Source organism: Pseudorca crassidens, chromosome 15 (assembly GCF_039906515.1).
Source record: "Pseudorca crassidens isolate mPseCra1 chromosome 15, mPseCra1.hap1, whole genome shotgun sequence".
NCBI lineage: Eukaryota > Metazoa > Chordata > Mammalia > Artiodactyla > Delphinidae > Pseudorca > Pseudorca crassidens.
Window position 1 is genome coordinate 35,360 of NC_090310.1, and position 68,902 is coordinate 104,261.

General features: G+C 58.7%; 2 protein-coding genes across 2 annotated transcripts; both read left to right on the top strand.

Moving 5' to 3' along the window:
* The first annotated feature begins 4,398 nt into the window (after positions 1 to 4,398).
* Positions 4,399 to 41,237, top strand: FAM20C (FAM20C golgi associated secretory pathway kinase). The gene is made up of 10 exons (XM_067705242.1): positions 4,399 to 6,045; positions 7,781 to 7,956; positions 13,111 to 13,189; positions 32,227 to 32,319; positions 32,729 to 32,844; positions 38,080 to 38,260; positions 38,799 to 38,908; positions 39,067 to 39,148; positions 39,744 to 39,803; positions 40,369 to 41,237. Exons 1-10 carry the CDS (start codon positions 5,432 to 5,434, stop codon positions 40,616 to 40,618), a joined length of 1,761 nt encoding a protein of 586 aa, XP_067561343.1. The 5' UTR covers positions 4,399 to 5,431; the 3' UTR covers positions 40,619 to 41,237.
* A 7,874-nt stretch (positions 41,238 to 49,111) lies between these two features.
* Positions 49,112 to 50,375, top strand: FOXL3 (forkhead box L3). The gene is made up of 3 exons (XM_067705086.1): positions 49,112 to 49,218; positions 49,542 to 49,710; positions 49,965 to 50,375. Exons 1-3 carry the CDS (start codon positions 49,112 to 49,114, stop codon positions 50,373 to 50,375), a joined length of 687 nt encoding a protein of 228 aa, XP_067561187.1.
* Positions 50,376 to 68,902: the final 18,527 nt, after the last annotated feature.

A 68,902-nucleotide genomic window follows, 5' to 3' on the forward strand; every position in this document is an offset into this window, starting at 1 on the left:
TGGCGGCTATTCCGTATATGATAGAAAATAACATACTATGTATTTGAGTGACACAAAATGTGCAAAGTAAAGTCAAGCTTTTTTATTGTTTAATTTGCTCATTTTTTTGGCATCTTGATCTGTCATTTTTAATTAGAACAAAGGGGCTCCATTTTCCAAAGACCCCCCAGGCTGTGTCTGTGAGGAAGAGGACAGGAGAACGGATGGGCCACAGCCTCAGCAGGAGGCACTCAGTGGGCTGGCTGGCGGGGCCAGTGGGGCCGGGTTCGTCCACAGGATGCTAACCCCACTGCGCCGCCCCTCAGAGTCCCCCCCAAGCCCAGCACAGATAACACTGGTCTTATTGTCCCGCTCTCCTACGGAGGCGTCCCGCCTGCTAGTGGTCAGTGTAAATCCCTCTCTCCAGGCCCATTACCCCAACGGCCCCAAGTCCCAGGCAGGCGGGGGAGGGCAAGAATCTTTCCATGTTTTCTAGTTCCCCCTGACAAGGGTTAAAACCCCAAACCCCGTAACACCTGAGCACACGGGTGGATGCCCGCACCACCCCCCACCCCCCCACCCCCGCCCACTGCCCAGAGACAAACCTCCTCCACCAGCCCAGCTAGCCCAACCCCCAGCTCCCAGAATAGCCTGCGGCCAGGGCTGGCCTGTGGTAAACAGCCCAGGAGCCTCCCTGGTGGGTCTGGGATGAGTCATCCTTAGGAAAACACAGGGGTGGGACTGGGACCTGAGCTGGTGGGCGGGTCCCTCCAGGTCTCCTTCCTCCACTCCAGGCTGGACACAGGCCGGCCTGGTACAGAGGGGCTGCAGTGGGGAAGGCAGGCTTGGTGTCCCAGAAGGAGGAGGTATGGCAGCTTGCAGGCTACGCTGCTCCCCTTTCTACCCCCCCAACTCAGGAAGGAGGGTCCTGGGCCCTCCTGGAATGTTGCCCAGCCCTGCAGGACAACTGTCACCCTGCAGCTGTCGGCCCACAGGTCCTGGGACGGTCGTCCCCCTCCCGCCCCAACGCACGCTCGAACTTCACGGCGCAAGTCTCTTCCCAGCCTGTCCCAGGTTTCCAGGTGCCACTTCACAGGTGACACTGGATTAGGCTCCAGTGTGGTCCCGCACCCCTCCCATGACACCCACAAGCGAGTGTGTGCACCTCTCCCCTTCTGCACAAAGGCAGCCACTGCCCTGTTCTCCTGTCTCCAGTTGCCACAGGCAGCCCTTTCTGCTTGAAAAGACTAACAGAGCCCCCTGAGCCAGGCCCACTGGCGGCTCCCCACACCCTGGGGAGATTGTGGGTGGAAGGAGCCCCTGACACGTGGGAGAACCAGGGGCCCTAGACGGGGAAGAGGCAGGTGGCGTGTCCCCTGTGTCTGTCCCCAGGGACCTCACCTCTCTCTGCCTGGAACACTCCTCACTGGGAACCCCCATTTGTCCTCTGGCCCAGTCCCAGCACCTCCTGTGAGGTGCACCCACCCCTGCAGCCCCACTACCCTCCTCCTGTCCTTGCAGGGCAGCTGCTGAGCCTCGAGCCGGGGCCTCACGTCGGATTTCCTTGCATAAGCCCAGGTGAGGTCACACGGTGGAGAAAGTGGCTCCTGTCCAGGATCCTCAACAAACACCAGGCTCGGCATCCAGGTGACCCCACTCAGGACCAGGGCCGGTCCTGCCGAGGACTCCAGCCCCACAGGCCTCCAAGTTGCTTGTTCCCTCCCATGCAGCTTTCTCGTCAAATGTCCTTTTCGCAGGGGCCGTCCCGTGTAAGTAGCAGTCCCCTCACCCAGAACATGCATTATTCCCTCTCTGTGGTACCAACTTTATTTTTCTACGTAATTCCTGGCAGCACCTGACATATTTAACACTGGTTTACTGGAGCGCCAGCCTTTGGGAGGAAAAAGCTCCCACTGCTGCTACTCCTCAGCCTTGGATGCGGCCGCATCTAACCTCCTGGTGCCCTTCCGGGAGTAACCCACCTGTCCTGGCCTCTGCCCAGGGACAGTACAGCAGAGGCCTAAGGGAGCCTCGGACCCTGTGCATTTGCGGGCATGTGTGTGTACCTGTGTGTGTGTCTCTGAGTGTGTGTGTGTATTTGTCTGTGGCTGTGCCTCTGTGTGTGCATGTGCATGTGTGTGTCTGTGCACGTCTGTGTGTGTGTGTGTGTATTTCCTTGGATGAGTCCATTAGGCCAAATCAAATTACTTCTCAGAGCAAAATACAAGGAACCGTTAGGCAGAAAGACCTGGCCAAGAGTTTTCCATACTCTGACCTCCTGTGGTGAGTGCTCTGTTTTCAAAGGCTTTTTCACGTCACCTTCGCCTGTTGACACCTGACCCCAAGTTGGATGGTGGCTTGTGGTCCCTTCTTTGACACACGCCCCACATCTGAGCAGGGCACGGGTGTGAACAAGGCACTGATCTTTGTGGAGCATGTGCATTTTAGGGGATACGAACCATAAATGAGAACAGAAGACGGTACAGTATCTTCACACGGTGATGGCGTTGCTGGGAAAATAATTAGAGTGGCGGGATGAGAGGAAGTGGGGTGAGGCTAGTGAGACAATGATTTTCCAAGGTGATAGTTGAGATAAAGCAAGAACTGTGCACTGGAGCCATCTAGGGGTGGGGTCCAAATAATATATGTCCCAAGAGAATGATGGGGGTGGGGGGAGAGGTAACCTAAGTGCACAGGGGGCCCCAGTGAAGCCCCCACTCTTAATGTCCACGGTCCATGGGATCCGCCCACCCCACGGACACTGAACATGGGAGGCCTGGGTGGGTGGGTGGGGCGCTGGAGCCTATAGAACCCCCAGGCCGAGGCAGACGCCGTGGTGACCACAGACCTAAGCTCCTTCCTGCCGGGTTCCCCCTCCCCCAGATGGGGGTTGGTGCTTCTCAACCTCCATCTCAGTTTGCACAGCATCTCCTTGGCCTCTCTGAGTAAACCTTGTCCAAAGTTACCTCTTCTGCACACAAATGGTGCTGTCAGTGTGAGAGGGAGGGAGGGAGGAGCTCCATCTCCAGGGGATGAAAATGCCCCCAAATGCTCCATTTCCAGTCAAGTCCACCTTCACTCTCTCGTCCCCACCCACCCCCAGCCCTGGCCCCAACACATCCTCCAGATCCAGTTCCAGGAGGGCCCAGCCCTTCACTTACTTCAGATGGCCTCAGAAACATCTATTTCACTGACTTGCTGGGCTGGGACTCCCCTCCTTCACCCCAAGTATCTAATGGGCGCCTTCTGAATGTCAGGCACTGGGCCAGGCACTGAGATTCAATGGTGAGTCTCAGGGAAGATGGACCCTGAATCCATGCAAGAGAAAACTGCAGTCCTGAGAAGGCAGTACAGTGAGTCAATGGGAGACTAGGGGTCCCACCCCAGGGCTCCCACCAGAGACTGGCTCCCCTCAGTCCTGCCAGAGAGGCTTCGTCCTTGGAAACTTCAGCCCCTGAAGGGCAGGGGGCAGTGAGCCTGGTGGTAGGTGTGTTTGTGACGTCTCCTTTGGCCAGGTTCACTTACCTTCCCAACTATGACTTTAGGCCGAAATGCACATTAGTATTCCCTACTGCGGGGCTTCCCTGGTGGCGCAGTGGTTGAGAGTCCGCCTGCCAATGCAGGGGACACGGGTTCCAGCCCTGGTCCGCGAAGACTTCACATGCCACGGAGCAACTAAGCCCGTGAGCCACAACTCCTGAAGCACGTGCGCCTAGAGCCCGAACTCGGCAACAAAAGAAGCCACCGCAATGAGAAGCCCGCGCACCACAACGAAGAGTAGCCCCCGCTCTCCGTAACTGGAGAAAGCCCGCGCGCAGCAACAAAGACCTAACGCAGTCAAAAATAAATAAATAAAATTAATTAATTAAAAAAAAATTCCCTATTGCGGGCTGGGGGTCCAGAAGCTGTGTGGGCACAGAAGTACCACGCCCCTGGCTGTAGGTGGCCAATTCTGCGCATCTGGCGAGGCCAATTGATACACACACACACACACACACACACACACACACACACACGTCCCGCCCAAAGCGAGGGAGGTGCCGCCTCCCGCACACACCGGGCACCTCTCTGTGCCAAGCGAATTCTAACTGGGGCACCGGCACCGCCATAGTTAAGGCGCAGGCGTGGTCCCCTCGAGGTGGGATGGGGCCCCAGCGTGCAGGAGCCTCGCCCCGGTGCGGGCCTCCCCTCCGGATTTGGGCCAACGCTCCGCTCCTCTCATCGTCTCCCGCGGTGGCGACCCCAACGCCCCCTCCTCCTCCCCTTCGCCGGCAGCCTGGGGCGCGGCACCCGCCCAAGGCGGGGGCGTGGGGCATAAGGTCGCCGCCCAGAGGGAGCTCATCCGGCGGCGCAGACGCCCAGCGCCTCCGGGGAGGGACTTGGCCTGGGTTCTGGTCCTCGGCTTATCGGGGAGGAGCCGAGAGGCTGCAGCTGGCGGCGGCCTGCCCCGAGTGGGCCGAGGTCCTGGGCGCGGCAGCCAGGCCGGGGAGCCCTTCTCGGCAGAACCCGCAGCGCGGGATCAGCGCCGTCTGCTTTCCTGTCTTCTCTGGGCAAACCGCGGGAAGAAAGCGCCCTCTCTTTAGCGGGCCGGGAGCTGCAGAGCATCGCGGGGCGCGGCCGAGGGGAGGAGAAAACAGAGGGAGCAGCGTAGGCCCGGGCTCGCGGGGCTGCGGCTCCGCCAATCTGCGGGCGCTGACGCGGGGGGCGGCTCCGCGGCGCTCGGATATCTGACCGCCCGGGGAGAGGCTCGGCTGTGCGGGGGCTGCGCTCCGGCGACGGCCGGTGCACCTGCCCGGGGACTTCGCCGGACGCTCCGTGCGCCACCCCCCCGCTCCCGCCCCCTCCTCGGTCCCCGCGGCCCTGCGCCCTCATTCCCCTCCAGGTCCCCGCCTGCGGGCCGCAGCGTGAGAGAACCGAGCCCTGCCCGAAGGAGCCGCCCCTTCTCCGCCCGGCCGGCTCGGCGCCTAGCGCGGCCCACGGAGCAGCGCCAAGAGACTTCGCCGAGCCTCGGATCGGATTGCGCCGCGCGGTCGCCTCCACCCCCCACCCCAGGCCGCCGCGCCTTGGCCGAGATGGGCCTAAGTGTCCAGCCCCTGCGCGCCTGATGAGCGCGGCCGCGGCCCCGGAGACCCAAGCGGGCCGCTACGTGCGCGGGGCCTCCCCGAGCTGCGCCCCCAGCTTCGCGGACGAGGGCCGCTGGGCCCGGCCGGCTGAGGGCGCGGCCGCTCCGGAGAGGCGAGAGGGAGCGGCCCCGAAATGGCCCGGCGAGCGGGCGCTTTGGCGGTGGGCGCCCTACGCGTGGGACAGCCCCGGGACGAGTAGCTGGCCGACGCCAGATGGACCTTGATCCGCGCCGCGGCACCGCGTTCGTGCCAAGCCAAGACTAGAAGGGCACGGGCGGAGCGCGCTCTGGGGGCGCCCGGAGTTCCAGGCCCCGCTCGCCCGCCGGGCCATGAAGATGATCCTGGTGCGCAGATTCCGCGTGCTCATCCTGATGGCGTTCCTGGTGGCCTGCGCGCTGCACATCGTGCTGGATCTGCTGCCCAAGCTGGAGCGGAGCGGAGCGCAGCCCTCGGGGGAACCCGGCTGCTCCTGCGCGCAGCCCGCGGCCGAGGCGGCGGCACCCGGCTGGGCCCAGGCGCGCGGACGCCCGGGGGAGCCCCCGGCAGCAGCCTCCGCCGCCGGCGACGCGGGCTGGCCCAACAAGCACACACTGCGCATCCTGCAGGACTTCAGCTCCGACCCTTCCTCCAACCTCACGTCCCACTCGCTTGAGAAACTGCCACCCGCAGCCGAACCGGTCGAGGGCGCCTTGCCGGGGCAGGATCCCGGCGCCCTGCGACCCTTAGACCCCGGTCACCGGCCGCTGCTCAGAGGCCACGGGACGCGTGGACCTGTGCCGCCCCCCGGCCCGAGCGGGGACGGCTCCCTCCTGGCCAGGCTGTTCCAGCACCCACTGTACCAGGCAGCCATTCCGCCGCTAACGGAGGACGATGTCCTCTTCAACGTGAACAGCGACATCAGGTTCAACCCCAAGGCGGCGGCGGCGGCGGAGAACCCAGACTGGTGAGTGGGGCTGCAGCTGCTGAGGTGGGTGCTGGCAGGCCCGACACCCAAGGCAGCCAAGCGCCCCTTGAGAATAAAGATCCTTGCACATCCAAGGCGCTGTGTAAAGAGGCTCAGGGTCAGAGACTCGCAGAGGGCGTGGACCCCAAGGCAGAGGCCCCAGGAAGGGGAGCTTTGTGGGGCGGGCAGCGTGCAGGCTCTGGGCACTGCCTTTGTCTCCAGAATGACTGCCTCCCTGAGAAGGGCTGCTGGGTGCTTTGGGAGCTGTTTCCTGTGGCCACTGACCTGGAAGGCAGACATGGCAGGCAGGAGCCGGGAAGAGTGAGTTCTGCATTTACAGGAAAGCAGTGCTGGCCTGCAAGGCCCTGGTCACTGGCTCACAAAGGGACTCAGGCAGTGAGTGAAGGCGCTTCCTTGGGAAGCCGCTGCCTGCAGGTGCTTTTGGCAGCACCGCTCTGCTGGACGTGTCGGGGAGGTCTGGAGAGGCCTCAGGAGCCTGGTAAACCAGTCCCTGGGAAAACATTAGCAGAGGGGCATGCTGGCGCCCATGAGGCATAACCAAGGGGTTCTCCCCCTGCCCAGGCTGCAAGGGGGTGACAGCTTCCGAAAAGGCGAGTAGCATCCCCCAGGAGCATCTCTTTAAACTGTCCTGCTTTAACCCCTCCCCCCCAGGCCCTCCTCAGCCACACAGATCAAAATAAGCAGATGCTGCTGCCCTGGGTGGTGAAATATTAACCAACAGCAAGGTCACGATAAATAAGTACCTGCAAAGGTTACACAGGCAACAGAGGGGAAAGGCCAGGTTTCCAAAACATCTCATAAAATCCTTTCTCCTTTGCAGTTGGACCAGACCCAGTGTTTTCTGTCTAAACACACCAAGGTGTTTAGTGGCCTCTGAGCTTTGTCTGCTGGCCAGGTTCACGGAAACGCTCAGAAATTTGAGAGGCAGAGCCGTGTGCTAGGCCTGGGCCTCTTTGTAGGAGAGACAGAGCCCAGAGCCAGTGGTCAGTGATGGGGCCCTTGGGCAGCTTCTCGTAACCCATCGTGTCCATTGTGGGGCAGAACTTGGGGCTGAAAAGGCCTCACTTGCCGGTGAATTAGCGCTTAGACAAGTTCCGCTTTTCCCTCCAGCGGCAAACAGGGCCTGTCCTCCCCCAGACTGGCCCTTTGGCTCAAGAGACAAGGATGGGCCACGTTGGCAGCAGGTCCTCGATTTGGGCCTCGGCTGGAGTGAGTGCCACTTTCCTCTCTCCCCACCCACGGCTGCTTCCTGAAAATCAAATTTAGCCTCTTGAATCATTGCTGTCCCAAGGCAGAGCACCCAGCGAAGGCTTCCGCCAGACTGGGCTCATCTGCCCCCAGGAAGCCGGCAGCCCCTCGCACCCCAGGCTGACATCATGCTTGTCAGGTGTTTCAGTGACCCTGGGCCAGACGCGGCGGGGCTTCGCGCTGACGGTCTGGGTTTGGTCTGCTTTAGTTAGAGCTGTCTGTGGCGTCTCCCAAGGGTAAGTGAGAATTACAGGTCTTCAAATATATTATTAGCTGGTGGAACAAAGGCCACAGAGAAAGTGCGGACGTCGCAGGGCCCTGTTTGAGTAGAGGCACCTCTGAGTAAATCCATGTTTGCTTGGCTCCAAAGTGAAAACCTTGGCATCGATGCCAACTCCCCCATCCATCTCGAGACCGTGCTGTTCTGTTCTTTCCCTGTTGACCTGGGTCACCTTCATTTGTGCAGGCCACACGAAGGTCCTGAGGATGAATTCCTACCCACAGGGGACACGGCCGTGGACTCCTATCCCAACTGGCTCAAATTCCACATCGGCATCAACCGCTATGAGTTGTACTCTCGACACAACCCAGCTGTGGAGGCCCTGCTGCGTGACCTCGGCGCCCAGAAGATCACCAGTGTTGGTAGGTGACCTCCCTGCCCGGCCAGCTCTCCTTGCTGGAGCCTCACCTCGCGGGCGAGTTATACTGGCAGCCTTCCCAGAGGAGGCGCCTGCAGGCCTTCGATGCTCTCAGTATTTGGGGGCAGCAGGAGGCCGTCTTCTGCTGTTGCAAGATGAGCATGGCGGGGCAATACGCCGCCCCCAGTCCTGTTGTTCTGCTGCAGGGGGTGCCCCACGGGTCCCCCCCGCGGGTTAAGAAGAGGCCCCCCGGCAGCTGCAGGGAGACGCCTTGGAGAGCTCGGCATCTTCTGGTTGTCTGGGGAGGCTCTGCCTCAGAGCCCACCTGGTGCTCCTGGGGTTCGTGTGGGCGGGGAGTGACTAGGGCTCAGCTCTACCCAGGGCAGAGCCCCATACGCGGAGTAGTTTGGAGGAGACGCCTCTGAGTTCTTTGGGATCTGCTGAATCAGAAGTTTCAGGGCATCCAGTTACTGGTTCCAGGAAGGTGTGCCGGCAGTGGTTTCTGAGCGTGGAGGTTTGACGCCATTGTTCTCGGGCCTGTAGGCAACTGTTTGTGAAGGTCCCGATGAGTCACTAATAGCTCCAAGGGCAGAGCGGGTGGGCAGAGGCCCTGGGTGGGAGGGCCAGTCCCAGGAGGCGCGAAGGGTGGAGGGAGGCCCCAGGAGCACGCGTGCTGGGGGCAGGGGGTTCCAGACACTGTCTTACTGGCGTCTGGGCCATCCTGAGGCTGAAGGGGCTCTGCCAACCTGGGCTGATGCCGGGGAGCCGGGAGTTGCCTGTGAGGCTGGCGCCCGGGTCTCCAGAGCACTTTAGACGCTGTGCTGGGTGCTCCGCCCGGTGCTGAGCTGCTAGGCAGCACCCTTCTCCCTGGCATATGGTTGTTCACCCTGAGAGAGAACTCGCCGGGACACGACGGTGGTCTCCCCTCCTTCTTGCTGCCCAGGAGGAATCTGAGTGCCTCCCGGCCCCCAGCCCCACCCAGCCCTCCTCCTGTGCTGGAAGGCAATCCGTGCGGACGAAGAGGACTGCAAGGGAGAGGCCACAGCCGGGGTGTCCCCTTCTCTCCTGAGTAGACGAGGTTGTTCGAGAAACAGCCAATGCGATGACCGTTTGTCATCTGTTCAGTGGATTCTCTTGAGCACCTCCTGCATCCCAGGGCCCCTTTCTGGGCCGTGGGAGTTGGGGGTGAATCCAGCCTCAACAAGCTTCTGCTGCGTCCTGACCTGCACATGCCGATGGACAGATAAAGTCGAGAGTGATTACGAGGCGGCGACCTCCACCTGGGAGGACCAGGTCTTGAATGGGGCGAAGGCTTCCATGATGGAAGGCGGCAGGGAGCGTGGGCCTTTTGGAAAAATGACAACAGCATTTTAAAGTTGGGGTTTAGGGAAGTGCAGCATTCATGCTTGCAGGCTGCTGTCCGCCCCAGTCTCCCATCTGTCAAGTGGGCTCGGGCACGTTGCATCTTATTTCAAGAAGATGGACAGTGCACCCAGGCTTGTACAGTATTAACTCAGGCTTTGTGCAGGGTCTTGGTTAGAGGCAGGGCTGCAAGGATCCCACGTGCCAGCCAGGCTCGCCATACCCCTCAGGGGACAGACAGCCTCCCAGCTCTCACTGGACGTTGCCCTGTGCAGAGAGCAGAGCCCAGGAGCCCAGGAGCCCAGGGAGCCGCCGGAGGCCGAGGACAGCCCTCGGGGGCTCACAGGCAGCTTTGCCCGCCCTGGGCACCCTCCTCCCTCATTCTCCCGGGGGCCTGGCCTTGGGGCACCCCCACCCCCTTTGGCTTGCTCTGCGCCTGGCAGGGTGACCTGGGGTGAGTGCCTGCCCATCTGTGTCCTGTGGGCTGTTTGAGCTGATCTCACCCACTGGACTACCCTGGCCTAGGTGGTCCTAACCCAGCATGTTCCTTGGGGCCGTGGGCCGGTCAGAGCCCAGGCTGACATTCACAGGTGCCTGACGAGTATGGGAAGGTTGACTTGGTGGGACCCCGGGTGTCATCACCCACAGCGAACAGCAGGCCTGGTGTGTCCCGGCTCCCCCAGTCACGAGTCAGCGTGACTCTGGGCAGATGGGTTAACTTCTGTGGGCCTCCCCACGTCTCCTGTGGATCACAGACGTGGTCATATCCTCGACCCTGTAATCTCCAGCTTGCAAATCTGAAATCATAACCCATTTGACAGCAAAACCCGACCCAACATGAACGGACATGGAGGCAAAGCCTAACATGAGAGACTGTTAAACCCTTGTTTTTCTCACTTGGAGTGAATGTTCCCATGGAGTGCATTTAATTCTGGGGTTCTCCCCCGACCCGCTCAGGGCTACAGGATCTGTGGGATGGATACACCACCTGCAACTCTTGTCATCTGAAATTTTCAAAACCCCTGAACACTTCTGCCCCAGAGATTTTGAAGACGAGCGTGGACCCATGAAACCTGCCTCCCAGGGCTGTTGAAAGGTGTTGGTGAGGAAGAGATGGGAGCAGAGGCTAGGCAGCGTCCCCGCTCGTTACCTGTGCGTGGGGCGGCCAGCACTGGGCAAGCTGGAGCCTGCTGAAGGCCTCCGCCGGACGCTCAGCCCCACTGTGTGCGGCTTTGTGCCTGGAGGGGCTCCCAGCAAGTTCACACTTGAGAGGAGGCCCCTCTTCCTGAGGAAGCAGGACATCTTCTCACCCGGAGCCCAGTGGAGCCCCCGGGAGCATGGCTGCAAGTGTCCAGGCCCAGGCTCCTGCTGGGTGGGGAGCAGGGGAGGGCTGGCCCGGCCAGGCTGCAGGCGTCCCCGGGGGTGTCTGCCCCCACATCCAGCTGGTCGTTTTTGTTGGACACCCAGCTGCTGAGACAGCAGCCTCTGACTGGGCCCTTAGCTTAGCAGAGCCACTGGGTGGGTCTGCAGACCGGGGTCCCTGGACAAGAGCTGTCTGCTGCTGGAGGCCCTGCCCCTGGCGCTGCTGTGGCCTGGGGGGGTGCAGCCCTCGGAGGCCCCATGGGAGCCGGGAACCTGCCTTGGGAGTCAGGGTTCAACAGCGCCGTCCGTCCTTTTGAGCTTAAAGTGGAAGAAGAGCTAGAAATCCAGCCCGTCTCCTGACCCCACCCTGCAAATCGGGGGGCAGGCCTCCGGGAGGGCAGCCTTGCCCATGGTCAGCACATCTCCGCCCCCACCTCTGGGCTGTGTCTGGACCCAGATGGTCACTTCAGTCTTGGAACGTGAGCCCAGAAGTGGTGTGGCGATGAGAACAGGTCCTGCGAGGCCCCCGATGCTTTCCCTCAGAACAGCTCCGTCAAGGCGCCCCGTTCAGAACCCCTTGATCCACTCACAAAACTCATGTGGCCAGCGGAGATTTCTTTAGAGCTGGCCTCCCGGCTGCTTAGCAATGGCTATTAGCTGCCTTTAAAGAGGCTCAGGACCCTGAAGCCAGGCCTGCAGAGGCTTTGGCTGGGCCAGTGATAGTGTTGATAATTAAATCACTGTTGTGCACAATCATGGATGCAAAGAATAAATGACACAATTAACTACTCTGTACTTGGAGTTACTTAAAAAGAAGTCACTCAGCAGGAGAGGATTCGGGCAGCCTCTGGCCTGAAGCACAGACCCCACAGTTGCTCATCCAGATCAGGGCAAAGCCCTGGGTGGTGCCGAGCAGTGGAGACGCGGCTCCACGGGACAGAAGTCCTGGGCGCTCACTCACCTGCTAGGACAGCAGCCCAGGGGGCCGGAGGGCCGCCCTGCCTAATAAGCGGGCTGCTCAGGAAGGTGGCTCTGGGCCCAGAAGGGCTACAGTCCCCCTCCTTCCCCGGGGAAACCACCGCATCGTGCTCCGCGTCAGTCCCCGGAGCCTGGCTCCACTGACCCGGAGGAAGGGAACTGAAAATGCCCGGTAAGCCGGACGCCCACGCCCAGGGCCAGAGGGGCCTTCAGTCATCCTGGAGGAGGGACGAAGGCCGCCCCAGGGGACCCGGAGAAGGCGGTGAATAGCTGAGGTCCTCCTTGTGTCTCTCCGCTGTCGGGTTGAAGGTCAAAAACAAAACCTGTGCGTTGCTGGCCCAGCTGCACCCCCGGCGCTTGCCTTCTCCATTTTGGACCGTTGGCAGCCACGGCCCCGGAATCCAGCAGGCGTGTGTTCCGACTGGGTTCCGTCTAAGTCCAGGGCGGGAGCTGGTTTCTACCTGGGGCAGTGCTGTGCTTTCCCTCGCAAGTAAGCAGAACTGCCCCATAAGGGTGAGCTGGAGGGTAGCAAATCACGGCGTCAGGCGTAGTCCAGGCCGGAAGCTGTTGCTTCTCGAACATCCTGGGGCCTGTGTCATGGCCTGAAGTCTGGGCTGCACCCCCAAGTTGGGCCGAGGACCCAGGCCAGGGCACAGGCTTACGTGGGGCAGGTGCCCACGGGGCTGGCCCCTCAGTGCCTGTAAATGGACGCGCTCTCGCCTTTCTCCGTGGCGATGGGGTGGGTGGGGAGAACAGAGAACCCAGCGGCTCCTGGTGTCACATTCTCCAAACTTGAGCCGTCCTTGGGCCAGGCCTCACTTCTTCTGACCCTTAAATCAAGGCAGGGGCTGTGAAAACAGCTGGACCAGCGTCCTGACCGTGACCCCTAAGGACAGACGTTGGTCCTACTTCACAGATGAACTGGCCGAGGCCGAGGGCACAACGTCAGTGGCCCTGCTGGCGTCCCCGTGCTCACCTGAGTCCCCTGAGGCACCGACGAGTGGGTCTCAGCCCTGCCCCCAGCCGCATGGGGGAGGCTGGGTGGGTGTGGTGAGCCCCCTTCAACAGAGGGGGCCGAGGTCGGGGCAAGCGGAGACACCGTCTAGGGCGCCAGCTGGGGCCACCGCACACCCAACCCTCCAGCGTGGCAACCTCCCGCCACCTCTGCCGTAGGCCCATTTTCCCAGGCCCCGTCCACCCTCCTCAGCACGGCTCCTCCAGCCCCTGGTTGGCGCTTCCTGACCCTGAAACATCTGCCTGCCCCGGGCCTTGGTCCCGGACCCTCCCCACTCCACCGCCACGACCCTCACATTTGCACCCATACCCTGACCTAACCCCACAGCCTCAGGCCACCGCTACCCGGGGGTCCCCCCAGAGCCTGGAGCGGTGCATCATCAAGCTCACGGGCCTGCCCCAAGGCAGCAGGTGACCCTGTATTCTTTCCCTCCTGTTGCAGCCATGAAGTCGGGGGGCACACAACTCAAGCTCATCATGACCTTCCAGAACTACGGGCAAGCACTGTTCAAACCCATGAAGTAAGTGCCGGGCCGGTGGGGGTCAGGCGCGAGGGGCTGTGGTCGGGAGTGCGCAGGTCGTGTGATCTGTGTCTCAGCCTCTCAGCTCTGCTCTCCTCGCCCGAGAGCAGCCAGACTCTATGTCTGTGAATGCGCACAGCCGTGCCCGTAAAACTCTGTTTCTAAAACTAGTGGGTCAGCTGATTTGACCCCGATCCCTATTCTAGGTGAAACAGAAACTGCTACCAAAATCAAAACGAATCCCTCAGTGGCCCCTGAAAACTGTGGGGCTGGTGGAGAAGGGACTACCCCGGAAATGAGCAGCTGTGGTCTGTGATGTCCACTCTGATGGTCCTGGGGCTTGCTTGTCCCGCATGGGCCCAGTTGTTTGCCATCTTTGGTTAGTTTCAAACAGGGCCTTTTTTTTTTTTTTTTAACATCTTTATTGGGGTATAATTGCTTTACAATGGTGTGTTAGTTTCTGCTTTATAACAAAGTGAATCAGTTATACATATACATATGTTCCCATATCTCTTCCCTCTTGCGTCTCCCTCCCTCCCACCCTCCCTGTCCCACCCCTCCAGGCGATCACAAAGCACCGAGCTGATCTCCCTGTGCTATGCGGCTGCTTCCCACTAGCTATCTACCTTACCAAACAGGGCCTTTTTTGCACTGTTGAGACGGTTCATTGTTTTTAAAGCATGGGTTGCACCCCCAAAAGCCCATGAGGCCATTCAGGTCATGTGGGGCTGCTGGGCTGGGTGGGGACTGCGGCAAAGCTCCAGGGCATGGGCCCCCCCAGAAGGAGCAGCTATCCGTGACCAGGGCGGACGGCCAGCCTGGTTCACACAGGACAGAACCCCAACGTTCATGAGGGGTGATGTGGGCGAGGTGAGGCCTAGGCTGCATGTGGGCTCCTTGGGGAAGGTTCTGGAGGGGAGGGGGCTCCTCATAGAACTTTCTGGCCACCGTGGGCTCCTCTGTGCCCTCTCAGATTGGAGCTTGAGTAGAGGGGCCCCTTCCAGGCCTCTTGATGTCGCAACAGTGAGTATGGAACTGTGTGGGGAGGAGGGTGTGCCAGGCGGGGTCGAGCTCAGATGTTGCATTGACGGCCAGGTGACAGGTGGGCCTGGACCCCTCCCTGGCAGGAAGCCAGGACGATAGCTGAAAACCACAATGTCTTTGTCGCCCCGTCGGCCACACAGGCCCCCCCGTCTCGGTGGTGTATTGTCCACAGTCCAGTAAGTCGTCTCCAGATGCGCCCAGAGCTATGTAAGTTGAAGATTCTGAATTAATTAGGTGGTAGTATTTTTCCTCTGAGATCTTGAAGGATGTACGCTGAGAGGGTCTAGAGAGGAACAGCCCTGAGGTGGAGGTAGAGCCTGGGGGGCCCGCAAAGTGTAATTTACGTGGTTTGTGCACGACCATTTAAAGTTGTTTTTTTTTAAATTTATTTATTTTATTTATTTTTATTTTTGGCTACGTTGGGTCTTCGTTGCTGTGCGCGGGCTCTAGGCGCGTGCGGGCTCAGTAGTTGTGGCTCACGGGCTCTAGGGTGCGGGCTTCGGTAGTTGTGGTGCGCGGGCCTAGTTGTTCCGCGGCATGTGGGATCTTCCCGGGCCAGGGTTCGAACCTGTGTCCCCTGCATTGGCAGGCGGATTCTTAAGCAGGGAAGCCCCACCATTTAAAGTTTAATGGGTATATATTTTTAATAGACATTGAAAAATATTTAAATAGGGCATTAGCCCATGAGTTGCTGAGTATTCTTGCTTTAGTGTTAAAGTAAGATTTTTTAGCACCTTTATCAAGATGTAATTTACATATTTCATAATGCAGCCACTTAAAGTCTACAGTTCAGTAGCTTTCAGTATATTCACGGAACCGTGCATCCATCGCCACAATTTTAGAGCCTTTTCGTTGCTCCAGAAAAAGCCTGTCCGATGCTGCCCTCCCTCCAGGCCTGGACAGCCGCTGGGCTACTCTCTGCCTCCGTGGACTTGGCCAGCTTGGAGTTTCATGTGAACAGAATCACACACTATCTGATTCTTTGTGTCTGCGTCTCTCACTGAGCATCATGTGTTCAGGGTTCATCCACGTTGTGGCCGGTGTCAGAGCTTCCTTCCTTTCTGTGGCCGAACAACACTCCCCAGTGTGGATGGGCCACATTTTACTTGTACTTTCATCCGTTAATGGGCGTTGGAGTTATTTCCACTTATTGGCTGTATGAATAACGCTGTATGAACATTCATGTACAGGTTTTGGGGTGGACATGTTTTCATTTCTCCCGGCTGTATGCCTGGGAGTGGAATTGCTGGGTCACATAATAACTAAGTGTGACTGTTTGAAGAGCTGCAGACGCTTTTCCCCGGCGGCTACGTATCGTGTGGTCCCACCAGCCACCTCCACGTGCTGCTCGTCAGTACTTGTCTTTATCCGCCTTTTCGGTCCTCGCCATCTTGGTGGGTGTGTGACGTGGTGTCTCCTTGAGGTTCTGATTCATAGTTGTCTACTGACGAGTGGTGTCGAGTGTCTTTTCATGTCCTTGTTGGTCATTTAGATCTTCTTTGGAGAAATGTCTGTTCACATCTTTTGCTGTTGTTTAGTTCATTGTCTTTCCATTAGTAAATTGTAAGAATTCTTTATATATTTTGGATATAAGACCCTTATCACATACGTGGTGTCCTTTGAGGCACAAGTTTCTCATTCTGAGGATGTTGGATTTAACTATTATGTTGTTGTAGCTCGTGCTTTTGGTGTAGTATTTAAATTGTAATATCGAAAAATGTACATGCTAGGTAATAGTGGTGCAGGTGATTGTGTGTGGCTGAAGTTCAGAAGCATTGGTGTATCCACAGAGACAACAGGCCTGGCAAGGCCATTGTTGTGTGACCTCCAGTAAATTCACCCCCTTACTGGGACTCAGTTTATCCATCTGTCAACAAAGGCATTGTAGGAAGAGGTTTGAGGTCTAAACTCTGTTGGATTGGTTTAGGAGACAGGGCACCAAGTTTATAGAAGGAAGCAGGACGAGCTGGTATTTGGCAAGATGGGGTGGGGCTGGGCAGATGCACCAGAGTGTACGGGCTTTGCAATAGGATTCAACCTGCTTCTTGGAAAGGAAGCGTCCAGGTGTGCCCGTAACACTAGCTGTGACCACCTGCTGGCAGAGGTACGCCGTTCAGTCACCCCCCGAGCACTGAGCCCGGCCTGGCCTCCTGCCAGGTGCAGGGAATGCGGGCATGACTCAGGCCCGGCACTGCTGCTGCTTAGGGTGGGATGGAGAGCGGTGTGTCTGCTCCACTGCGCAGGGCCTGGTCCTCGGTGGGTGCCACACGTACGTCTGCAGAACGAACAAGAGAACGAGCCACTGACGGCAGACGGGAGACTGAGGGCTGGTGAGCACTTGGGAGGCAGCTGGAAGTTTCTCAGAAGTGACCTCCAGCTGAGGCCTGAGCACAGGTGTGACGCTCAGGAGGACAGCCTGGAGGAGGCAGCACAGTCCAGGACCGGGCGGCTTCTACAGTCTGGAGGACCAGTGCTGTTGTGCAGAGTACATCACGGGGCTGTTTATACTGAGGTTCATTTAAGTGAGATGAAGTTACAACCTAGTCTCTCGTCACACCAGCCACACCTGAGGCGTCAGGGGCTGCACATAACTGGTGGTGCCGTGTTGGACACGCCCAGCGTCACAGGAAGTTCTGTGGGACAGTTCTGTGTTTGAGCACAGAACTCGAGGGGAGACGGGTCCAGGCAGCTGGAGAGGGGCAGCGGTCAGACTCTGCAGGGCATCTGGGCCTGGATGTTGGGATTTTTTCCAGGAGTGTCAGTCAGCCACGTTATACGGGGAGGGTGGGAGGGCTAATCGGGTGTCGGATGGGAGGTGCTGGCGTCTGCGCCTGAGGAGGCGTGAGGATGGGGGATGAGCGTGGCTCTTAGAGACACTTGGGAGAGGAAGACCCCCTGGGCACAGTGACGGACGTGGTCGGGGCTGAGAGAGTGAAGCCTTCCAACCTAGGTGCCAGTGGCCTGCGGGGCCGTGCGGGGTGGGGGGTGGGGGTCCAGGCAGGGAGCAGGTGCACGTGGAGGCACCTAGAAGGTGAGGCCTAGCCGTAGAGAGTATCCTTGCTGTGTGACCTTGCAACACTCCCTCCCCTCTCTGGGCCTTGGTTGCCTTACGCTGCATGAGGCTGGATTACAGGAGGCTTCGGGCCCCTGCCCTATGGGACCTCTGTATCTCCAGTAAGGAAGACGGTGAACTCAGCACCGGTGGGGCTCCCGGAGCCACTGCAGTCGCCTCCCCGAGTCAGCCCTTGCTCTTTGATTGGCTGGTGTGCTGGAGTTTGCAGTTGTGACTTGCAGACATTCGAGGGATGATGACTATTTGGTGCGCTTGAGCAGTGGCTATTTAGGGCACAGCAGCTGAATGCAGGCTGGAAACGGAGCTGCAGCCGCGCTTCTGCTCAGGTCACTTGCCAGCAGGCGACCCGTCGCTCCCCGCGGCCTGGCGAGGCTGCTTTAACGGTCCGTTTTCACCAAAACAGCCGGGCCGCCTACTGAGCGTTTGGAATCCGGAGCTACAGCGCCCTCTGTGCCATGTGTGTTTTGGGATCCAAAGCGTGTTCAGACGCAGGGAGGGAAGGAAAGCACACCTGCCCCCGTGGTAGCTTTGAGGGGAAAATAGCTCCAACAGCAAGACGACACCTCCAGTACAGACGAGCCGGTCGCTGGTGTTCCACAGACCCGGCATCACTTGCAAAGCAGAAGAAGAGAAAAACCCCACGGGCCAGGCTCAGTGAGTCTGAAATGGGTCGAGTCTGGCTCACTGAGCACTTGTCAGGCAGGGCTGAGGAGCTGGGGCGACAGTGGAAGGCGCCCCCAAAGAAGGCACCACCCCCACAGCCTGGAGGCAGATGGGACCGAGGTCGTGGGTGCAGGAAAGGGCGCCATGCCAGACACAGTGCCTCACGGACCCAGAGAGGGAGGCCACTGTTACCCCACAGACCTTGTGGACAAGGAGACTGAGGCTCAGAGTGCCCGAGGGCACCCAAGGGCACTGGCCAGCAGTAGATGTGGCTGGAGTGACCACTGCACTGTCCCTACTCAGATCTCAGCGCAGTGGTCATCATCGTCTTTGATGTCGTTAACGTGTGGGTTCGTTTCTGGTTCCTTAATTTATAACAACAGCTGAGCTCTAACCCTGTGCGTCCACACCGTGTGAGTGTCCCAGGCTGCCGTCGGGAAGCATCACTACCCGGGCAGCTTAGAGAGTCAGGAAGCTCTTCTTCCTCAGTCCCGGAGGCCAGAGGCAGAAACCACAGTGTCGCAGGACCGCCTCCCCGAAGGCTTCTGGAGGGTCCTTCCTGCCTCTTCCGGCTTCTGGGCGTGGCTGTCGATCCTTGGCGTTCTGTGGCTTGTGGCCAGGTCACTCACTCCCTTTTCTGCCTCTGTTGTCGCATGGTCTCTCCTGCGGGTCTGTGTCCAAATTCCCTCTTCTTATAAGGACACCAGTCACTGGACTCAGGGCCAGCCTGATCCACTATGACCTTTTCTTAATGAACCCCACCTGCCAAGTCCCTATTTCCACATAAGGCCACAGTCACAGGTCCCCAGGGTTAGGACTTAAACATCCCATTTTGGGGAACACAATTCAACCCTTTCCAACATCCAGGTAAGACTATATTCCGTGTATACCCGCACCTCTTCCCAGTGCCTGGGTGACGAAAGGTAGGAAAGAGTTTTCATCTTCACGGCTGATGGATTCACCCGCCGCCCCGCCTGCCTGGGTCTCCTCTGTGTGTTGTATGAGGAGGGTCAGTTAGATCAAGGGCAAATATTATCAGTGCTGGTAAAAGCCAATACAATTTTAGCTTTACCGACACTTGTAATTCCCCACTTTCCCGCCTTTTTAAAATGCACGTTTCTGTTGAGTTGGAACGTTCATATGGAAATGCACACAGATGGTAAGCGGGTGTTTACAACACGCGCCAGTAACCAGGTGACCAGGTAACCAGCAAACCAGCACCAGGTCAGGACCAACTGACAGCGCCCAGACCCCTGTGGCCGCTGCAGTTTCCTCCTCCCAGGGTGGCTCCTGCCCCCCAGTTCCCAGTGAGTGAATCCCCGCCCCCCTGCCCCCACCCATGCTGCCCGCGCGTCTGAGAGATGCCTCTCCCGTGGCTCGTTCTCGTGGCCAAGTCACGTTCCATTGTGTGAAAACCTCCGGTTTCTTCATCCCTCTCCTGTTGACGGACTTGTGGGCGGTTTCAGTTAAAGAATGTTGTTAGTGGAGCTGCCCTGACCGCTCTCGTACTTCTGAGGGCTCGTCTGGGGGCAGGGCTGTGCCGGGAGCGCAGTGCTGGGTGGCAGGGTCGGGCTCTGTTCAGCTTGGCTTCAGTAGAGCCGCTGTCCAGGGCAGCCATCCTGTGGTCTACACTCCAGCAGCTCATTCCAGGGCAGGGTGTGGCACCCAGGCTTGATGCCAGTGTCTGTGATGGCCGTACACGGAGCCTGGACAGGTCGCAGGCCGTGAATACCCTGTGCCTCTGGACCAGGCCAGGCCTAACCCCACTTCTGGCCCCTGGGGCCTCACTCCCTTTGTTTGCGGGCAGCAGCTCCCCTCTGTCCTGCTCTGGGAGCCTTGGTCTGGAGGGACAGCCGCGTGTGTGGCTTTGCGGGCGGAGGGGCCTGTGTCTGCACGTCCGTCCGGGGGCTGCTGCCCGCCCTGCAGGGACACATGGCCGCCTGTGCCCACCACGCGCTCCTTGTTCGTGCCACGGCTGGTCTCCCTGAGGCTACCACGCTCGGCCGCGCTGTCCACGCCAGTGAGACCCGTTCCCTCACCTTCTCAGGTCTGTTAGGGTTTGACAGCCTCCACTCTGGCCGGCGAAGCCAGTGCCCCTGTAGCTGACACGTCATGTTTTAATTTTATCACCAGCCCTCCTTCAAGGAGGAGGAAATTGAGGCTCAGGGGGTTTAAACGTGAATCGGGCGTGGGAGGCCGGCCAGGGCTTGGTTCCAGTGTCTTGGACGTCAGGTCCCAGGCCTCTCAGGCACCGTCAGGCCGAGGCTCGGCCGTCCGGGGACCCTGGACCCGGGGTCTCTGCTGGGGAGGCGCCCATGCTGCCCACTCCTCCCAGAGGCATCGCATGTGAAGAGGCTCTAAGTACCTGCATTACTTTTGCAAAGAACAGGGGTGTGTGTGTGTGTGTGTGTGTGTGTGTGTGTGTGTGTGCGCGCCTGTGCGCATCTCCCGGAGAAACCATCCCTGAGCAGCTCTTTGAGGCCCAGGAGCTCCTTGTAGCCGAGGTGCACACACAGAGGCAGCTGCAGAAACCCCTTCTGGCCAGCCAGCCCTTCTCACCGCAGAAACGCGAGCCGCCCCCCACCCCCAGCCTGGCCCGCCGGGGGCAGCGCGGGCCTGAGAACAGGAAGTGCTGGAGGGCAGGGCCTCCCCTGGTGACTTGCACCTCAGCCTGCTGAGCCCTGCTCAGGCCCGCGCTGGGGCCCAGGGGCGCGAGCGGGCAGCCTCACTGAACCGTCTGCCCTCCAGGCCCCGCCAGGGCCTCCCGATGACCAGTGCGTCCAGCAGGGTGCGGCGCTCAGACGGGCGCCCTCTCGGCTGTCTTCCCAGTGCTTGCACTGCCTCTGGGTTAGTGACACGGTGGTCCAGACCCACCGCCTGGCCCTGAGCAGGCCCTGCCCCTCGCTGGGGCGCCTCCTCACTAGGACCGCATCCAGCTGTCGTGAGCACAGGCCCGGGGGAGCCCACTTGCTACAACCTCGTGGGGCGAGCTTCTCTGGGGCAACACAGGGCAGGAGTCGCAAGGGGCTTGACTCTGTGAGGTTATCTGTCCCTGGAACAGTTATGTGGGAGGCGACTGGAGGGGCTGGCTCTCCCCGACACCTCCTCCCTCCCCCCTCCCTCCAGGGCTGGCAGGCAGAGGGTCTACGGTGGCGTTCTCCGTGGTCCCCACGTGGCCACCGCGTCCGTGGACCTGGGGCTCGGTGCCTCGTTATCAAAGCATGAAACCATTGCACGCTATTTGCACTCATCACTTTTACGAGGAGAGGATTTAAAGAGGCTCCTGGCTGCCAGAGCGGGAGCCATGGCCACGTTGTTACTGCAGCACAGGTGCCGCTACGGCCTTGCATGCTGAGCGGCTATCCCAGATTAACGTGTAAAACGCAGTTTTGTTGTCCATGACCCTGTACTGCGTGTTGGTCTCCAGGACCGATTTATATATGAGTCAGACAGCGCCTCTCCTATATTTCATCTCTTGATGCTCCCGTCAGACATGCCATATGGATCCTGTACAGCGGGGGCTGGGCTGTGAGCCACAGAGCTGCCTCCTTTGCTGAGAGAGGCAGGTGCCACCTCCTGTGGGCCCTGAGCTCCCCTGGGCCTCGGCGTCCTTGCCGGTGACAGGGGCCACACTAGGAACACAGCAGGGCAGCCGGGCTGGCCGTTCCCTCTCTGAGCCACTGTGGGATTTAAGTACAGATGGGGTCGCCGGGTCGTTCTGGAGCTCTGCACCCCGCTGGCCTGGTCTCATCACCTCAGCTGGTTGCTGGCGCCCAGAGTCCCCTTCCTGCACTTACCTTGGGGGAGGGCCCCACCTGCGCTCCATATCCGGGGCTGCCCAGTGCCCTGCAGTTTGTCCACAACCTCAGTTGACTCCCACTGAGCCCTGGGTGTGACCATCTATGTCTCCAATACGCACAGGGCCTAGTGGACTCAGGGGAGCTTCGGGCGCCAAACTCCTGCAGTTCACGTGTACAGCCCGGCAGGGACGCTGTGCGGGGCTCCCGCGGGCTCAGAGCAGCACCTGGTGTCCCCACGTGGCCCCTGCAGGAAGGAGCGGGACCTCTGAGGGCCATCCTGGCCTCTGCGGGTGGTGCAAACAGAAAACGTCCAGAGCTGCAGAGCCCAGTGCACCAGGCCCAGGGGGGCCTCCTCGGCCAGCACAGGCCCTGTGACGGGGGTGGGTGGACGGGTCCTGCGGTTGGCCTGTGAGGGTCTGAGCGTGCAGGGGGCTCTCCAGCAGCTATTCCAGGTCCAGTCCTTGGTCTTTGGTGCGTCTCCACGGCGCCCTCCCCGTGCCACTGGGAGTGATGAACAGACACCATGTCTCACGTGGTTGATCGCCTTACAGGCCCCCAGTTGTAGGACACTTAGGTTGTCTCCAATTTCATGGGTTATTTTTATAGTCAGAAAGCCGTGGACTTTATTAATTGAAAAACGAGTAACAACCCATTACAGGCTTTTGAGAGACTCTCCCAAGCTTGTCAGCAGCAGAGCAGAGCTGTTGGCCCAGTGGAGGCTCGGGGCAGAGCAGCCAGGACCCCAGCTGAGCCTGCACGGCCACCCTGGGCTCTCTGCCCGACAGCACATTGGGGAGTCAGCTGTCCACCTTCGAGATCCACCATCACTGAGAGTGAGTGTCTTGAGGAAACGAGAGGGCAGGAGAAGACTCTGGGGGACAGAGGGGCTCACCTGAGACGTGGGGGGTTGTTGCCTGAGGAGCATGGTGCCGGGCCTCGGGGAAGGGTCTCTGGAGAAGGGGCTTCTCCCGCTCCAATCTTTGCTTCGCTTCCAGGGTCCACTGCAAGCCTTCTCCCCGGGGTCCAAGCGTCCCCGTGTCCCCATGTGGAGGCCATGGTTGCCCCGACCAGCTGAGCTCCTAGGCCCCCAGGAAGGGCTGGCCTGATGCTGCCCAGTCAGAGGCTCCCAAGGGTCCGAGGCAGCGCAGCACCACCGCCTCCCACGTGCCCTGGGCGCTGGCATGCTTGAGCGCCGGGAGGATTCATTGAGTTGGTCCCCACTGCAGCCCCGGGGGCTCGTCATCCTAGCCCGTTCAGACAGGACCCAGAGGCCCAGGGAGGGAATGGCTGCCCGCAGAGCTGCGAGGCCAGCGTCGTGGCCAAGGGGACCGCCCGCCCCAGGTTCCCGGGTGGCTCCCTGTGGCTGGCCTGGCCGTTATGCTGGGCCGCCACTGTGCGTGGGCTCGAGTGGCCAGGGCCCGGCCACTGAGGCTCCCCAAACACCCTGCTGTTTCACCAGCGGCCACAGCTCCCTGACTCGGGCGACCACGGCTGTTCCTGCAGCTGGGATTCCTTTGCTTGAGGAAAGAAAAGAAAAAGGAAACTACTGGAGGCAGGCAGGGAAGTGGGTAAGGGTAAGAAGTTAGTACAACCTGCAGAGGGCGCAGTTCTGGCCGCTGTCGAGCAGGTGGGGGGCTGTGCCATCTCCCGGTCCCCCCAGCCTCGTCAGGACGCCCGCCCCAGCTGACCATGACAAATGTTTCCTTGGAAGCTTCTGGAAAAGATTATCCCCTTTGCTCAAATCAATGCAAGCAAGTCATTTTTTCCGAAAACATCCTCCTGAGCGGCAGCGTGGAGATTCTCCCTGGTGTTAGGGTCTCTGGGGGCCGTCACTGGGCTATCGTGAAAGGGGCAGAAGGTGAGAAGAAGGAAAGAAACTCTGGTCTTCATTCCCACATGCCAGAGAAGAAACCGAGTCGGGCATCTCAAGAGCAGTTTGGTCAGCTGGTTGTTTTTTACACCGTAAAAGGAAATTTTGCAGACCTGACATCTCCTTAAAAAGCCTCGAAAATAAGCTGGGATCGACCCTACGCTCGGGATTGACTTTGTTTTTCCTTCAGCAGGAAAAACAACATCACAGCAGTAGCCTTGGTGCTAAATATTTAATACACGGTTTAGTAGATTTGAGCATCTTTTTTTACCTTGAATAAAAAGATGAGCAACGGAGGCTTAAGTACGGAAAGAAGAACTAGGGGCCTGTGTTCATGGTTGCCAGGGACAGAGCATTCATTTGCACTCTAATGTCATTCCTTAGTCACGTCCCCAAATTCCAGATGAGCAGACAGAAAAGTATTTAAAACACAATAGATCTTAAACTTTCAAGCAAATCTCTTCCCCCCCACCCCCCACCCCGCCCCGACCCTTTGCTTTGGAACGCAAGTCTGAGTCACTGCAATTATTTTTCAATGGAAACGACTTCAGACTTTCTTTGCAGTTACAGATCTTTGAATTGTTTTTTAATTGGTTTTCATGAAATTGACCATAAGAGGTTTGAGTCTCTTCTGAGTTAATTTTTCCACCCAACCATAAGTGAGCAACTTGTCCCCTGTGTCCTACTTTGAAGAGCTGTCACCATGTCTCTTGGAGACCCAAGGGGAGGGTGTCAGCGGGTGTGAAGGCCCCTCGTGATCACCTGATGGCGGCAAATCGCTGACTGGTCCTGATGCTCTGGCTGTGGCTCACGGCGTGGCCGGTCGAGGCATGGGCAGGTCTGTGGGCGAGTAACAAGATGCTGGGGGAACCCGTCCCTGAGTGTGGTCATTATGAGGCCCATAGCCTTCAGGGAAATCCTCCCCCCAAAGAAAATAGGTTGGTAGGAGTGGACAACAGGTGCTGGAGGTTCTCAATAGGAAGAGCGTGTTTTACCAAACAGATCCCAACCCCCGCAGGGGCCAGGACAAACGTTGCCACAACTGGCAGGAGATACTGACGGAAAGGTCTCGCCGAGGTAACTGCCAGGGGGCGGACTCCTCTCCCTTCCAGAATGTCTACCAGCCGAAAACCTGATACTAAACAGCTTAGTATATCTCCTTAATGACAAGGTGCTCGCTTGCTGCCGTGTGAGTGATGGGAAGATTGTCCGAGAAAGAAAGGCTGATTTCTGCCTCCTCGCCTGCGCCGGGTGACCGGATCCACTGCGCGTTTTGGAGGAACGAGCAAGCGTCTGTCTCGTTGGGTGTTTTGCCCCTGAGGTTGGCCCGGGGACGGGAGCCAGAGCCTCGTCCCTGCGGTGGCCTCTGCCCCCCAGGACATCAGGCCACCTGGTTAGGACAAGGGTCTTTGCAGAAGTGATGGAGTCAGGATCTTGGGGCGAGGTGGTCACCTTGGACCCCTGGATGGGCCCGAAATGCAGTCACGTGTGTCCTTGGTTTGGACACAGAGAAACCAGAGGAGGGATATGGTGATGGAGGCAGAGCTGAGGCTGAGGAAGCTGGAAGAGGCTGGAGGGACCCGCCACCCCCGGAGTGTGACCCGCCCACGCCCTGATTTTGGACCCCAGTCCTCAGAACCGTGAGGGGTGAACTCCTGTTGTGTGAAGCACGTCTGTGGGCATCTGTTACAGCAGCTGCAGGACACCCATCCACGCGCCTCCTGGGCCCCCAGCTCCTGGAACTAGGAGGAGGCGGTGGGGATACAGACGCCGCCAGGATCTCCGGTCCACGTGCCTCGCTCGGCTTTGCCGCTTCCCAGCACGTGACCCGGCTACAGTGCCTCACCTGTGAGGTGGGTCTAGTCACACTGCCTGCCTCCCAGAGTCCTGACCTGCGTGCGTCAGTGTGAGTGGAGCGTTGACAGCAGAGCCAGGTGCTAGAAAGTTCTACAGGAGGGTTTGCTGTCATCAGTAGCTTACTGAATAATGGATAGAAGAGGGTCAGAGGAGGCTGGGTGCACGGGGACCCAGGGGAGGACCCCCGGGAGCACCGCCGTCCGTCTGTGAGCATCTCCGGGGCCGAGCGGGTACCTGCAGACACCTGAAGGGGTGCCTTTCGCGATTCTCACGTGGCCTTGGAGACGCTCTCGTTCGTTCTGCCTCTCTTGCTGGGCCTGCACGACACACAAGAGGTGTATGTGTGGCCCACCTCACTCTGGGCCTCAGTTTCCCATCTGGGCTCAGGGATCTCGGGGGCCCTTAGCTCTGACAAGGACACGGAAAAGCCTTGTGACAGCTGTGTGTGCCCTGGGCAAATTGCACCGTTGCCCTTTTTCCAAAGTTTCACCCAACGGTTTGCCGTTCTCTCTCCTGGCTCCCGCATCCCCGTTCAACTGGCCTTGGCTCGCCGTGTGCAACTCGGCACGGGTTGGTGGGGCAGCCAGCAGCAGGGGCACGGCGGGGCTCTGCTCCCCCTGGCGGTGTCACCCCTGAGCCGTCTTACCTGCCCCACTTCACAGAGGCACCAAGGGCGCACCTGCTCCGTCAGCCTGGAGAGGGTGGCAGCCCGGGCAGGCCTGTGTGAGCAGACCCTTCCCCACCAGTTGTCCTCCCCAGGTGTCCAGTGAAGAGAATATGGTCCAGCCCACTCCCCACCCCAGTCCCCCCATCTCAATCCGGGGGTCCCCTTGGACTAACGCAGGGCATTGGACCTCAGCGCTGGGCCCTGTATCGGGACCTCTCTGTTGGTGAGCTGAAACCTCTCACTGGCTGTGTCCTTGTCTGTAGGACGGGGACACTTCACAGGGGTCGTGAGGACGCAGAGAGTGAACGCGCGGAAAGCACTTAGCAGGGCGCTCAGCTCAGAGTAAGAGCTGGATAAATGTTGGCTTTTATCCCTTCGTGGGTTTGGTCATAAGCTGCCAACTTACTCTGCTTTCAATCAGAGCAAAAGTTTTCTGTTTTCCCGCAAGTGAAAGAATGCTGAGATGTTGGCAGTAGCAGTGAGGTCAGCAGGGAGGCTGTTGGTCTGTGGGAGGGACAAGGGGTCTGACAGCTGTTAAGAGGGGTGCAGTGGTGCAGACCTGCTGGGAGCTGGGCCAAGCGTCTGGCAGGAACTGGACGCACTGGTGGGCCCTTCCTCCCACCAGGAACCAGGACCTTTCTTGGGGACATGGGGACGGTTCTTGCAGCCGAACCTCTGGGGCTGCAGCCCCTTGTCCCCTGTGAGCCTAGGCACCTGACCTGGCGGCTGGCAGCCAGCGTCTTCCGGCCTCGCTGTGCCCAGAGGCGGTTCTGATCCCAGAGGAAACGCAGGCTTTCGAGACCCACACCCGGAGCCATGTCTGACTTTGGGGCCTAAAGAAAGAGCCTAGGACTGGGTCAGACACCCGGGTCCTGACCCAGGGCCAGCCATTTCCAGCCATGTGGCTCTGCAGACGTCACTCGCCCTTTCCCAACCTCAGACGTCTGTGTCATCAAAACAGGGGCAAAGATCAGAGCCTTGAGGGGCGCCCCAAGCACAAATCGTGCAGCCCAGGGAGGGCCCACGATGCGCGTCGGATTCTGCCCCCTCAGCTTATGTGAAAACAGAGGTGCTTCTCTCAAAACGTCTGCGTCACTTCTTAAAAGTGTAATGCATTTCAGCGTGACCAGATCTGGAGGAAACAGATGGAATTTCACAACCTCTCCAAGGTTGCTAAGTCACTGTGTCCTTTGTGCTGCTTTCGTGTTGCCAAAGATTCCATACGCCTTCCCTGCTCCTGTGGTAAAAAATTACCACAAATTTAGTGGCTTAAAGCGACACAAGCTTGGCCTCTTACGGTCCTGGAGGTCCGAAATGTAAAATGGATCTGGGGGCTGCGGGCTTCTGGAGGCTCTGGAGTTGGCTTTCTGCCGAGGAATGCAGGCGCCTCTAGAAGCTAGAGAAGGAAACAGATTCCCCCCCGCCCCAAGCCTCCATCTTCAGGGCCGCCAGTGTAGCCTCTTCTGGCTTCAGATCTCCCTGTGCTTCCCTCTAATAAGGACCCTTTTGATGACATAGGGCCCATGCAGATAATCCAGGACCATCTCCTCATCTCAAGATCCTTAACTAAATCACACCTGCAAAGTTCCTCTTGCCATTTAAGGCAGCCTATTCACAGGTTCTGGGGATTCAGAGCACAGACTTCCTGGGAGAGGCCAACATAGCAGTCCTTCTCACTTTAGTGTGAATAACCACCATCACGTAGTATTGTGCTTCCTTCCGAGCTAAGGGAAGTCCCTCTAAAGGAAGGGGGTTTGGGTGTGGTCAGCTCTGGAGAGGAAGGGGAGAGGGACATGCAGGAGGCCCCAAGAACTGGTCCCAAGCAGCCTCTCACTAGGGTTTAGCGGGTCTGGGCTTTGAGGGTATCAGGGACCGCCCTCCAGGGCCTGCTTTCTGGTGGCCTTGGGGCTCCATCTGACTGTCTGAGCCAGGTGGAGTGTGAAGTTCCAGGGCCTTCCTGACAGGAGGAGCGGACCCGAACCTTCCTCGGACCCTGGCCCTTCCCACTTCCACCAGTTTCTACCTTTCTGCCCTTTTCAACCCCAGTCGCCGTTGCCAAGGCCATCTTTCGCTTCAACAGACACTAAATCCGTGGTTTGCCTCGTTCCTCAGCTGCTGTTTGACCAGGAAGTCATCAGCCTTAACACCTTTTCATTTCCCTGCCCTGCAGTCCCGAGGCCAGGGTCGGGGAGGGCCGTGACTCCTGGGCTGCAGGTGCCCTTCCAGGAAATGCTGGTCCCTGGCCCCTGGGCTCTCCGCCCCTCGTCAGGGCAAGCCCTGGGTGCTCAGCCAGCTCCAGAGGGTCCGATAGCGTCTCCTTTTCACATCTCCATGCCCCCCTCCCAGGAAGAAGCCTGGGGCGGGCCGCACCCCACACCTGCCCTCCTGCACCTGAGCACACCTTCCGCCGGGACACCTGGAGGAAGGAGAGGCTGCCAGGTGACCCGGCTCAGCCAAGTCCAGTCTCCTGCCTGGTGCTTTGGGTTCAGTAGTTTTCCAAAGTACCTGCTGTTTCCCAGTGCAGCCCAGGAAGTGGCAGGAAGGTGGCCGGCCCCCCATGGAGGGGACCATGGCCCACCTGCTCCCTACTCAGTGCAAGGAAAGAATCCCAGTCTCTACAGTGGGACCGGAGCCGCTGGCCCCTGGCACCCCACAGACGCTCCCAGGTTACCCCTTGCTCAGCACCTGCGCCCTGAGATGGGCCGGCATCCTCCCCACAGCAGATAAATGGAAACTCCAAGACTCCCTGAGTTCTCCCAGCTGTGAACTGGCTGGTAAGGACGCCAGGAGGTGAGCAGAGCTGCCTTCCTGTGAATGGCCCGGGGACAGAGGTCACCGGAAAACCCCAAGGCGGGAGATGGGAAGGTACCAGGAACTGTTCCGGAGCCTGGTCACAGTGCCTTCAGGAAGCGGCTGGGCTTTTCCCAGAGCAGCAGGGCTCAGAGCCACCTGCATTCCACGTGTGTGACCTGCTCAGAGGGGTGGGTCAGGGTGAGGGAGAGGGAACAAAGGCTGAAGCACTGGTGATGGTGATGATGGCCTGGCCGAGAAAGTGGAAGAAGGAAGGTCCACTGGGGGGGCAGACAGAGAGCCCTGTTGGGTCAGGGGAGCCATGAGCTGAGTGGAGAGGCAGAGCCTGGGAGACAGAGGGCAGAGGAGGACCCAGGCGTGAGGGTATACGGGCAGAGGGACAGTCGGAGGGAGCAGAGAGGCCTCAGAAAGGCCGTCCTCTAGATCTGCACTGTCCAGGACAGTAGCCACCAGCCACATGTGCCTGTTTATGTGTAAGTTAATTAAAATAAAATGTGAAAGTCGGGTCCTGTGTCCAACATCTGGGTGTGCCTGTGAGGTGCAGAGCATGTCCATCACCGAGGAGAGTCCTGCTGGGCTGGGGAGGGCAGTGCAGGCCACGCTGAGAAGCAGAGTCGGTGACCCGGAGCCCCTGGGTGGGGCGAGAATGGCCGATCCTCCGGCAGCACAGGCGAGAGCTGTGCTGCCAGCCCCGGGCATGGCCCCGGGGACTCTGAGGGCCCACAGCTTCATACACTTTTGTAGGGCTCTCTTTGAGGGACTCTGCCCCAGGAGCTGGTGGTGAGTTCTGATGTATTTTACAACGAAAATAATTCTTAATTCCACGACAGACTGAAAAAATAAAAGGCCGGGGATGTATCGGGTGGGGTTTGCAGGCTGTGCAATTGGGAGACGCTGCCTTGCGGGGAGGGCTGTTCTGGGGTCTGCAGGGAAGAAATCTGACTTAAATCTGCACCAGCTCTTTTCCAGTTTAAACGTCAAAGTCCGTAGAACCAGTGTTGTGTAGACAGTGCTAGGCTCAGCCAGGGATTCTCAGTTAAGTCAGCCACCACCTTCAGTCTCAGAAATGCCCAGTCCTCCAGCCGCTGCAGACCAGGGCATGGGTGGCTTCCAGTGAGGGAGGCGCACATATTTAATTCGACCCACAGTGTTTTTTAAAAAAGGAAATTTACTTGCCAGCATTTAAAAGTCAGGAGATCCCACCAGGAAGCCTGAACTTGGTTTCCTTATGTCTCCGGAGCCCTGGCCAGCGTGGCCTTCCCTTCTCCCGGGTGCCGAGCAGTCCCCGCCCTGGTGCCAGCCCCCTGCAGGGTCTGTGACTGGGAAATGCACGCCAGCCACCTCCAGCTCCGCCGGGTGACTAGGTGGCCTGTGCCTTGGTCACCAGCAGCCGTCTGCAGGGTATCCCTAAGTGGCTCACAAAGGGACTGGTGCAAGGCCAGGGTGGTCCCCAGTCAGAGTCCTGCCCAGGCCAGAGTTACACCAGCTGGAATCGTGAGCACTGGTCTGTTCCCAGAGTCACAGGCTGGTTCTGGAAAGGCTGATTCAGGTGACATTTGGGGAAGCACGGGGAAAGGGGCGAGTCCCGTCAGGAGCTCTGAGAGCACAGGGGGCGAGGGAACCTCCAGTGGATGTGCAGCCCACTGGACTGAGGCCTGGGTCTGGTCCTCCCTGCGTGGCCTCAGTTTCCTGAGGGTGGCTCTCCAGTACTCAATACCTGTGCGTGTGCCTGTGTGCTTAGCAGTGATGTCGGCTGGCGGTTGGGTCCAGATGCTCGGGGTCAGGCGGTCTCTGGCCAACTCGAGCTGCATTTTGGGGAGTGAGGACTCAGGGAAGCCAGGCTGGGAGAGTTACCTGGGGAAATGTGGTGAGTCTCCTGTCGCTGGCGCATTCACGCCTGTACTGGACAGCCTCCGCCTTGAGTGGGCGGTGTGGGCCAGACCGTGGGAGGCCCTTGACTCTCACCCGACCTGTTTCCCAGCTCAGAGAAGATCGCTGGCATTTGGTAAATTCTTATTAGGCTGAAGGTTGGGTTTCCTCCCTGGGTGCCGCCAGGTGGCCTCCTGGGGAAATTGTCCCCAGCGGTGGAGGCAGGGCACGGAACGGACCTGGATCTCATGCGGGGAGTGTGTTTGCTCCCACATGACTTTGGACAGTGGGCAAACGCCCCAAAATGTGAGGTCAAAGCCTGGCCCTCACCGTGTTTGCCCCCAGCCGCCTGCTAAGCACTGATGTCTGCAGGGTGACGTCCACCCTTCAGCAGAGTCCTGCACGTGGCCTCCTGCACACCCCCGGGGAGCCCTCTGTGCAGGCAGCGGCCGGGCAGCGACAGCAGGCTGGGGTCAGTTTGCACAACCTGACCCGGGCCCTGGCTCACACCCGGGGAAGTCGCTTGCTCAGGACGGGTCCTCTGCTGCCTGGCCATCCTCACCAGCAGCCTCTCATGAGAATCTGCATATGGTGGGCGGTGGTGGGGGGTGTTGCTCATCATTTAATAACCAGCCCCTGTGGTTATTAAAGCCTGATGGGCAGAGTCTGCCGATTTCCGCAGTGCAGACACTTCCAGGCTGCAGGCTCCCAGCACGAGGTCGCAGAGGTGGGCTCGGAACAGGTGTCCCAGCACGGGTTTCCACCTGCAGACAAGAGGAGCAGCCTCAGCTCAGGAAATAGCTGGGACATCGTGAGATCTAAGTGGTTGTTTTATTTATTTATTTTTTTGCGGTAAGCGGGCCTCTCACTGCTGCGGCCTCTCCCGTTGTGGAGCACAGGCTCCGGACGCACAGGCTCAGCGGCCGTGGTTCATGGGCCCAGCCGCTCCGCGGCACGTGGGATCTTCCCAGACCGGGGCACGAACCTGCGTCCCCTGCGTCGGCAGGCGGACTCTCAACCACTGCACCACCAGGGAAGCCCTAAGTGGTTATTCTTAAATGCAACTTATTTAGCTGTAGGTTTATATAATTTTATTTATTTTTTATTTTTTTTTGGCTGTGCCACACACCTTGTGGGATCTTACTTCCCCAACCAGAGACTGAACCCGCACCCTCGGCAGTGAAAGCTTGGAGGCCTGACCATTGGACCACCGGGGAATTCCCTATATAATTTAATTTTTAACAATGACTACATTTAACGACTTGTTCCCAGAATCCTTGGGAATTCGACAGTCAGCTCCCCGGAGTTGGTACGAGCCACACGCCCCCTTCCACTGGGACGACTTCTCTTTGATAAACTTCTGTTCTGTTCCATTTTCTCCAGGCAAATGAGGGAGCAGGAGACACCCCCTGACTTCTTCTATTTCTCCGATTACGAGAGGCACAATGCAGAGATCGCTGCCTTCCACCTGGACAGGTGAGCCCTCCCGCCGGCACCCTCGTGGCATTGTCACCCCATGGCCATGCCCTGCTGTGTGCCTGGCCGACAGGAGTTGCCCAGGTGACCCAGGGTAGAGAGCCGGCCGTCGGGAATAAAGGGGAGAAAAGAGGACACTCACAGGGCATCAGCCTCTCTGGCAAGACCAAAGGTCATGAGTCTCGCAAAACTGGGCCCCTTCCCTCCGTGATCACCTGTTTCAGGGCAGCTCTGCCAGCAGAATGCAAATTCTTTGTGGCCTCACAGGCCCCTTGCTGCTGGGGAGGAGGGTGGGCAGCCGACGTGAGGGGTCTGGGCCTAACGGAGGAGAGTGAGGTGTCCACTCAGCTCCGGTGGGAGCGGCTGGAGGGTACGGAGGTGAGGACTCCTTTCCCTGTCCTTCTGCCAGGATCCTGGACTTCCGCCGGGTCCCTCCCGTGGCTGGTAGGATGGTCAACATGACCAAGGAGATCCGGGACGTCACGCGGGACAAGAAGCTGTGGAGAACCTTCTTCATTTCCCCAGGTAACCTCATTCCCCAGGTAACCTGCCCCTGCACCGCGTGCCACACACCCTAAGTCTAAAAGTCTTGATCGTTCCTGACTCCGCCCCCCGGGCTGGCATAGATATTGTTTCTACCAAAGGCAAAAGGAAATTCGTCACCTCTTCGGGGTTCTCCTCCAGGTGGTCCGGCCAGAGGGGAACTCCGTCCTTTGGACTCCCCCAGATTTAAAACACCCCAGCAAGACCCTCCCATAGTGGCAGGGGCCGTGCTGCGCCCCCCTCCTCCACCAAGTGCCGGCGGGGAGCAGCGACTTCACCTGGTCCCCTGGAGGGTTGACCCTGGTTCCCCTTGCACTCGGGTACCCTGCACGCTCCATGTACCAGGAGGTGCTGACATTTATGAAAACCTTCAAGACTGCATATTATAAACCTTAAGTGCACACATAAACGTAAGTCACGCTCTGCTGAGTTACCTGCCCCAGCCTGTTTCAGACTTGGGCCTCCACGATCCGCCCATCCCTTTCCCAAGCACTTCCTTTGCGCCAGGCCCTGCGCTGAGCTGTTCCAGGCGCCCACGCTCACTAGGCTTGAGCCATGGAGAACTCTCTTGTATTTCATCTTGGAACATTTTGAGTTGTCCCAATGATGCTGGCAAAGCAGAGTGGGGTGACCCAGCTGGGACACCGAGATCCACAGAGAGTGGACCTCGCCCCCCGCTCCCCTGCAGGAATGCCTCCGCCATGCCTGGCACCCACCCCAGTTAGTTCATGCCGACAGAAGCCACATAAGCCCTGGATTGTCTGTGTCTGAAGACCTGCTGGCGAATAAAAGCCCAGCCTAGAAACTCCTTTCTTGTAGACTGACGTTCGGATTGACATACTCGGCACGCTTCTCAGCTGCATTCACAAATTCATCAGAACTGAGGCCACACGTCCTTAATTTCATGAAGCTCCATGTTTGTCACCCGTTGCTCACCGAGAGCCTCGTCTGGCTCCTCCTCTCAGAGCCCGTAAAGAGAGGAAAGTAGGGCAGAAACCCTCCCACCCGCCCGAGGCAGGAGGCTTCTCATTCCCTTTTGTGTCAGTGTCTCACCCATGTGACCAGAAACCAAAGGGCAAAGTGAGAGCCTGTGCGTCGGGAGGGGTCTTTGAGGGCTTTCCGGGGTCGCCTTGCCTGTGCCCGAGCCGCGTGGATGGGTGGGACAGGCCCGTCCGGGGGCGTGTGCCCCTGCCTCTGTCATGGCACAGGTGGGAAGGTTCAGGTGACGCGGCCACAGCGGCAGGCGCCCCAGCCTCGCCGAGCACCTGCGTGGGATTCCTCGCTCAGGCCCTGGGGTGGCCCATCGTTTCCACATCCCCATTTTTAAATGGTTTAACTGACGTTTGGAGTCTGAACTATCCCCACGGTCAAGATGGTGACCGTGTCCGTCCCCCAGAGTCCCCTCCCGCCCCTGCGTCCCCCCAGACGGCCTGGGGCCACCTTCCATCTGTGCATTGGGTTGCTTCTGACAGTGGAGGCTGGGCGGCCTTGGGCCTGTTCTTTGTCTTTCCCTCGACGTGGTTATTTTGAGAGTCACCCACACTGTTGCCTGTCCCCGCATTTTCTCTTTCATTTCTGAGCTCTGCCCCGACAGTTGAGGGCCCTGAGCGGAAGGGATGATGTAACCTGCCACAAGGAAAGGGAGGGATTGAAGTTTGAAATCTTGAGAAAGGGACACAAATCAAGGGGTTTCTGCGCTGGATTCCACTTCCTCTGGGGCAGAGGGGCCTCCGAGTTGATGCCCGCTCCGTGTTCTCCTGGGGAAAGGCAGCCTTAGCCTGGGCTTTGAGTGGGGAGTCCTTTCTACAACCAGAAGATGGAGTCAGCTGTTAGCCTAAGCAGATGAGCTGAGATGCTGGCGTCCCACCCTGTCCTCCACACGAATCATGACTGTCGGTCTCCCTGGTTGTCCCCGAGTACACAGCCTCATGCCGACACCCGTCCTCACCCTGAGCAGAGCCGTCACTCTGACTGGTCGGTTCCGACAGCTGGACCCACTCGGGTTCCCAGCTCCCAGCTGCTCTCCCAGGCCCCGCGGGTTTCTCCGAGAATCCTGCTTGGCGCCCGAGCTCCCCACCTGGGTCGCACTCCTGAACGCTGTCCTCGGAGCAGCTGGCCGCAGGCTCAGCTTGGTCTGCCGCTCCTGACACCCACCTCTCTGACCAGACTGTCTGTGTCCCCACCGCCCTGCTCTGCCAGCCAGACCTCTTCCTGAAAGCCCTGGGGGAGGTTTGCTTTTCTCTTAAGCAGCCAGCTTTGACCTCGTCTTGGAAAATGAAATCTGTCGGGATTCATTTGGACCACTCTGGCTCTGCTTGCACTTCTGCACCCATCGGAGGCCAAACTCACCATAGATGCCGAGCTTCCCTGTAGACTTTAATCCACGCCAGCTCCCTTCCGCCTCCAGGGGCCTGAGTGGGGGCAGGGAGCCCGCGGGGTGAGAGGTGGAGGCGGCCCTCCTGCCGGCAGGCCCAGGGCAGCAGTGTGCGGCCGGAGGTGCAGGGCTACGTTGGACTGTGGGACAGCCGAGTGCCTGCCACCGTGGGGCTGCGCGGAGGCCAGCGGCTGGAGCCCACGTCTTCTACGGAACACGTTCCTCGTGCTTTCCTGGCAGATTCCTATGGACGTGCCTCATATCCTGAGATCAGCCCGCGTCCTCCTGCGCAAATTCTGTGGGCTTCTACAGGGACCCCGTGTGAACCCCCCAGGAGCCTCTCCTGCCCCCTCCCAGCCACTCAGCCCCACTTTTAAATCGGCTCTTTTCCTGCCATGCCGGCTGCGGTCTGGCTGGGTGGTCACTGGGCCTCTGTCCACACACTGTGGTCAGTGCCCACTCAGAGTCCCACTGAGGGCCAGAGGGGTTCCCAGAACTGCACCCGGGCATCCTCAGCGCCCCCCCCCCAGAAGCCCTGCCCCACGTGACATCTTGGCAGCCTCCAGCCGGCAAACCCCTGAAACATTCAGAGAACGGCGCACCTGGACCATCCGGGACCCTCAGGCTGGCGGGTGTTGGTCCTCTGATCGACACTGATCCTCGCAGAGACGAGGCTCCCTGCACAGGCAGTGCATCTCATCCAAGTCCTCTGGGGCTGGAGCAGGCAGGCCCTCCTGGCTATCTGGCCCCGGCCACCCCCAGCTGTCTGTCTGGAGTGTCATTATAAGATGAGCCAGGACTGCCTCCTCCAGCGCCCTCCTCTCCACACGCAGGGCACTGCCATGACCGGCCCCTCACTCCTCCCTCGGGTCGCAAGTTTAACACTCAGCCTCAAAACTGCTGCAGCCCCCGTTCAGGGGAGACCGAGGCACGGAGAGGTGAAGGGCCTCCCCCGAGGCTGCACAGCTGAGAAGCTACAGGCTACGGGCTATCGGAGCCCCACCCTGGACGTCCCTTTAGAGACTGGATTTGGGTCTCTGATGAAGAAGAGGCCGTGGGCCCAAGGGACTGCCTGTCTTTTCACATGAGTCCATCTAAAGCCAGTCTAGGCTGTTAGAGGGACCGATTCCAGGGCTCAGAAAAGTATTTTCCTCCTGACAATGGGCTGAGATTGAACTGTGTCTCCACAGACGAGATCTCAGGCTGATCTTTCTTTGATCGCCTGACAGTCATGACTCAGCAGCAGCTGCGAGATCCTGAGGGGGGGGAAGCAGGGGGTGTGAGGGAGCTGTCTCCCATCCCCGTGTCCCGACCTGCCTGGGACTCTGCGTGTTCAGAGGAGCCGCCGAGCCTGCGCTTCCATTCCAGGGGGTGTGACTGCTGTCTGTAGCCAGAGAAGGTCACAAGTGTCACTCGGACAGGCTGTGCAGCAGAAGGGGGGACCCCTGGCCCTGGAGGGAAGGGGGCCTGCAGTGGTGCCTGGGGCCCTGGCCCTGTATTTCTGCACACCCCAGGCTCGGGGTTTGTTTCCCCAGCAAAGGAAGGAAGTGGTTGACCCTGAGGACATGGTTCGGTTGGTAACTGCACGGACAGACCCACCGCGCCCAGCACTGAGGAGTGGCTGCAGCCTGCTCCCCGCCCAATGCTTCTCAAATCACTCTTCTCTGTGGGGGTATAATCCACACGTCGTCAAGCCAACATTTGAAGTGTGCCGCTCAGTGGTTTTTAGTACATTCTCAGTGCTGTGCAAGTTACTACTATCTGATTCCAGGACATTTGCTCACCCCGCAGAAACCCCGTCCCTATTCAAAGTCACCCCCGCTCTGCCCGACAGCTGCCATTGTCTCCCCGTGGGTTTGCCTGTTCCTGGCGTTTCACGTGAGCGGTGTCTGGCTTCATCCACTGGGCGTAATGCTCACGGTTCATCCACGTGGTAGCAGGTGTTACACTTCATTCCTTCTGTGGTTTAATACTGTTCCACTTCATGGATGAACCGCACTGTGTTTATCCGCCCATCCCTTGACGAGCACGTGGGTTGGTTCCGCTCTGACTGCCGGAGTGGCCTGCTGTGAACGTCTGTGTGCAAGTGTGTGTGTGGATGTGTCTTCATTCCTCTCGGGCGTGTGCCTGGGAGTGGGATGGCCGGGTCATGCGGTAGTTCTGGGTCCAACTTTCTGACTGTTTTTCGCAGCAGCTGCACCATTTGACATTCCCACCAGCACTGTGTTAGGGACCCGACTTCTCCACACCCTCAACGCACTAGTTATTATCTGTTCTTTTGATCAAAACTATCCTCCTGGTTGAGAAACTGTGGACTTGGTTTGCATTTCCCTGGTGACTAACGCTGTCGAGCATCTTTCCGTGTCCTTGTTGGCCATTTCTATATTTTCTTTGGAGAAATACCCTTCGAACTCCTTTGCCCATTTATTGATGGGGCTGTTCATCTTCTCATTACTGAGACGTAAGAACTCTACTGTGTGCAAATACTGGATGCTTACTAGCTTACGGTTTGCAGGCCTCTCCCCGCCGGCTGAGTCTCACTTTTTTTTCTTGGTATGAGGGCCTTTTTCAAGCCACTGGACAGAATCCCCACAGACTCCAGACTTAGTTTCGAGGGTAACGAGGAAGAGCTCGGGTTCAGGTCCGAGCCCCAGGGTCTGTGATGCGGGGTTGGAGCAGGCGGCTGAGGTCAGGCGTGAGAGTGTGGGTGAGCCCTGCCCAGGGGAGGGACGAGTCGGATGTGGCGCAGACACGCTGGCCCAGGGTGGGGTGGATGTCCGGGAGGGGCCGGCATGGGGACGCTGCCCGAGTGGCCCCACTGCCTGCGTGTCCCCCACCCACAGCCAACAACATCTGCTTCTACGGGGAGTGCTCTTACTACTGCTCCACGGAGCACGCCCTGTGCGGGCGGCCAGACCAGATCGAGGGCTCGCTGGCCGCCTTTCTGCCTGACCTGGCCCTGGCCAAGAGGAAGACCTGGCGGAACCCCTGGCGACGCTCATACCACAAGCGCAAGAAGGCAGAGTGAGTTGGGCGCACGTTGGGCGGGGACTCCAGGATCCTGACTCCCCGGGGTCTCCGGAGGGCTGGCTTCTGCCCGACCTGCAGCAGGGAACAAGCTCGGTGTGAGGAATGGCAGGGCCAAGTGTGTGGGAGCAGATGATCAGAAAGGGCCCCTCACTTGGGAACTGGGTGCTCACTGGCCTCTGGGATCTGTCCGTGTTAAGACGAGGCTTCAGACCTCTGCTCTTCTTGCAAGAGAGACACAGTCCCTACAGCCACGGAGACGTCCTTGCAAGTGTGCTGTCCAGGCCCCCCCAATACGTGGCATCCGCGTGCTATAGCTCCATCACCTCCCAGCCCCATGCTCCTGTTAATGCAGCCTTAGCCCGCCGCTGGTCGGTATCATCTGCCCACACTCTGTTCTGCGGTGACACCTTTCCTCACCCGGTGCCTGTTGCTGCCCCGTGAACCCGGTGTACTGAGCTGGGCAGCCCCAGAGGTTGGTTGGGTCCTCCTGTCTACAGGGGAGCCCGCCCTTCTCATGCCGGCTCCCCTGCAGGTGGGAAGTAGACCCTGACTACTGCGAGGAGGTGAAGCAGACGCCCCCCTACGACAGCAGCCACCGCATCCTGGACGTCATGGACATGACCATCTTCGACTTCCTCATGGGTATGTCCGGGGCCACCGGCCTGCCCTGGGAACGCCTGACACAGATCCAGCCACCGTGGTCCTGCTTGTACTCGGTTCCGCCAGCTTGGAGGCCAGACGGGGGAGGGAGGGGACGCCTCTGAGCTGCACACAGGCTCCCAGCAGGCTTGTCCCTACAGGAAACATGGACCGCCATCACTACGAGACCTTCGAGAAGTTTGGGAACAAAACGTTTATCATCCACTTGGACAATGGGAGAGGGTGAGTCCTTCCAGACGCAGCGAAGGGCTGGCCGTGTCCCCACCCAGACCTGGGGGAGCAGGCGCTCTGTGGGGAGGGACGGCCCAGCCCCCAAAGGCCCCCCTATGTGACACAGGGTTCTGGCCAGGACTCCTGTGAGCCTGTGAGCTGGGGAGACTGAGGCCTGCAGTGGGTGTGTGTGCAGGGGACAGACCACTCCAGCGGTCAGAGCTGCAAGTTCTCAGACGCCTCAGGGAATCAGCTCTGGGCACCTGGGCAGTTACGTCTGTGGGTCACGCGTTCCCAGCTGTAGAAGACGCCCCTGCAGCTAGACTCCTGGCTGACCCGCCCTCGAGCCTTCTCCGCTCATTCTGCCCGGACTCACCCCTTCGAACCTCTGCTCAGTCCAGTGGCCAGAAGGTCAGGCCGCTTTCAGGCACCTGCCTCGTCCCAGGCCCTGCACCCGGGGCTGGACAGCAGGGGCCAGGCCCCCGCAACACCAGGCAGGGCCCACGCGGGCACCGCCTGCTCTGATGCTCCCGTCCCAGTGCCTGGGCTCTGCGCACGGTGTCCCCCTGCGAGTGGCCTCTCCACAGCTCTGTTCTTCTTCCCGCAGGTTTGGAAAATACTCCCACGACGAGCTTTCCATCCTGGTGCCTTTACAGCAGTGCTGCAGGTGCGGCTCTGCCCCTCCCCGAGGGCCCCACCCCTGGGCTGGCCCTGTCACTGCACAGGAGGCCGGATGCTGCCACAGCCGCGGCCGCAGATCAGGCCGAGCCTTCCTGTCCCCACCCCGGCAGTTCCCAGAGCTCCTCCCGGGACCCAGCTCCGTGTCACCGTAATAGCCCACCTTGCAGCGGAAGACACCGAAGCCCCGGGCTCCCACTCTGCCACCTTTCTCGGGGCTCCCAGCCCGGCCCCTCCTTTAGCAGATGGGGAAACAGGCTGTGGGGCTAAACACCTGCTCGGCCCCGGGGCAGCTCTGTGTCGCCTGGCCCAGACAACGAGCAGGCCAAGCCGGGGCTGCCTCCCTCCCCGCTACTGTCTGCCGGGAGTAACGGGGCCCGTTGGACACCGCTGGGCCCACCCGGGCCCCTCCTGGAGGCAGGACCCTCACCACGTGCTTCTGAGAGGCCGGGGCTGGAGTGGGCCAGGGTCTGGGCCGGCACCGCGCTCGGGGCGGCTGCAGCGACGGCCAGGCTCTTCCTCCCGGTGCCGGCCTGACGTCATTCTCCCCGCAGGATCAGGAGGTCCACGTACCTGCGGCTGCAGCTCCTGGCTAAGGAGGAGTACAAGCTGAGTCTGCTGATGGCCGAGTCCCTGCGTAGGGACCGCGTGGCCCCCGTCCTGTACCGGCCGCACCTGGAGGCTCTGGACCGGCGGCTGCGCGTCGTGCTGCAGGCGGTCAGGGACTGCGTGGAGAAGAACGGGCTGCCCGGTGTCGTGGAGGACGACCTCAGCCCCGAGCACAGAGCCTCTGCTGGGAGGTAGTGACCGTGAGCCGTGGCCAGGCCAGCTGCCGGGGCACACGGGCCAACGCAGGAGCGGACGGGCTGCCCGGGGACGCGTGTCCTCACTTTCCAGACCAGGGCGGGCCGGCGGGAGCGCACTCCGCCCCCGTGGACAGAGGCGGCCTGGCGGCGGCCCACCACCCTTTTGTATGGAAAGGAAGCCTTTACTTACTATTTTGTATTTATACCTGGTGTAAATGTACATAAATAGAGACATCTATGCAGACCCCGACCACCCAGCAAGTCACACGGAGGGCCACCCGGCAGGGCCAAGTGCCCCTGCGAAGGGCTCCCCCTCTGGACCGAACGTACAGTAAAAACTCTCCTCCCTGCCTGGGGCTGAGGTGTCTGGGGCTGCAGGAGGCTCCTGAGGCTGTCACGGACTCCCGTCGACAGATGAACACCGTGTAGCTTTCGGGCGACGTGAAGGACCAATCGTTACCTGGCTGCCCAGGCTGCCTCGGGGCACCTTCTGACTTGCTTCGGAAGCCTGTGCACGTGTGTGACACAGTCATGTGGCCGGGCAGCTGGTTACTTTCACGGCATCTTCGTGGAAGAGTTTGCAATGTGGTAAAGGTGCAATAAAGGTTCAGCAAGTGTGTGCTGGGGCCTCGCTGGGGTCTGGGTCCCCCACTCCGTGGTGCTTAGCTGCTTGCCCACCCGCCCTCCAAAAGAGTGAGTCCCAGAACCAGGCGTGGCCCGGCGTCCGGGCTGGAAGGAGGGGCTTGATGCAAGGTCTGAGGTGGGCCTTGGTGTGGCCTGTCCCGCTGTTGCTGCAGCTGCTCCCGGGGAGCTGAGTGGAGATCCCTGAAGGTGCGCCCCAGAGTCTCTACAGGCCTGGCATCACGTGGGCACCGTGTTTACCCAGCAGGAGCCAGGACAGTGGTGGCTGGACTGGCCACGGGGACGGCGAGGGAGGGGCTGAGCCAGCCCCCCAACGCCCTGCTGGAGGGAGGGGACACTGGTCTCCTGGCCCGGAGGCTGGGGCTTGTGGGCGGGGCCCAACCCTGGAGGACTCACATGAGGACTCGCGTGAACCCCGGTTCATGAAGCAGAGAAATCACAGCCCCTGTGCCTTTTGCTGGGGGTTCCCTCAGCTGTCACCCCACAGATCTCCCTGTGCGCACAGGAGGGGAGACCACGTGCGGATGCAGGGAGGACGTGGCCGTCTGCAAGCCGGGAGAGAGGCCTCACCAGATACAACCCCAGAACAGAGAGAAGAGTCTGTGTTTCAGCTGCGCCGTCTGTGGCGTCCTGGTGCGGCACCCAGGGCACGATCAGAAACACACATGTGGTCTTTGCCCCGCGTTGCTGACACAGAGCTTCTCAGTCCCTCAGAATTCCCTGAGCTAAAGACAAAAGAAGAAGGATGTGGGGGAAGCCAGTTATGGGGGTGACGAAGAAGAGCAGAAAGCGGGGTGTGGTGGTTACGTGGATTTCAATCTGGGCTTCTCCCCAGTAAGAGTCTCTCCTGGTCCAGAGCCACCCCCGTTCAGGTACAGAGAGAGAGACACGTACAGGGGGAGATTTCCTTAACAGTGCGAACGTCCCTCCCAAAAGGGCAATTTCTGCTCTATTTTTTCTCAAAATAATCGTTACGCCAAAGAGGCACACGTTAGGTGACATCGGCTTCCCCTCAAAGGCCAAGCAGTGTCACAAAGGAGGTTCCGAGCTCTGCAGAGCTGCCCAAGAGGCCCAGAGCTGGACAGCAGTTAAAGCCATGGAGACAGGTTCGTTCAGCACCATTGCAATGGGGACAAAAAAAGGCCTCAGTACAGAACTGGCCGAATTCCCAGTGCAGCCTGGAAGGTAGGGATTGACAGCCAAGGAGCAGGTGAGGTGGGGGATGGGAAATCACTGCATCGGGGTTCTGGCTAAACCAGGGTTCTCGGTGATGGCGGGCCAGGGGTCTCTCGTCCAACTGAGCTAACAGGATTCTTGCTAAAATTGGGTGATGCAAAGCCAGACACGGGAGTCGAGGCCTCGCTGGGAGGGGCTTCGGAGGAGCCTGACTGACACCTCTCGGGTAGCACAGGGTCTCGTCCCCCTAGCACACAGCAAGCAGTGCTCTCAGAGGCTCCAGAGCTGGGGCAGCGGCTGAGACACCAGTGGGAAGCCGGGAGGTGAGCCTGGGAGAGACAGACAGACATGAAGCAAACAGACTGTGCACGCACACCTCGAGGCCCCAAGGACGCTGCCGCGGGGTGTGGGACCAGGAATGAGTCCAGAAAAGGGAAAACGGGAGGCGGGGTGGGACCCCTGGCGTGATGATGAAAGTTGCCAAACGGCGCGGAGTACAGAGTCCCCAGGAAAACGGAAGCCAAGAGGAGCCGGTCCTTCTGTGGGGAAGGCCGTGGCCTCGTCAGGGTGAGGACAGGCCTAGAGCGGCAGCTGTGAGACAGGCTACCTCCGGGAGACAGTCACACAAGGAAGGAAGCGCAGTCCAGCACAGTCTGGCTCGGCCGGGATGAGGTTCACAGACATGGCCGTCAGCAGTCAGCATGTTTCCCCAGGGGAAGACGCGGCGCAGCTGAATTGGGAGGGGCTGGTCCTCTCTCAGGTAGGGGGTTGGCAGGGATTCTGTAGGACTTAAAAAGCTGTCAGTTAGAAACACGGAGGTGGTGCGCAAACGAGACACGAGACGGCACAGCCAGGGAGACTCACAGAAGGGATTTCTCTGGGTCTTTGCTTCGGGAGCAGGGGTGAGGTGGGCAGCGGTCTGCTCTTGTCCATGATCTGACCTGTTGTTTGACTTTTCAAACTGTGTTTATCTATTACTTTGATACAAATTCAAACAGCAGGTAAAGGGGCTGGGTGGGAGGAGAGATGGGGGCAGGGCCTGAGCTGTGAGCCCCGCGAGACCGCACGCCACCAGCCCAGGGCCCTCCTGCCTTGTCCCGTGTGCTACTCACGACAGCTGTGCCGTAAAATCCGAATTCCATTGTGCCCGTTTTCACCATCTAAACCGAGGCCCAGACAGGTAAAGGGACTTTCCTGAATGAACGCAGGAGCGTGTGGTGTTCGGGACCCAGATCTGCAGAGGGAGGGGCTGAGGGGGCGAGGGTGGTGGAGGAAGCCTGGAACAGGACGAAAGAAAAGGTTTTCGGTTAAATTCCTCCAGGTGAAAGGCTACTTCCCCACGAGAGTTAGGCAGCCTGCTTGGTCCACAGTAGGACAGCACCTGCCACAGGGCCGAGGAGAAAGGGTTAAGAATTCAAACATGATTAAAAAGACAAACTGGGGGGAATCAAAACAAAAATCCTCCTTCAGTCGGCCTGGGGCCTGGTTGTGGAGAATCAAGAGGCAGGAGGCAACCCCTCTGAGGGCAGAGACCACTTCCTGAATTCAAACAAGTAAATGAACAAATAAATCACTATATAGATGGGGGCGCGTGCACGACCCCTGCCCTGTGGGCCCGAGGGACGGAGTGTGTCAGTGGGGCTCTGGGGATTCAGGTGGTGGGCTCACCCTCACTCCGGGCCCCACCCACAAGCCTGAGACGGATGGAGGGCAGGGAGGCCCGAGGAGGGGGCTGGCAGAGGGCCCTGGCCCTCCCCGCCGCCTCCCCACCTGGGAGCAAATCACATGTGCACATTCCTGGGGCCAGTCCCCCAGACGCCATGCCCAGAGGCGCAGGCTCCCTAGGAGGCCAGCGCAGCGGCCCCAGGCCACCCTCCGAGGTCCTGCTCAGCCCTCACAGGAAACTCTCCCTCAAGTCAATGTCCTCCCCACCCAGAGGGACCATGACAAAAGCAGGTGAGCAGAGACGCCTCAGGAGCCTTGGCCTGGGGGACCGGAGGGGGCTTGAAGGAACCTCACCTTCATCAGGAGAGCAGAGCTCCAAAGCCCCTGTGGGAGGGGTCCCCACCCACACAGAGGGGTCTTTCTTACTCTTCTCGGAGCTGGCTTTCGGGAACCGGGGTGTGGGCTGGCCGGGGCCTGGGAACAGTGTCCATCCCGTCCCCAAGGGGAGGGGCAGCTCCTGGCCTCTCGGCTTTGATGGGATAAGCGGGGAGAGGACACCGGCTGGGGGGGCCTCGGGGCCGGCTGCAGTGCAGCGTCTGTGGGGTGCACACCAGGCCCAGGGCAGCCCCGCTGGGCTGCTGTGGCGGCTCCAGGCAGCCAGCCCTGCCCAAGGCCTGTGCTCGGTCCCGTCCCTGCTGTAGGTCGCAGCACCCCAGCTACACTCAGCTGCATGTATTCCTCTGGTCACTGCCGTCCTGGGGGCCCCTGGGAGGCCTGCGCTGGGGACACAGCCCATGTCTGGTCCCCTTGCACCATCTAGAGGAGAACCTGAGAAAAGCAAGACCAGCCTCCCCAGGGCAGAGATGACCAGAGTCTGGCCTCAGAAGCCCCCTAGGTCCTGAGGATCGGAGTCCAACACCTCAGAAGCAGAGGGGGTACGAAGACCCTCAGCTGCCTGGCAGATGGGTCCCTCAGCCAGCGAGAGCAGCAGCAAGGCCTGCCAGTGGCTACCCGGGCCCCAACCAGGCCAGCCTGTCCTTTCAGGGTCCAGGGGCTCAGGGTGGCCCCACCAGCCCCCCAGGCCAGGCTCGGAGCCCAGGTGAGGGGGCTGTCGACCTTGGTCCCCTGTTTTCCAGGACCTAGCACAGTGCCTGGGCCCCAAAATACCTATAGAGTCAGTGGGTCGTTCTTCAGTGAGTGCTGAATACAAGTTCTGTACACTGATACATACTTCCGACACCAGAGGAGAAGAAGAATATGGAATTCATGTGGAGGGTTGAAGTGCTCTGGCCTTCCGGAAGCTTCTAGAAGCACCATCTCCATGGTGTCCCTGGGTCTTGGCGCAGCCTTCCACCCTGGAGCTGTCTGCCTCCGCTCCACCCTTATTTCATTCATTCTTATTCCAAGTGCTGCAGAAACATCTCATCCTGGAAGGTTTCCTAGCCTTTAGCCTGGGTGACTGAAGTGCATTCTCCCATGGACGCCCCCCCCCCATGTCAGATCATGTGTTTCTGAGGTCATCTGGCCAGTGTCCACTTCTCACTAGACCGGGAGCCACGTGAGGACAAAAAGGAGCACAGCTCCAGCACGTACGGGCCGGCAGCTCTGCCTGGTTCGGCCCCCTCCGCCCTGGCCTGCTCCCCTGACACGGAAACGGTCAGCTTCCACAGAGGCACAGCCCTCCCGGCCCTGCATCCAGGCTGGCCCGGTCCATCGTTCCAGCCTTTCTGAACCTCTGCAGACCCCACGCAGTCCCGCCGTTGGGGTCGAGGGTTCCCAATTCCCCGTGTGTGGTAGCAGCCCCCAGGCAGGCCCCCAAGGGTCCACACCTCCTGCTATTCATGTCGGGTGAGCCCCCGCCGCCTGGTGCCCAAATTCTCTTTGAGGCCAATAGGATACGTGAGTGGTAGCCGGTCACGGCCAAACCTGGTCTACAGGACACCCTGGGCTCCTGCCCCTCTCTCTGGACCTATTATGAAGGGGGAGAGCTGCCACGTGTGAGGATTTTTATGTTTTCACCTTTCTCTACTTTATAAACTTTCTGTAACAAACACAGCTTTTAACTACAAAACACAAAAGCGTGTGAGTTGGGAGGGAGGGAGACGCAAGAGGCAAGAGACATGGGAACATATGTATATGTATAACTGATTCACTTTGCTATAAAGCAGAAACTAACACACCATTGTAAAGCAATTATACACCAATAAAGATGTAACCAAAAAAAAGCGTATGAGTAACTTATAAGACACTATAGCGATCACGTGAGTCCCGTCTTCCCCCACACCCTCCTCTTGTACCGTTTGTGATGTTTCTGCATCAGACATGCTGGGTGAGGGCTGCTGGGGTCCAGGACTGTCCCCAAAGAGGCTGCAGCCCCCTCTGGCTGGTCTCCCACGTTTGCGTATAGGCCTCCCAGTGGACAGGCGTGCAAGCTCCCGCAGGCCACCTCCCGAGCCCTGGAATTGCCGTCACATCCTTTCCTGAAGGGCCTGGGTTCAAATCCTGCTCTACCCCACACGAGTGCTGTGATTTCGGGTGAGCTGTTTGCCCTCTCCGTCCGGGTAAAGGGGACTAAACAAAAGGCCTGACTCACAGGATGGTCCTGAGAAGTGAGTGAGCATAAAAAGCGAAAAGAACCTTAGAACACTGCTGGCCTATGACTGCGGCTGGTGCCGCCAGTATTAGTGGTATTGGGAGGGAATTTTTGGCTTAAAGACCAGAGAAACCTTCCTTCTCACTGCCGGGCCCCAAATTAATGTTATTTTCAGAAGTAAGTCAAGCAGGCTTCAGAAGCCTGAGAAACCAAAACACGTTCGGAAGTTTTTCTAACCAACCAGACTTCATTTTTTATTCAATTAAACCAGTGAACAAATGCAGCTGTTTCCTCTACCATCCGCTCTTCAATGCTTCAGAGGCCCCTCCCTGTCTCAGGACCTGCAGCACCTCTGGGACAGGGCGACAGCTGGCCGCCACCTTCCCTGGGCAGACTCTGTTTTGTTCCGGGAGGGAGCTGTGCGATTCCACACCCCCAGGCCTGGCCCGCAGGAGACCTTTCCAGACGGTCCCCTGCTCTCTCTCTTCCTCCCGTGCATCCAGTGAGATCCGCGAGAGAGCCGGTCCACGAGAGAGCAGAACGTGCTTCCACCTGTCCTGTCCAGGGCTCTGGGCTCTCCCGCCAGCACTCGCATGGCTTCAGCAACTCACCATCCTGTCCCCCCACCTGCTGCAGGTAAGTGGGCGTTCAGACCCGCTCTCCTCTGCCGGGCCTATTCCCCGGGGCTTGAGCCGGTTGCCCTGAAGCCTTAGTTCTCTGACAGGTTCAAGGAGAGTCATGATTGTGCAGAGCTCTGGTTTTACTGCTGTGAGGGTAGGAGTCCTGCTACTTTCACTGTGCAGACCTGCCTCTGTCAGAGCTTCACCCAGGTCTCAGCTGTATCAGCCGCTGGTCCCTTTGTGCTGCTGGTGGTGTCCGTGATGTGGCTGGACCGCAGCTTGTCCAATGCTTCCCTGTTGAAGGACATCTGGGCTGATTCCAGTTTGGGGAAAAGAGGAATAAAGCCACTATGAACACGTGTCACAAGTGCTTGTGTGAAGTTGAGTCTTCACTTGGGATAAACGCCCAAGAGTGCAACTGCTGGGTCACATCGTAGCTGCAAGTTTAGTTTTTAAAGAAACAACCAAAATGTTTTCCCAAAGGCTGTACCGGTTTACGTTCCCGCGTTCCAGCATTTAAAATTTTGACACCTGGCAGAGAGGAAGCTGGAGCCAATGAATGCATCTGAGCCCGAGTGCACCTCAGATCCCACCCGGACAGGAGCCAGAGCAGGAAGGGCGCTGGTGTAGCTGCCCCGGTGGCCCCAGGTCCTGGACACGCCCCACCCCAGCAGGCGACCACTCTTCTTCAGCAAGGTGGGCAGCAGCAGGCCCTCCTGGGCCAATGGGCTGGACTGAGCACAGGTCATTTCAGAGCTACAGGTGCAGCTTTGAAGGCGAAATCTTCTGGAAGACGATCCAGGTGTCCTGGCCTTGGGCAGACTCACAGTCTGGAGTCTCATGGCTGGAATTTTGCAGATTATTCACGGAAATGCCTTTGGGTGGACATCCAACTTGAAACAAAGGGGCCCCCTTAAGATCCCACCTCACTTCTTCCTAAAGCGTCCTCCCCGTCTTCTCTCCCACGTGCGCCCACCACCGGCCCACTCCCCCCAGAAGGGGCCGGTGACGCAGCGGCTTGGCTGATGAGAAGAGCAAGCTCTTCACCCCAGGCCGCAGGTGCCGGGTACAGGGCAGGTGGTCACTGGGCTCAGAGCCCTGCACCGGGCCCCTGGAGGAGGCGACAGTGAGAGACAGTGCGTCAGGGGCACAGGGCGCTGGAGGATGTGTTGGACCCTGTGTCTCTGGCCTGGCTCTGATCCAGTGTCCAGGCAGGACACACCCTGGACCACTGCTGCTCTGGGGCTGCAGGCCGGAGGTGCAGAGCCTGGTGGGGAGGGGCGATAGCCCCCGCCCTCTCTGTGGCCTGGCTCCTGGCAGCGCAGGAGCCCACTATGGGGATCCAGGAGCCAGGGAAGAACCTACATGTCTCGGGGTGCGCCCAGGCTTGGGGGACCCAGCGAGCTCTGCCCTGAAGTCTGGGGCCGGCGCGGGAAGCGCGAGGTGCATCAGGCCAGAGTGGTGACGGTGGGTGCCCCGCCCGTCGGTCCACCCAGCGCGCGGCTCCCTCCTCCTGCCGCCGGTCAGAGGCCCACCGCGAGCCCGCTCCGCTCCCCTCGGACGCTCTACCGGTGACTGGGGCCTCCCCCGCTCCGGGATTGGATGCGAGAGGACGGGGTGGGGGCGGGCGGGGGGACCCCAGAAACCCGGGTTCCCAGCTCAGGAGGAGAGCAGCCGGCAGTTCAGACGCTGCTGCGCCGCGCCAGCGAGAACCTCCGCGCAGACCTGGAGCGCCGGCGGGCGGCGCGGAGGAGGCGGCAGCAGCGGCGGCCCCGCAGGCGTCCGGCGCACCACGATGTTTGACAGCTCGCAGTATCCCTACAATTGCTTCAATTACGACGCCGACGACTACCCCGCGGGCAGCTCGGACGAGGAGAAGCGGCTCACGAGGCCGGCGTACAGGTGACCGCGGAGCCGGGGCGGGGCCGCAGGGGACATCGGCCTTCCTCCGCGAGGGGGCCAAGACGCGCCTGGGATGAGGGAGGGGTCTCTTCTCGTCCGCACGTCTGGAGGTAGCCGAGAAGGTTCTCCACCCTCCCCGGGGAACCCCCAGGTGTGAGGCAGAGCTTCTGGGGTCTGCGCAGAACGGCGCTGGGAGTTCTCAGCGCGCTGGGGGAAGGCAGAGCAGAGCGGGTCCGGCCGGGAAGGGCAGGCGGGGGAGGCTCCAGACTCGCTCCGGGGTCCCGCCTCCGGCGCCCGCCTGGCCTGAGCGCCCCTGTTTGCAGCTACATCGCGCTGATCGCCATGGCCATTCAGCAGAGCCCGACAGGCAAGGTGACCCTGTCGGGCATCTACGACTTCATCATGCACAAGTTCCCCTATTACCGCGCCAACCAGCGCGCCTGGCAGAACTCCATCCGCCACAACCTGTCCCTCAACAGCTGCTTCGTCAAGGTGAGCCCCTTCCCTCCCCCGCCCCCGAGCGGCCCCTGAGGGTCCCAGGTCTTGCGACACCTGGACCAAGTCATCCCTGATTGGCGGGGGGAGCGGGGGTGTACCGGCTCACCGGGCGACACCCCCAAGCCCCAGGTCCGGGCGCGTCGTTCCAGGGCTGCCCAGGGCTCACCCTAAGCGGCCCTAAGTGAGCGCTCGCGGCGGGCGGGTCGCACCTGGGAGCCAGCCGGGCGCTGAGCCCCTCGCTCGCACAGGTGCCGCGGACCCACGGCCACGAGAAAGGCAAAGGCAACTACTGGACCTTCGCCGGCGGCTGCGAGTCGCTACTGGACCTTTTCGAGAACGGCAACTACAGGCGGAGGCGGCGGCGGCGCGGCCCCAAACTCGAGGAGGCGAGGGGGACGCGCGCGGCAGAAGCGGAAGCGCCCCGGGGTCCCCCTGAGCCGGCCACTGCGAGGGGGAACCCCGTCCCCCGCCGCGAGGCCCCAATCCCAGCCAGCCCCGCCGCCCTGGGGAGGGAGGCACACAGGGACATCAAGTTCAGCATCGACTACATCCTCTCCACCTCCGACCCCTTTCCCGGGCTCAGGTCGCCCTACGCGCAGGAGGGCAGATACCCCCGGCTGGAGGCCCAGCAAATGAATCTTCACCTTTGGACGATGTGAGAGGGGCTGAGGCTCCTCCGCCTCCGGGGCTGGCAGCCAATCAGTCTGGGGTCTTCTGAGTGGTTTTGGCCCACCTCAAGTGGAGAAGTGAGGTTCTGCCACATCCCACAAACTTCCACGGACTCAGGCTCAACGCTGAAACCAGCCTAGGTTGGAGGGAAAGAAGGCGATCTGATGAAAGGCACTCATTTCCATATTGTGGCTTTATCCCTTCAGATGAAACCCATCGGGTTCCCATTTGTTGACTTAAGGGTTTGCTCTAGACTCACCGGGTGATCCTGCTTGAGGACGAAGAACGTGGGTTCAGGGTCACATTCACTTAGAGTCAAGGTAACGCTGGAGCGTTTGCTTCATAGACGGATGCGCACGAAGCTGCCGATGAGCTAAGTGTCCAGTCAGTGAAGCTGGTGGGCATCTTCCTTTAGAGCTGAAAGCAATAATAATACAGTGCAGACGGTCGAGTCAGCTATTAATCAATCCCGTGAATGTTGCCCAAGGTTTTTGACTGTGTCCCTGTTATGGGTAATGTGATTGGAAGTGACAAATGCATCTCGTGTTGTGGGCAGAATATTTGATGATTGTTTTAAAACTTCTGTGTACTTTTTTTATAAACGAAAGAAGGAAGGAAGGAAGGGTGGGAGGGCGAAGGGAGGGAGGTCCAAATCTGGGACAGCATGGGCGCAAAGCGCACTTTTCTTGATTGTTCTGAGCAGGGAGTAAGCCCTGTCCTGGCATGTTCCATCCAGCTGGTTTCCCGAGAAAGCAGACATTCCGAGGCAGGCGGCTGGTAAATTCCTGCTACACTGTGAGGTTAGGGACTGCACAATTACAAGCAATGGAGGTGGGTGCACCCATCTGAAATGGAAATGATTTAATTACCGTGTAGAGATGGGCATTTAAAAAACACAATTATGCGCAGTGAAACTATTTGACCAACCTTATCATTTTTCACCAGTCCTTTTTTGCAGAGTTAATTGCTTTCCATGACTTAATTTGAACATTAGTATGGATTACACCTAATCTGATTCACTAGGTGACGATGATTGGCTAATTTTGTAAACGGCAAAAACACACCCAAGGAGGCCGGCTGTCTCGACTGGGAACTATAGTCTTGCTTTATTGGACTCGGAGAAACTGGGGCTGGGGGCAGATGAAGGTAGGCAGCAGCTAGACAGGCCGAATCACGCAAAATACACGCTGATTCAGAGAAGGCTGGGCATTTCATTAAATCACAGAATTCCTTCCTTCACCGGCCCTGTGAATAGAAACCCCACGTGTTCCTTCTGGGTGGTTTTGAGAAGAGGGGGGTTACTCGTGTGAGGTGCCGAGCCCTGACTCCAGAGATGGGCACTGGCGGTGATGTGCTCCCTCGCTCCGCCAGCGTCCTCTCGGCCTGGCCAGGCCGCCAAAGGCAGCCTCTGTCAGTGGGAGAGGACCAGGGTCTGTAACGTGGAGATCACTGCGCCTTCGCAAACACCCACGGCCAGAACTCTTTGCTGGGGAAGCAGCCAGTGTCTGTGGGCTCTCAGGGCTGGCCAGGCACAGTGCTGAGCCCCCAGTGCCAGCTGTCCACTGGCCAGCACCCCAGCCCTGTTCCCCTCATCCCATTTACAAATCGGGGACCTGCGGCACAGCAGGCCCAGGTCCAGGACGCAGGCGTGTGACTCCGGGGTCAGGCTGCTAACATACGGCTTCCTCCATGCCGTGGTCACATGCATGTGTGCATGCATGTGCCTCATGGGCATGTGTTATGTCTGTCTCATTCCTCTTACTTATACCCCCTTGTCAGTTGTGCCGAAAGCATCATTTTAAATTATACCAGGTGTAATTCAGATGGTGACAGGATACAGGTGGTTCTATACGCAAGTATACGGCATATAGAGTATCTGAAGATATATTTTTCTGCTACCAACTGAGCAAATAACGTTTCACTTTATCTTTCGAGTTCTCTTCCTGAGTTTCGTTCCGGTGATCAAGCCTCACGGAGATGGAAAGACCCTTTGCCCTGAACAGACAATCTGGACGCACCAGCCTTGGAGAGGAAGGAGGCCTCGGGTCGGCCTCCCTGCACACGTTCCTGGGCAAAGGCCCACGGCGGCCGCAGCCACGGGGTGGCACCGGGCCGCGAGACCTGTGTACTGTGAGGTGTAGCATTTGTTTTGCAAAGGATATCAATCACGTTTTTAGAAGCAAAGGGACATTTTCAATTTGCCAGCGTGTGACACCTTGCGACTTCAGAAAGCCTCCCAGCCCTCAGAGTGAATGGCATTTAATCCCCAACAACACAGCGGGGCGAGGGCTGGCCTGACCTATTCAAATGTCGCCTCCACCAGCCACACCTGCCCAACGCAATCATAATTAAACACTTTATGCCTCTCTTGCAAATCCGCTGATTGACCACCGATACGTACATCACCAGCACATTACCCCAAGCAGATGTCTGCCACACGCGTCATGGATCACCAGGTTTCCATTAGTGAAGTCGGGGACCCGCGTGTGGGCGACGCGTGCGAACTGCCACTGTGCAGAGCAGGTTCCCGGGCTGTGCGGCCTCCCGCCCACGGACCGTGGGGTGTCCCTGTTCAGAGCAGCCGGCCGAGAGAGGGGCCTCCACCCAAGCTGGGTGCTGCAGGGGTGAGGGGAGGACAGGGTAATGACAACCAAGGGGAGGGTGGATGCCCCCTCTGGCGGCATCCCCTCATCCCCACAGGGCCACCCCACAGGGGTGGCTCCCCTCTCCAGGGCCCTCGACTGCCAAGCCTATATGTAAACACGAGTGGCCTTGTCCTGCCAGCTCCAGCAGCCCGGTGAGCAGGGACAGGCAGACACACAGCTCTATTTCACAGATGGGGAAACTGAGGTTCAGGGGGGCAGGTCCTGGGCCCCCCCTCCCCACTCCAAGTGCCCAGGATGCCTGGCTGAGGAGGAGGTAACGCCCTCTGGCCAGGAGGTTAGAGGTAACCACACTCCGGGCCCCCTCCAGCCACTCACTGCGTCCACTAGCGTTCGAGCCCTGAGCAAGTGCCAGGGACCCGAATCTGGGACTTCGAGGGCGTGGCCTCGAGCAGACCAACCTTCCGCCCCCCGCCAGGGGGCGCCAGCACTACCCGCCCCGAGCAAACCAACCCCCCCCTCCCCCGTCGGGGGCGTCAGCACTGCCCGCCCCGAGCAGACCGACCTTCCGCCCCCCGCCAGGGGGCGCCAGCACTGCCCTCGCCCCCACCACGGGGCCAGCCTGGTGTGAGGCCCCCAGGCCTGGCTTCAGGAGGAACCCAGGAAGGACAAATTAACAGTCCATAAACATTTGCAAAACTGCTGTTTCCATCCCATTAAAATACCAAGCGCATCTTATGTAAATGGGCCTTGCCTTTCTGGAGAAGCCGGTTCCCCAGAACCGAAGACACAGCTCCTCAGGCTGCCGCTGAGGACAAATTAACTGTCCTCACGTGCGGCTGTGCAATTACGTTTCCCCAGCTTTAGGTGACTTCAGGCCCAGAGTCCAAACAAGACGTGAGTTCACTCAGCTGAATCTCACAGTATTAGATTTATAATAAACTGAGAGAGGTTGCGCGGCTGTGCCGTTTTCAAAAAGCGGAAATGGGGTGGGAACTTTGGAGCTCCCCGTCCGACTTTGCTTGGCTCTGTGCGGGATGCGAGTGGGGAGGTGGGAGGACGGGCGCTCCCTTCCCGGGCTCCTGCCCGGCCCTCACCCTGTTGCCCATCAGGTGGTGGTTTTCCGTCCACACTTCTCACCCAGGAGCCCGCCGTCCACTGGGGCAGCCGATGTGTGCCCCCCGCCCTGCCAAGCCCAGGGCCCCACGATCCAAGAGACCACACTGTTTGTCCCTGAACTGGGGGCAAGAAGAGAGAGTTCAGACCAGCTGTCTCTTCAGACGCCCACGAAAAGCACTGGGCTCCAGAGGGTGAGGGGATCCGTAACCACTCCTGCCATTAATTGCTTCATACCCTTCTCCATCCCTTCAAACGTAGATGGGGAGCCACAGACCGCAAGTCCCGGGGCCTCTCGGTGTGGGAGACGTGGCGGGCACAGCAAAGCCCGAGGCGCGAGAGGCCAGGCTCCTGAGGGTGACACCGCCTGCCCCCGCCCCACCCACTTACGGGCATCCTGGATTACAGAGCCTCACTCAGGTGGCAGGGACAGGAGGGTCTGCTCCCCGCGAGAAGCCTGAGGAGGCCACGCCACTGGTTCTGGGGCGCTGGAGCCTGGACTCCATCCACACGCAGGGAGCCTGGCATTTCAGCCAGAGGAGGGACACGGGAGGGAGGCCTGGTGCAATTTGCGGGGGCAGGTCAGGGGCTCAGCACGCCGCCTCCCTCAGATACTGGTCCAGGCCAAGGGCACCGTCAGTGGGATCACTGCGTCCACCAGGTGCGATGGGAAGTCCTGTCTGCCCTGGGCCCTGGCCACTGGGAGCAGAGAGGGTTCCCCACCTGGGGTGCTCTGTGTGTATCTGAACGCTGGGCGTGCACGGGCCATGTGTGTGTGTTTCCCAGCTGTGCTTCTGTGAGCCCTGGTGAGTGTGCACGTGTGGGTGTGAATGAGTGTACATTGTGTGTGCACATGGTTGAGCAGAGCATACACCTGCGAGTGTGCTCAGGTGGGTGTGCATACAAGAGTGTGTGCACATACCAGTGTACACTCGTGAGTGTGTGTCACACCAACATCTTTTCCGGTCCTTTTTGTGCCAAGAAACGTGTATGCAAGGCAAAGGTGCCTGGGAGCTCCCCAGGTCTTGCAGGACCAGCTCCTCTGTGGGGTGGCTGGTGGGGGTCCCACTGGGGTCTCCGTGGTGAGCCCCATTTGCTGGAGCCGCTCAGCAGGACGAGGTGAGACGTGCTCTCAGAGAGGGGCAGCCACAGCTGATGAACATGCTCAGAGCTGATGGTTGTAAAGGTTAGTGCGTAAATCAAAAGGAAATGTCAAATGCCTTCTAACACTGGTGGAGGCATAACTTGGAGCAGGACCAAGCGCTGGGCACTTGCTCACGGAACCTCAGAAGAATCACGTCCGTAACATCCCCAGACTGATGGCCCCTCACTCCAGACGCAAGTCTCTGCTGCCTCCCAGGTGGGAGCGTGTGTCCAGCGCTCAGGCGCGGGTCTGCTGGTGCTGAGGACATCCAGGACGCGTCACAAACACGGGGTCAGGCCACGAGAACTTTCCAAATGGCCCGAGAGCACGTGCATCCTGGGATCGTCCCTGAGGAGCCTGACAGAAAGCTCAGCAGACGCCTTCCTCCCCAAGAGCTCCCCACGCAGCCTGTTTCCTGCCCCGCTCGGTCGAGGCCCCAGTGCCTTCTGTCTGCCTGTGGCTGCCAGCCTCACGCAGGACACTCCAAATGGGGCCAAGACTCTCCCCAGGGCCTCCAGGCAGCCTCTGACAGGCAGGATCGAGCGCAGGGCCTGAGCCGTGGCGGGATGTCGGGGCTCCAGGCCTTACATCTGCAAAGGGCTGCAGGTACACTTTCTATATTATCTCCAAATGAGATGAGGCTTTGCAGTCGGTATTTAACATTGTTAAATGTAAGCATTAAAACTACTCTTAAAACTCACAGCCCTGTTTGGCCAGTTACTCCATTTAAAAAAAATAATTCTTCATTTTTTAGCATTTCTACAACTGCAGTAAATAAAAGAGGCCACTTCCCCTCTCTCTGCCTCAAGAGACCATGACCGCGTCCTGCCCGCCCACCCAGAGCCGAGGGCCAGCTTCCGAGCTGAGTGCGCCTGGCTGCCCGGCTCTCCGCTCCCCGTGAAGGGCCAAACGTCAGGCCCTCCCCTTGGGCGCCTTTGCTCTCAGCCTTGCTAACTCATGCTTGTGCCCTGCCTCATCCAGGAACCTTCCCCACTGCCCATCCTGTAACCCCAGGTTATAAACGTCTTATATTATCTGGAAGCTCACAGTATTATACTTTACACATAGTTATACGCTCCTTCTTGAATAAAGCTTTGGGTATGGCATCAGGAATGCGTTAAAGTTTATTTTCCCCATAGGGTCATTTCAGCACCATTAATTCCCTCTCCCTGTGGGATTATTTTGATGTCTCTGTTGGAAGTCAGTTGTCCGTGTATGGGTCTCTTTCTAAACTCTCATTCTGTTCCATTGATCTGCTCGTCTATTCGGCACAAATACCACACTGTATCTATGGCTATAGCTTTAAAATACATATGGAAGGTGTGGAGTGTTAGTCTCACAGCTTTGCTTTTCTTTTTCAAAGTTGGTTGGGCTATTCTAGAGCCTTTGAAATGCCAAATAAATTTTAGAATCAGTTTGTGAATTGCTACGAGAAACCTGCTGGGAGGGATTAGTATAGTGTTGAAGCCATAGATCAATTGCGGGAAAATTGACATTAGTTCATATTTTTGATACTACTATGAATTGTATTTTTAAATTTTAAAGGTCTGATTGCTTGTCGGTAGTCTACAGAAATACAATTAATTCTTGTATATTGATCTTGAATTCCAAAACCTTGCTAAACCCACTTACTAGCTTTTTGTAGTTTCCATCAGGTTTTCTGCGTGGATGGCCATGTCTTCGGCGAATAAATTACAAGTTTCGTCTCGTGGCTTGCAATCTGGATGCGCCTTATTTCCTTGCTCTTTTGCACAGGGTAGAACCTCCAGTGCAACGTTGAATGGAAGTGGCACGAGTCGGTATCCTTGAGGGGAAAGAATTCCACCTTCCACTGTGATGTGTGAACCCAGCTGTAAATTTATTTACATTTATTTTGTAAATAGATGTTGTTTATCAGGTTGAGAAGTTCCTTTTTTTTCCTAGTTTGCTGAAAGGTCTTACTGGGAATGGATATTGGATTTCGTCAAATTTATGTTGTTAATATGGTTGATTGCATTGACTGCAAATGTTAAATCTTCCCTGCATTCCTGGGATGAACTCCACTGGTCATTATATATTTTTCTTTTTATATGTATTGGATTCAATTTGATTTTTTTGTTTAGACTTTTAATCTCTATGTTCATAAGAGAAATTGGGCTGCACTTTTCCTCTAAGGACATGGTCTGGCTTTGGTTTCAAGGTAATGCTGATCTGATCTTGTAGGATGAGTTTGAAAATATTCCCACCTCCTCAATTTCATGGAGAATTGGTGTAGAATTGAAATTTTAGTAGAATTCACCAGTGAAGCCACATGAGTTTTCTGTGAGGGAAGGGTTTTAACTACTAACTTGATTTATTTAACAGATGTAGGGCTATTCAGGTTATCTATTCTTTAATAAGCTGTGGTGGTTTCCGATTTTTAAGGGATTTGTCCACTTCATATATGTTGTCTAATTTATAAAAATGTTTCCTAATATTCCTTTTTGTATCCTCTTAGTAATCATAGACTCTGCAAGGAGGTCGCCTCTCATTCCTGACATTGTTCCTTTTTTCCTGGTCAGTCTACTTAGAGGTAGCAGAGAAGCACCAACGCCCCCAGCCGACCTTGGACTCCAGGTGTGACTTCTCACCCGGAGGCGCATCCTTCTCTCAGCATCGAGGAGAAACCCAAAGGAACCCCAGTAACTTCCCACATATAACTAATTAAAGCCAAGGACTATTTGCCAAAACAGATCCACCAGTTGGGAAAACCCTGAACCCCCCGTCCAGACCCATCACTTCTAAAGCAGCGCCTCAGGCGTCCTACCCAGTGACCGAGCCGCGGTGGCCGGTCTCAGCTGGGGCTGCTGCCAGGAAGGACGGGAGGTGCCCTGAGCAGCTCACAGACTAGTGAGCTAGGGGCATGGGGGCCTGCTGGGTGTAACCCCACGCCCTACCACCCTGGGCGTCTCTATATGACTCCTTTTTTCATTGTAAACTATAACATATTTGCTTAAACTACTTTGATGTAAAGTAAAAAGTGAGCCCCTGCTCACTCTCCCCTTGTATCCATCAGCTCCTGCCCTAATAAAACTGAGAGAGCCACGCTGACACTCAGTAGCGGAGCAGTCACGCGGAGCAGAGCTGGACGTGCCAGCGGCTACGCTCCACAGCTGAACTGTGCGCGTGTCGCCCCACCCCCGGGCAGGCTGGGCTCAGGCTGCCATCTGCATTTTTTCTGGGGTTCAGACCGCCTGGAGGAAGCTCGTTCCGTGATGTGATGGCAGCAGAGGTACGAGAGGGCAGCCCAGCTGCAAGTCCTCTGCAGGTACCAGGTCCGCAGACATCCTGTGTCCAAAGCAAGTCACGTGGCCAGACCCCAAGTCCAGGGCCAGGAAGGACCCCTCCCACGGAAGAAGGGGGTGGGTGTCTCTGGATAATTTATCCACCTCACACACTTGGCCACAATCCCAAACCCCAGAGGCAGCCGCCCTGAACACTTCATGTGCCGCGCCACACGCTGCTTTCTCTGCAGACACAGACCTATAATTGTACCCCACGTCTGCTGCACAAGTCGGGTCCTGCTCTGTGCACCCCAGGGAGCCATCGGCAGTATCGGCCAGGCTCCGCGAGATCGTGGCAGAGTCAGACACGCAGCCTTAGACCTCGCGTTCGCCTGTTTGTTTGTGTGGCCTGGCGTCCTCCAAAGAGGACTTGAGAACTTCGTGATGCAGGACCATCCGTACTGAGTTCTCACTGTGTCCCAGTCCTGTCACTTGCCTGATCTCAGGGGCGCCTCACGCCAGCCTGGGCGTCAGCCCCCTGCTCCCTGCCCCAGGTGAGGGCTCAAGGTCATGGGGCGGATGAGAGGCTGTGCAGCTGCAGGGCCCTTGTCCCCAGCCTCTCCCGTGCGTGTCACGTGCCGGGGGGCTGACGCCCTCCCTGATTCCAGGACATCTGAGGAGGGAGAGGAGTAGCTGTGAGCAGGGAAGCTCTGCGGGGAGAAGGCCGAGGCCTCAGAGGCCCCAGTTACAAAGGTCGGGGGAACCCAGCCAGCAGCTCATGTCACAGGTCCTGGGGGAGGGGACGATGGTGGGGCAGGATTGGGGGCCAGGGCCCGTGCTAAGGGTGCAGGAGTCAAAAGGGAAGGAGTGGGGGCTGTCAGCCACTGGCTCCCCCTTGTCCCCCTCACCTGGCCCTGAGGTGCCACCAGCTGCCACACTGCAGCGCAGACCACTCCACTCTGCTGGAGACCACCGTGTGCCGAGCAACCTGTAATTTTATGCAAGCCCAGCTAATTTCAACCAGGACGTAGAGGCAGTGGGATTTAAAACCTGATGTAGGATTCAACGATAAAAAGACAAATAATTCAATTCAAAAACAGGCCAAGGATCTGGACAGATATTTCTCCCAAGAAGATGTACAAATGGCCAAGAAGCTCATGAAAAGATGCTCAGCTCCTAGGAATACACCCAAAGTATGGAAAACAGGGACTCAGACAGATACCTGTACACAAATGTTCATGGCAGCTTGACTCACACGAGCCAAAAAGTGGAAATCACCCACATGTCCACCAGTGGATGAACTGGATGAACAAAATGTGCTCTATCCATACAATGGAATATTATTCAGCCATGAAAAGTGATGCTACAACATGAGTGAGCCTGGAACACACGCCAAGTTAAAGAAGCTGTCACAACAGGCTGTGTGTTGTGTGATTCCAGAACAGGCAGGTCCATGGACGCAGAGAGTGAATCGGTGGTTGCCATGGAAGGAGGGAGGGGGGATGTGGGGGCCATGGCTGGGGATGCGGCGTTTCTTTTCGAGGTGATGAAGATGTTCTGGAATTAGATAGTGGTGATGGTTGTCCAACATTGTGAATGTGCTAAAAACCACTGAACTGTACACTTTAAAACAGTGAATTTTGGGGCTTCCCTGGTGGCACAGTGGTTGAGAGTCCGCCTGCCGATGCAGGGGATGTGGGTTCGTGCCCCAGTCCGGGAGGATCCCACATGCCGTGGAACGGCTGGGCCCGTGAGCCATGGCCGCTGAGCCTGCACGTCCCGAGCCTGTGCTCCGCAACGGGAGAGGCCACAACAGTGAGAGGCCTGAGTACAGAAAAAAAAAAAACCAGTGAATTTTGTGTTATGTGGATTATATCTTAATTTTAGAATTGCACACACACAACCTAAGATGGGTGAGAGCCCTGCTCAGCACCTCTGGTCACAGAAACCGCACGTGTGTCGCTGTCTGAGCGTTAGTTTCCTTGTGCCAAGATTGGGGCCATAGTCCTGACTCACAGGGTTGTCGTGCCAACCAAGAGCGATAAGGCACAGAACGCCCGGTTATTGCACCAACTGGATGAGATAATGCACGAGATGTGACACGAGGCTCACAAACTGGGGCCATGCACAGTACGTCACCTGGCCCTGTGCCCATCACACCTGTGGGTGATCGAGCCTGACACCTGGGAGGTGGCCTTGACCCCACCCGCCTCCGCCCACAGCAGCACCTTCAGCCTTTGAGCAGAACGCGGCTCCTCTGTACAGCCTTCTCCCCACGCCCCTCACCTCGCCCCACCTCGCTTACTTGAGGCAGCAAGTGTCCTACCTGCTGCCGGCCCCCTCCAGCCATCCTCCAACCTGCCGCCAGAGTGGGCCCGCTGGAAACACGCCAGGCCCACCCCTTTCCCTGCCGCCCCCCTTGCCCCAGCCAGGCTCTCTTGCCCCCAGAGCAAAGCTCAGCTCCAGCCCTCACCCCCACCAGGCAAGGGCCGCTCCGCTCATCCCCCGCCCCTGCCTCGCCCACTGGGCTCCAGCCACGCGGCGCCCTTGGAGAGCTGTCCCCAGGCCTGGAATGATCCCCAGTCCTCGTCCTCACTCAGCCTCCACTCAGTGCCGCGGCCAGTCCAGTGGCCTTCCTGCCCGCGACCAAGCCAGCAACCACGCAGCGCTGTCTTCTCCCTTCGCTTGGTTTTTAACGGCACTCCCAGCATGCTTTATGATGTTGTGTTGTATTCACGATATTAACATATTTTGGCGTTCACCCGTATCCCCCACTAGAATACAGGCTCCGCCCACAGACCAGCCCTTCCCCCCGTGGCTGTCCCCAGACGCCAGGACGGCTACGGGCCCGTAGCAGCAGCCCGTGGGAGGCGCTACGGTGGCCTCCCGAGCTCGTTTCCCCAGCTGTAAAACGAGGGGAGCGGGTGGTGGTGCACAGCCCTCCTCAGCTCTCCAGGTGCAGCGCAGGTGGCTCCACACCGCAGGGAGCGATGCCCTTGGCAAGGACCCCTCCGGGCACGAAAGCTGAGCCAGGCTGGCCTTTGTGGAGCGGGCAGCTTCCGCTTCACCCCCACCTCTCCCCACCTGCGATCCTGCGAATCGGCCTCAGGGTGCCTGAAAGCTCGGCATCCGCATCTCTCACAGGCGAGGCCCAGAGGGTGCACGCCCGCGCCTGGCCACCAGGTGGCAGCAGAGAGCCAGGGATGGGCCGGTCCACAGAGGCGGCAGCCTGGGGTGAGGGTGTTGGGTGGGGGGGTAGCGATCTGGGCCCCGCCCTCCCCAGATCCAAGCCCCGCCCCGTGGCCCAGGCCCCGCTGAAAGGTGCCCAGGTTTGGGGTCCACGGTCTTCCAGGACCACCTCCTGAAAAGAAATTGGTGCAGTGGATGATGCGGGAGGCAGGTGCGGGAGGCAGGGTGGGGGCAGGTGGGCTCTACCAGTCAAGCGAGCTTATCAACGGCCAGGCCTCTCTAAGCACCTGACACTCCTGTTCTCCTGACATCTTTATGGAGAAGACCCCGTTTACACCAACACTTAGAGAAACATCTCACTGGGACACCTGGGGCACAGGCAGAGAAACCGAGGGGAGGGTGGGCTGTGATCCAGGCCCACGTGGGCTCTCCCCTGAGCCAAGCTCCTCCCCGTCCCTCCCAGCCCCCCTCACTGTGATCTGATGGGGGTCCTATAGGACAGCTGCCCATGAGATGCACAGGAGACCGACCCTGAGAAGCAGGCACGGATTCAGATCCAGGTGTCCAGCTCCTGTTTGCCCTCCTGTCCCCCTGCTCCCAGCTGTCCCCAAATACCTTTTCAGGGTCTCTGAGTGAACTTGAGGCCCAGTTCCTCCCATCCTGTCTGGGGAGGGGTCTTGCTCAGACCTCAGGCCAGGGCTCTTAGCCGACGCGAGGAGGGACCCCTGCACTGCTGCCTTGAGGGAGACCTTGGAAGGTGGTACCCAGGTGCCCCTTTGAGGGAGCCATGGAGTTTGGAAATCAGACTGACTCTAACCTGTCCCCTAGTTTTTTGTACTAAAACAAACACAGATGCCCTCTGGAATAGAATGCAGCATTTCCATGAAATCCTAGTTAACAAAACAGGAATGTTGGAGAAATTTTGAAAATGGGTGGGGCTGTTTGGGGGTGTGCCCCCAGATCCTGGTCAGGGGCACACTTTTAGTGTCCTCTGGTTTTTTGTTTTTGTTTTTGTTTTTTGTGGTGCGCGGGCCTCTCACTGTTGCGGCCTCTCCCGTTGCGGAGCACAGGCTCCGGACGCGCAGGCTCAGCGGCCATGGCTCACGGGCCCAGCCGCTCCGCAGCAAATGGGATCCTCCCGGACCGGGGCACGAACCCGTGTCCCCTGCATTAACAGGCGGACTCTCAACCACTGCGCCACCAGGGAAGCCCCTCAAAGGATCATTTTTAAATGGTGAAATAATGACTATCATACAAATGTAAAAATCATCAAAGATTTTATTCAGCTCATTAATTAATGAGGAAAGCAGTAACATGTTAGAACCAGCTCTCAGGAGAATTCAAAACACCACATTTATGGGAAATAAGGAATACTGAGGGAATTCACAAATGATGCAAAGCAGGTCCACCCACAGGGCTGTCAGCAATTACATTCGGCCAGACAAAATAAACTTGATTTCTATGGGCAGAAATCACTTGCATAATTGTCAGTTTTCTGTAAAATAGCTCACACAGAAGGCAGAGATAACCCAGACAGGACCCATTTCCGTCTTTCAGGAAGGCTCCCGTGTGGGCCAGGCCACTGGTTTGCTCCCACTGCCTCAAAAGCGAAGGCCCTGGAAGCCAAGCTGGTCCACTCCCTGGTCCAGGGCCTCTCTCCCAGCCCTCCGTCCTCCATGTGTAACCTCAGTCTGGTCTTCAACCCTCCTCCCTGGGAGAAGCTGCCTGCCTGTACTGAGTGGCAGGTTGGGAAGAGCCTGGCAGATTTGGGTTCGAATCCTGAGTGCAATTTAGTAGCTGTGCGATCTCGAAAACCACCCATTCCGCGGCTGGGTCTCCACGTCTGCTAAATGGGAATGGCAGATTCGTCCACCCTGCCAAGCGACTGTGAGGACAAAACGTGTAGAGAAGATGCACCAGAGCTGGCTGGGTGTCTGGTTAGTAGTAGGAATGCCAGCCCCCCCACCCACCCAGCTCTCTTCCTGTGCCCCCCACCTCCTCCCACACACACCACGCCCGGCCTCTGGGGCCTCGTGGCTCAGCTCTGGCAGGAGCCCCTCCTTGCCAGGTGAGCACGGGGACACTGGCCTGCATGGGCCTCCCTCCCTCCCCCAAGGCACTTCTAGCTCTCAGGTTTCTTGGAAATAAAACCTAAATGCCGGGACTTTGCTGGTGGTCCAGTGGTAAAGAATCCGCCTTCCAATGCAGGGGACGCAGGTTTGATCCCTGGTCAGGGAACTAAGATCCCACATGGCACGGGGCAAATAAGCCTACGCGCTGCAACTACTGAGCTCGCGCGCCTCACCTAGAGAGACTGAGTGCCGCAAAGTACAGAGCCCACGTGCCCTGGAGCCAGCACGCCACAACTAGAGAAGAGAAAACCCACACGCCACAACTAGAGAGAAACCTGTGCGCCGCAATGAAAGGTCGAGCAGGCCTCAACGAATCCCGCGTGCCGCAACTAAGACCCAACACAGCCAAAAATAAATAAATAAAATAAATAATAAATAAATCTTAAAAAAATTTTCAGGAAACCCAAATGCCTTGCCCTGGCATGCAGGCTGCCCTCGTCTGGCCCTGCGATGGTGTAGAGCCAGCCCCACCTGTGCTGTCTTGAGCGTTCGAGGTTGCCCACCCAGCATCCATCCTCCCTCTGCACCCCCAGTGCCCATAGCCCACTTGCTTGGGACCAAGCTGCCCACACCCCCTCTTCCGAAGGGGCCATGGTTCATTTGTATCCATCACACATTCCCGCCACGTGCGCCTGTTGAAGGATGGACATGTAACCTAAGGGATCCAGTCAGGGTGATTCCCTGTGTGGACTGCTGCCACAGACACATTTTCTCTCCTTCTGGTAGGGTGGTGTTTGGATGTGAAGTGTGGAACTGAAGCAGCTATTTTGTGCTCATGAGGCAGAACTGGATTTGGAATGAGGCTGACTATGCAGAAGACAGAGATGGAAAGAAATTGGGGCCCTGACAGCATTGTTGAGCCACTGGATCAGACCAGCCCTGAAAGCTGACCTGCTCAGGGACCTCTAGTACCGTGAGCCAGTCGACCCTCTTAGTTAAGGCAGTCCCAGCTGGCTTTTCTGTTACTTGAGGCCCAATGCATCCTAACTGACGTACTTCCCCTTTGCTGCAGCTGCAGCTGGCTTCCGTCTTTGTACTTGCTCTCCTGTGCTCCAGGCATTGGGAGACTATCTGTCCGGTGTGCTTTCTACCACCAGTCTGGCCAGCCCTCTGCTCTGCCTACAAGCTAGCAGGCACATACGGCCAAGCCTCCAAAGGCCCCTGGAAGTGGCCACTGCCCACAAACCAGGCTTGCTCCAGGCACAGTTCAGACAGAGGCTCGCGCTTGTTCCTGTGTGAGACCGGGGCAGGTAGGAACTGCCGTCACAGCCCCTGGGCCCAGCACCCAGTCTAGCTGCCTAGCTGTCATCACAGCCTCTTTGTAAAGGATGGAGCAGCATGGCGCAGACGGCAGGAGCACGCGGGTGTCCCCTGGCTTTAGAGCCTCTGGAATTTTCTCTGTTTTGTCTTCCCCTTTTCAATCCTCTAGAATATACAGGCTAAAACCTCCACCTCTTGGTGGGAGGCAAAGAAGTATCTGGGCTGGAGACTGATGCAGCAGACAGAGGCCCTAATGGATCTCTAATCCCATGTTGTTAGTTCACAGGAGCCCCAGGTTTCCCTTCCACAGCCGTCTCGTCACCAGCCCAGGAGTGCTGGGCAGGCCGGCCGTGCCCTGTGTATTTTAAAATACCCTGAAATGCACTTCATGATTCTGGAAGCTTCGGTTGGTCTGCAGTCACAAGCGGTGCTTGTTAAAAGTCCGTGCAGCCTCCCACATCAAACAAAATTAATCAGTAACAAGCGAGATGCTATTAAGTCATTTCCCAACACGGTAACTCAGGGGCAGCCCTATCTCATTGGCCAGCCTGGGCAGCCTCCGGAATTCTCCCCGTTTGTCTGTGTGAGGTGAGCTGGACACGAGGTGTTTGTCTGTGGTTGAGTCATGTGCGGGTCTCGTTCTGTTGGACGTACCCCCGTTGACCCGGCAGGTGTGCTGTGGGCCCCAGACCCCCCCACCCCGCAACCAGCGGTTCGTTTGCGGCGTCCTCTTCTCGCTTCGATGTCGCCTTCCTGAAGGTGACATCTCTTGGTCCAGCAGGCCTAACCTCCCCCATATCCGTGCCTGCACAGGTGAGGTGGCTTCTGTACAGTTATTCACTGCACCATTATTTATAATGACCAAAAGCCCATTCATAGGGAATTGCTCAATAAATCATAATAAGCCCATAAAATGAAAGACAGTTTTTAAAAAGAATGAAGAGTCTGGGTTTGGCTTTAATCAACCAGAAGCGTCACAGCTGCCTTCGTGGCCGGGACAAGCGTGGCAGAGAAGGGGGGCGTGGGGGCCCGTCTCAGCAGAGCTCTCGTCTGGGGTCCAGGGTCCCCCTGCAGCCAGGCCCTCACCGCAGGACCTCCAGGAGACTCGCTCTGGGCAGGAGTGTCGGCCTGTGGTGTTGGGGGTAAAGACTGGAGAAGGCGCCCCTGGTGCACACCCACTGGGCCCCAAGACATCTCCCCAACCCGGATTCATTGCTCCAGGAGACAACGTGGTCTCCAGGATGTCAGGACGCACCTGGGACAGAACCCCAGCTCACACCGGCCCGGCCTCTCACCCACAGTTAGTGCAGCTCCGTCCTCCGCAGGCAAGGCCGGGCCTCCGCGGCCAGCCTTCACCTTCAGAAAGCGCCCGGGGTTGGACCACCGCTCCCTGCTGGCCACTCGGCTGGACCTTCTCCTGCCTCTGCATTAGGACAATGGTCTCTGACGCCCCTCGGCCTCGGCCTCCCCCAGAGACGCAGCTAAAGCAGGAGACACAGACCCAGCTGCCCAAGACACTGGCAGGGCCCCATATGGCAGCCCCCACCCAACTTTTCTTTAAATAAACCTTTTATTTTGGCATATTTTTAGATTTACAGAAAAATCGTGAAGACAGTACAGAGTTCCTGAACACCTGGAGGTCTCCCTGTTACTAGCGTCCCAAGAGTGTCTCTGCACAAATAACGAACTGACGCTGACGTGCTGTCACTGACGGGCCCACACTTGTTGGATTTCATTCATTTTCCTGCTGGGCTCCTTGCTACTGCCAAACCTGCCTGGAGTTTGGGACCATGTTACTGTACTACCTGTTAATTCAATTATTTAATTTCTTTTTTAGGTGTGTCCCGACCCCACTCTGACCCAGGAGTGGACCCGGGCCCATGACTGTTAGGTCCAAGACTAGGTCAGGCAGCCACAGGTGTGAGTTCTGGGATCAGGGCTGCCATCTGGGGCAAGGGGAGGGCGGCGGGGACACTCTGCTTCGACGCTTGTCCGAGCCCCGGCTCCGCGAGGCCCTCGGCTGGCCTGGCTTCAGTTCTGCCAGCAGATGCGGTGTGGACAGGTTCAGGCCAAAGCCCCAGGAACAGCCAGATGTTTTCTCTCGACTGCCCGAGAGCCCCTCACGGGGCGAGTGGCTACAGCATTTGCTTCTTGGCCTCTGGGCACAGGCCTGCTGCAGCTCGTGGGGCTGCTCTCCAGGGGAAACGCCATCTTAAGTGTGAAATCTGGGTTAGGCGGGGAGGGGGCCCCAGGCTCACCCCAGCCCTGACCTGGAATGATCATTTCCCAGGGAAAATATGGCCGTCCTGCAGGTGCCAGTGGTTCCGGGGGCAGGAGGAAGCAGCCGGTGTTCTACAGAGGACACTGGGCTCAGACTAGCTCCCATGCCCCGACCTCCACATACAAGACGGTGCAGGCTCTGGATCCCAAGGAGAGCGCCTGGCTGAGGGGAGGAAGCTGGGTCACTGAGGACCAGCCTGCATCTGCTCCCCAAGCCCTGCTGCCCAACACGCTACGTCTTGCCCTCTGCCTCGACTCACAAGCCGGCTGTGCGCCTGCAGAACCGTGTCTGCCCAGGGAAGCTGTCCCCTGACTCTCCGGAGGTGCCACGTGCAGGGACAGCCCTCGGCGGCCTGCCCTGCCTGCAGGCCCCTCCTCTAGAGCAGGGGTCCTGCCCCAACCTGGGTTTGAGGCACTAACTTGGTAGGAGGGTTTCCTCCAAAGGAGCCCCCAGGGGAGGCGGCCCGGGAGCCCCCCAGATCGACAGCGGTGGGTTCCAAAGTTCATCCTGGATACCCCATCCATCCTTGCCTTGGGGGGCTCGCTTACCCCCATAAGTCCCTGACAGCTTGCAGGTGGAGCTAGACAGTGCAAGGCCCCTAGGAAGGGGGCAGAGGCCCCCAGCGGCCCTCCCAGGTGGGCTGTCCACCCCGCCACCACTGACCCTCTGAAACTCCTTTTCATTCCTGTGTGGACAGCGCCACTGGTCGCATCAAAGAGCTTCTATGGAAAGTCATATTTTTCCTCAAACCAGAAAAGCTGAGGCTCGGAGCACAGGCACTCCGCTTATTATTTAGAACTAACAAGTCCTCCAGGTCCTGGTGTCGGATCAAAGCTCAGAAATTAAATTCTCCAGAAAAGGGGCAGACGGGGATCAGCAGGTTTGTGTTCACTTATTTTTGTTCCTTCGGCAGCTAAAAAAAGGGACTCGAAATCTGCCTGGCGGTTTGGAAGTCTGGCCGGGGTTTGCGAGCAGCGAGGAGACAGCGATCTCCTGGACGTGGAGCTGGAAATATTCAGTTGACGTGACAATGGAGACAGCTTGGAAGCGTGTCATGTGTGGGTCTCCAGGGGCACTTGGTCCCACGCCACCGTCCTGTCCACACACGCATGCAGACATGTGTGTGCATACAGGCGTCCAGCTGTCCGCGGGAGCTGGTGGACACTAGGGCATCTGCACCCGGGGACGCACAAGGACCATGTCCACACACGTGTGCACACAGGGGCCCTCTGACAGATGCACCCTCAGGGAGAGTCCGGAGGCTCTGTGCTGTCCTCAGGGAGCCAGGGCTGGGCTGGCCTGAAATTTGTCCCACAGACCCGGGGAAATTGGCCCTGTGACCTCTGCTCCACACCCACACCCGTGGGAGGGGGCGGAGAGAGGGGGGTGTTCACAGAGATTACTGTTCCAGCCCTGGACCTGCTGGAGGCCGAGTGGGCCACCAGGGGGCAGGGGAGGCAGCTGGAGGATTGATTGTACTTGTGGACAACTCCCTTTCCTTGTAGGCGGAGGGTCACTCCTGATGCATTGATGCCTCAGCACTTCTGGGG

What these genes read in the sequence shown, in the direction of transcription:
- FAM20C (XM_067705242.1), top strand. Translation starts at nt 5,432, where the DNA reads ATGAAGATGATCCTGGTGCGCAGATTCCGCGTGCTCATCCTGATGGCG. An exon ending in GCGGCGGAGAACCCAGACTG is followed by an intron (nt 6,046 to 7,780) that starts GTGAGTGGGGCT and finishes TCATTTGTGCAG; the next exon opens with GCCACACGAAGGTCCTGAGG. An exon ending in CATCTTCGACTTCCTCATGG is followed by an intron (nt 38,909 to 39,066) that starts GTATGTCCGGGG and finishes TTGTCCCTACAG; the next exon opens with GAAACATGGACCGCCATCAC.
- FOXL3 (XM_067705086.1), top strand. Translation starts at nt 49,112, where the DNA reads ATGTTTGACAGCTCGCAGTATCCCTACAATTGCTTCAATTACGACGCC. An exon ending in CTCACGAGGCCGGCGTACAG is followed by an intron (nt 49,219 to 49,541) that starts GTGACCGCGGAG and finishes CCCTGTTTGCAG; the next exon opens with CTACATCGCGCTGATCGCCA. An exon ending in TCAACAGCTGCTTCGTCAAG is followed by an intron (nt 49,711 to 49,964) that starts GTGAGCCCCTTC and finishes TCGCTCGCACAG; the next exon opens with GTGCCGCGGACCCACGGCCA.